Source organism: Alosa pseudoharengus, unplaced genomic scaffold (assembly GCF_046254945.1).
Source record: "Alosa pseudoharengus isolate Yale_2024_CS ecotype anadromous, Long Island Sound unplaced genomic scaffold, YU_APseudo_1.1 YU_APseudo_1.1_scf_4, whole genome shotgun sequence".
NCBI classification, from domain to species: domain Eukaryota; kingdom Metazoa; phylum Chordata; class Actinopteri; order Clupeiformes; family Clupeidae; genus Alosa; species Alosa pseudoharengus.
In genome coordinates this window covers 38,512,268-38,584,356 of record NW_027468774.1, presented here as the reverse complement: position 1 = coordinate 38,584,356, position 72,089 = coordinate 38,512,268, and the positions used below count along the sequence as shown (strand labels likewise).

General features: G+C 42.2%; 2 protein-coding genes across 2 annotated transcripts in view; one reads left to right on the top strand and one right to left on the bottom strand.

The window, feature by feature from the left end:
* septin12 (septin 12) overlaps positions 1 to 2,691 on the bottom strand; it is an 88,308-nt gene extending 85,617 nt beyond the window's left edge. Inside the window, exon 1 of the mRNA XM_076266202.1 lies at positions 2,341 to 2,691. Within this exon, the coding sequence (XP_076122317.1) occupies positions 2,341 to 2,395 (55 nt within the window). The 5' untranslated portion in view covers positions 2,396 to 2,691. The remainder of the gene's footprint in view (positions 1 to 2,340) is intronic.
* Positions 2,692 to 12,040: 9,349 nt separating this feature from the next.
* LOC143102544 (cytoplasmic phosphatidylinositol transfer protein 1-like) lies at positions 12,041 to 41,496 on the top strand. Its single transcript, XM_076266201.1, has 11 exons — positions 12,041 to 12,191; positions 12,704 to 12,861; positions 15,865 to 16,013; positions 18,410 to 18,498; positions 18,992 to 18,999; positions 22,974 to 23,045; positions 23,339 to 23,434; positions 24,308 to 24,463; positions 31,404 to 31,467; positions 40,534 to 40,630; positions 41,113 to 41,496. Exons 2-10 carry the CDS (start codon positions 12,814 to 12,816, stop codon positions 40,614 to 40,616), a joined length of 765 nt encoding a protein of 254 aa, XP_076122316.1. The 5' UTR covers positions 12,041 to 12,191; positions 12,704 to 12,813; the 3' UTR covers positions 40,617 to 40,630; positions 41,113 to 41,496.
* The last annotated feature ends 30,593 nt before the right edge of the window (positions 41,497 to 72,089 follow it).

Below are 72,089 nucleotides of genomic sequence, written 5' to 3'. Positions count from 1 at the left end.
TGGGTTGTCCATTCACTAAGAAACGCCTTTGAGGGCTCTGTCTCCATTCCTCTTTCTGTGCGTCTCCTTGCATTTCTACTTTATTAAGGCCTGCTTTAATCCAGCTCGTCTTAAGACCCGTATAGCAACAATTTCAACTCCAATGCGTATCCTGTAGGGGGGGGGGGGGGACACATTTCACAGTTGCACGGCCACATGAAAGGACCCTTCGGTACACTCTGTGCAGTCCAACACATTCCAGCCTGCCATCCTCGGACCTTAGTCCTGCATGTTGAACAGGGCTACTGTATGTCTTCACTGAGGTCCATTGTGGCATACTGGCCCCTTGTTCTAAGGTGAACTCTGTGGAGAGTTTAAGGTGAAGCTGCCAAAATGCAACCTCTCTGTTGTGATACCTTCCCCTACCACGAATCACATGGTTTATAGCCCACAGGATAAATCTGATTGAAAAGAAAACTAATTGAGGGGGGCACCATGAGCAGAGGACACTGTGCCTTTCACCACATTCCCAGATGCTCACAGGAGCGTAGATGATGACAATTGCATCCTTTGACCAAATTAAATGGGAGCCTGTCACATTCAATACTGGCCACTCAAAGCTACATTCATACCACACAGATGTTGCAAACGTCTCTCCTAAATAGGCCTATACCCTCTCAGAACATTGTTTTGTTTTTGTGTTGTTGTTTTTTTATATATACCGTGCGTTCAAATAGTCCCATGCTAGAAAACATCTGTGCACCAGATCACACCCAAACAACAGCCAACGGCCTACAGCCACTCAGCATCAAAGGCGTCACCACTCGACTGACGACACAATGGTATTCCATGATGTTGTTGCAGCTCTGGGGGGTACTCGGGCCAGTTCATCTGATATGTTTGCTTGCCATTTAGCAAAGGCCAGTTGTTTCAGTGGGCAAATCTCAAAAGGTGTGGCTTGGAAATTCCTACGGGTGATGCCTCTCACCCATAAATGTGTACAAACATGTGGGACCCGGAGGTTCTTATCAGCCACAAAGGTTCAAAACAAATGTGAGCAACACATGTCAGGTCACTGATACCTGTAAGTCTGTGCTACACACACAGTATAAGTAATGATGAGCTGTGCCATAAAAGAGCTATGTCAACTTCCTCAAGTGATCATCGGCCTAAGAAATGCAACTGTGTAGGAAAACAATAGTCCCCAACAAGCACACAAATGCAATAATAGATTGTGTTTTATTCCAAAGGCTTGAACTAATTTGTTTTTCCCCCTATCAGCACCTGTCTAAACAGCTATGCCCTGAGAGAGACTCCATTGTTCTGTAGTCCCTTCCCCTGTCCCCATTCATGACAGATCTGCAAGGAGAGGTCAGAAATGTGTGTCAAATCCAATAGTGGCCACGGTAGTAGAGAAGTCTGTCTGTGTGGAGATAGCTTTCTAAATAAAGCGCTTCAGCGTTGCACTGTATCTAAGGCCAGGGTTTAGTTTAAGAGCAATGCATGGCAGGCTAATTACAACAAACAGTCCTCAGAATTTAGGGGGTGCGAATGGGAATGTTCAACATCATGCCTCGCACACAAAAAAGAAAGAGAGAAAAAGAAACAGCGAGTACTGGACTTCCATACTCAGTTTACTATTTACAAGGAAATACAACTTAGACTCTTCATACCACTTTATTTATTTCCTAATACTGTTGAGATAAGTTTATTTAGCTAAAGGGATAAACATTAAGTTTAGGAAACTTTCTAGTTTAAGTTAATATATAATAAATTGGCAAAGATTGAAAAGTATTAACAGTTTTATGGGCATATATTTGAGAAAACAGCTGAGGCACCGTGAAGATCATCACATAATGACATAGTTGCAACGGAAGCAGTGTTCCTTTTTCTACAGAGAAGTACCGTCATACCTTGAGGAAACCTTGATTAAAAACAATTCTGTCATAATAGTACAAGAATAGATGGACTTGTTGAAGGAATTGTTATTATTGTTGATGGATTACAGGCTACAGTGAATGGGCAGAAAGGAAAACGATAACTCTCCATGTGCTTGGGGTCGCATACTTGTGGAATGAATGCATTCCATCTCCAAAAATCCAATGGGTCTTTACAGAGGGAAAGTATAGTCTGCAGTTGACTTGTCTTTGCTTTGAAACCGTGTAATTAAACTCTTTACCGCCAGAACATAAGTTTGAGCAAACGCAGTTTGTAGGCTACAATAGAACACATATCAATGCTGAGGGAGGTGAATGGACAATAGCAAATATTTACTTGTGGGCTACATTTTCGCACTGTTCAACAGAGTACACTTTACATATAGTCCCACAAAGCTAAACAACTAACTTAAATCAGACTCACCCTCAAAGTCAGACAATATCCCCTCAAGATGGTCATTCACAGAAATATTTGACATCCTGACTTCTGTGCACAAGAGTTGTCCTAAATGGCACTCAGTCGTTCAAATGAAATCTTCAAATATGTGCACAATGAATTCCTTCCGACTTCTCCAGACAAACAAACAAAACTTTCGCGGTCTTTGAATAAGAAAATTGCAACCAAAAAGTTGCGATTTCGCGAGATTCCGCTCACATCCGAGTGCGCACAGCAAGAACGCAGCGGCTCCCTATCAATCTACACTCCGTTCGAATAAATCACTAGATGCGCCTCCTCCCCTAGCTTCACCCTCAGCTCACGGTCCTGCCCCTCTGGAGCGGGGATCTCTCTCCAACTTCACCTAACCCCCTGGCTACACCTGGACTCCGGCAAAATGCCCGTCTTGTTTTACTCTTTGCTAAGCGCATTAATTGATCCGGCGGGGCTTCTAGCAAAGGGGAGGGGATGAATGGTGATCTTGATCTTTCTGCGCTGTTAATCCCCAAAGACGAAATGCTTCCACACGATTTTAAGGAACGTAAACATTCGTGGGTCTAGAAGTGGTGCGTGTGACCGCGTGGTCATGTGAAAACAACACTTTCCCTGGCAAAGATTAAAACGAGCTATTTGGTGGTTTTGTTTTAATGGGAAGGAGTTCTAGTTATTTGGGGAATTATGGAGCTTTGTGGGGGGTTTCAACCCTCAAGGGTACAACTCTTAAACCCTTTACTCCCCCATGCATGTGAACACCTACTTTTGCTTACATCTCAAGGGGAACAATCATTGTTTTTTATTTACTATGTCAATAAATTGTCAAGTGACATGTCAGGGACTCTATAAGCAGACAAATTAATTAACAGATTGTTGAAATACAATGTGAATGGATGTTTAATCTTAGTTTTATGGGGGTGACTGTGAGGGTTATCTGGATTAACTTTAAGGGTTAACCTTGAGAGTCATGTGTCTGGGCTCTTGCTTTGGATTGTTTCCTTTAACTTTTAGGAGACCACAAACTAGCTTTGCAAATGGAGCGTAACCACTTCTTTATAATGCTCTTGTAAGCTTTTACTCCATCAAACTGTTTGCATTGGTAAGACAAACAGCAGAGCAATCATTTTGATAACTTTTTCAAAAGAAAACAAGATGGATTTATTTAAAGTCTCAGCCCCCTTCACTCTGCACATTTGTAGAGAATGCAGTCTTAGTTCTAGAAAGTCAGGCAACGGCCCATACGTTTTAAAACACAGTTTCATGTTGACTCACTTTGAATAATGAACAGTTCGCCACCCATTCTGTTGGCCAACACTGCTGAAAAAACAAACAATCCCCAATCCAATCTAGTGATTTTAGCTCAGTGTCACTGTAATTCTGGCATAAACTTTTTGGCATAGCCTGTGCAAACCGACACATGCTCAAAGGTTTCTGTGAGAATGTCCTTAATTTCAGAACACAAGCCTCCCCATCACACTCCTCTCTTTCTCTTCACACTCACACACACACACACACACACACACACACACACATACACGCACACACACACTTCCTTTTATCCCTCAATGCTATGCCGCCAGGCTGGTGTCTTTTCTGTCTCACTGCACTTGCTGCCCACCCCAGCGCCACCACTATGGGCAACACTAGCCAATTAAAAAACCTGGAGTGACGAGGAGACCCATGTGAGCCGGTTCCCATACTAGCAGCGCTGCGCCCGCTAAGAGCCATAAACTGAAGTAGGCTAGTCCTCATTAGCCATATGAGCTCAGTACGTTTGGGGATTACTGTCACCGGCCCTTTTCATGGGTCAGAGAGACGGAGGCAGGCCACAGGTCTGGATGGTTCAAGGGCCACTTAGTAAGCTAGTAGGGAAGGAATGTGGGCATAGATGTTGGCGGTGGTGGTGATGGAGGAGGTGGAGGCTGTGGCGGCGGCGCTGCTGCTGTGCCTCCTCCATATCAGCGCTACTAATTGTTCCTGTCAAATTTTGCTGGCTTATGGGGCCAAACCGCACAACCCAAGTGGCTATAAAAAAGGCCAATTTTCTTGGGTTTGAATGTTGGAAGCCAATGAAAGAAACGAGAAGGATTAATCTAGGGAGTGTGATGCTGGCATCAGTGGATCCTTGCCAAGCTTGTCGGAAGACCGGAGGCCCACTGATGCGATGTTTCTTGAAGGGGGGTGGGGGCTGGGGAATTTATGGGGAAATATGAGAGGGCTGACCCTCATGCAGTCATTATTGACTATTAACACTGTAATAGCCTGTTCAAATCCTTGGCCATGCATGCAAACACACTGAAACATATTTTCTTTTATTGTGTTACTGTGCTGCTTCAATGGGTGCACTGATTTCCTCTGTAAATGAAAGAAGCCTCTCAGTGAACGATGGTGCATACACCAAACATTCTGTGGGTCAGGGGAGACTACACCCTCTAAAATGGTAAATAAACAAATGAATGCTTTCAATTTCCTGAGTGCTGCGGTTTCATGAAACGTCTCTAAGAGGAGTTTGGGTGGGGATTTGAAAAGGGCCTCAGTCAATTTCCCTCAAATTCAGCAATAATTTTTCCCGGCCACACATTGAAAGCTAGTTGTTTGGGCTTATTTCATTCCACTCTCAAACATCTTACAATCGTCATGAAGAGATGACCCAAGGTGTTCAAGAAAAAAAAACAACCTATGTGCCTCCCCACAGCCACAGATCAAATATCAAAACAAGAATTCAAAACACGTGTGTGAATAGAATATGAATTTGAAGAATTCAATAAAGTGTACAGCAGGCGCATATTAAGTCATTATAAAGTGTCCAGCAGTCTTGTACTGATAAATACATCTGGCCATCTTTAAGAGACCTGCTGCAGTAGCACTCTCAGAGGAGGCGCTGTGAAGCGTGGTCACATTAATGATGACAGATTGGGGATTACCTGTGAGCAAAAGGTGCACCCTGACAGCTGTGTCAAGCCCAGGTATGCAACGTCCATGCTTGACTTGGCTGCTCATCTGCCCGTCATCCCGACCCCTTTCTCCCACCCTTGAAGTGGGCAATTAAATAGAAGAGCTGTGCAGGTTAAGTCAGGCTCGCTCCCTCGGACAATAGGCGACCTTTGCCCTCTTGCTCCTCACCTGCCTCTGGGACGCAGATAAGAGGCTCTTTTCCAAACGCGAGGTATGTACACCCTTGAGGAGCTCAAACAGTCATTTAGCCAAATAATCTGCTTTTAAGAGTGGGCAAGTGCAAGCAGACAGTTATACCAGGACCAGGAGGAAATCGAGTCAAACAGACTGGAAAACACTCTGGCACCGCAGGCCACAGTCTATGTTTTCAATGTGGTCTCTGTTGGATTCACATCTGTTCTCTTGTTTGGCAGTGTATCTTTCTGTTCAACTTAGTCAGGTTATGGCCACTAGCAAGCTCACCTTCCCCTGTTTCTCCTGCTGCCATGAATTATTCATTCAGAGCCACGTTCTGGCATGGACCTGGAGATTAATATTTGTAGTCGGCACTGATGCTGCTCAACTGACCACAGAAGCGAGAAAAATCTGATCAAAGGCTGGAGGGTTCGTATAAAAAGGAAGAAAAAAGACTAAGCACTGTGTCTGCCTCAGCCCTACAAAAAGCAATAGATTTCTTTCTCTCTTTTTATATTCCCTGGATCCAATTACATTATTGCACTCACTGCACAGAATGTGTCATACATTATGAATGTGTTGATTCTATCCTAAGGTCCAACAGCATGTTTGAAATGTCAATGAAGATATTTGTGTGTGTTTGCCTGCGCGAGTCTGTGTATCTCGCTTCGGCAGCACTATAGGCGCTCTGCACTGCCTCTGCTTTCTCGCAACACGGCTTGAGCTCTACATCACCTAAAAGATACCCTGGGCCTGGCACCAGCCCTGCGGCTTCCCAGACAAATATCCCATCATCCCCAGCAACCTACCTGAGCAAACACTCCGCTAAATCGGCTAATTATCATACCCATCTTCTGCCTTTCACAGACATGGCCAACCATGACCATGCAGGGGGTTTTAAGGAACCACCAGTGGCGTGGAGGGGGGTTAGGATTATCCCCAGCATAAATACTCCCAGGTAATTATCAGTCAGAAGGCTCTGATCACCTTTAGGGCACACACTGCAATAATCATTAGCTGCTACCACACACAGTGTTGTTCAGCTGTTTTTTATTTTGAGGGGTCACCAGATAAAGTAGCTAGGCAACACCTACACGAGATCAGACTACATGAGTGCATCTCTGTGAATGTAAATTACAAATGTCATTACATTGCCTAGATTGTGACATAACATGTGAGGGAAACGAGCTAAGTCACAACTGACTTTTGAGGTGAGGTCTTTTAAGCTGAATGGTTTGACAGCCACTCAAGACAACATCGGTGCTAAGAACACCCGCGAGCTATATTGTGAACTGCTGAAAGAAATGCAAGCCTATAGATAACCTAGGAATACTTCTCGGCACACTGTTGCACAACGACTAACCTTCCATATGTTTCACAAGATAGATGTCCGCTATTTAACCCGTCGGTGATTTCTGCTCGGCTGTGGATGGCCAGGAGGCACCTCCCAGGATAGTTCATTGGTTTCAGTTTTTCCAATAATCGTGTCAATGTTGTGGGAAACAATTAACACGTCTGTCAATTTTTCTTTGACGAGATTAGGCCGCAGTGCCCCGAAGCTTTAGCTTCCTCCGTTCCTTTCTGTCCAAAGAGGTAGGTCTGGACATTTTCAAATTAAATTGTGAAATGTCTGACACTCGATTAGTAAAGTTAGTAAAGTTAAAAGACGTGGCTTATTCAGTATCTCTCTCTAACTGATACAGGTTCAGGTCAGCCCCAAATTAAATAAACGTCTAGATAGACTATGTTTGCATTTCTGGTGAGAGGTGCGTCTTTTCTGTTACCATTTTGATACTTTGTTTAACCTGGAGCACAGTATGCCATATGTCTTGAAATAATCTTATTACATAGCTCCCGACTGCCACCTACTGGGATCGCATACATTCTGCACTGTCTGAGGTTACCATTTTGATGCCCTTGGCGATTCTCATCCGCAATACATGAACAAAAGCCCCCTCGTCAAAGCTCCAACATCACAGTGATTTGTTACTTTGACTATTTAACCGTGTGCCACGAACAAATTCAAAGAAGCTGATAATGGCACCCACCTAACACCTATGGGATCAAATGCAAAATCTCTCCACAGGGCCTGTAATTTATGCAAAGGCATTACTGAACTTACTGAACCAAAAACAAAGGCATGGCATTCTTGCATCCTTCCTTTCTACACTCTCAACTCCATATTGCCAGGCAGCACGAGAGAGAGAGAAAAAAAAGAGAGAGAGAGAGAGAGAGAGAGCAGTAGGGTATTCCACTCTCACTGGGTCCACTGCACAGGCTGAGACAGCTTGATGGATGAGCAGGCCAGGCTTGAGTGTGGGGCATAGCTTGAGAGTGGGGGTAAGGGGGTGTGGAGGGCAAGCCGAGATGTGTCCTTCAAGCTTCACTGTGGATGGAGTTGGTGTGTTGGTGTGGCGTATTGAAGCAGCACTGTATTGATATTCTCACTTTGCTTTTTGATTCATTATACACTTGCTTGTACCAAGATGATCCCACAAATGCTGTTTATAATGCAGAATTGCATGGGTAGTTTTACAATCAGCGTGAGCTCTTTCTTTCTCAAAGGCCTAAAAATTAAAACTTTTTGAAATATCATTATTTATGTTTTTTTTTTTTGTTTGTTTAATCTGTTGAGGGATTAAACCATGTTTCATGCAACTGGTCATTGACCATTCTTAAGTCAGTCAATTCAGTATGATAATTCTGTGCTTTCTTCAACACAATGTTAACATATTACAGAATGTTCAAGTGTGGTCCATTCTGGCCACAGTAACATTTTGTTACTGTGATACGTTGAAGTAATGTACATTTTAAAATGAAACGTCAAGTTGAGGGTGAAAATGACTGAATGATGTGTTTTGTGCCAACAAATTGTATTTTGGCAATTATTTTTCAAATCATCAGGCTCTGCCTACATCTAGTCATTAATAATAACATATAGTTATCCAACATAATCACATTGTTTGAGGTATGTAGAGAATGTATGCAGAGAATTTCAAGCACTTACCCTGATTGTGAAATTACCCAAGATTGTGAAAAGAAATTGATGTATGTACCCCCCCCCCCCCCCCAAGCCAATTACAAGCTAAGAATTTTTTTGAATTACAATATTGTAAAATAACACAATTGTATGTTGGTCGTAGGCTGATGCGCTCTCAGGTTGCAGCATTGTGGCGAAAGCAGTTCACAATGTGTTTTTTTTTCTCCATGCCCCATGGGAAATATTGTTCCTTAAATCTTTGGTGCTTTGTAAAGCCTGCTGTTACTGTCACAGGGTATGGGTGAATGGCTCCCACACCCACACAATACAATGGGCAAGATGTTTCAGACCAGACAAAAATGTTTCTTTTGTTAAGACATGCGCTTTGGCTATGTAAAGAAGAACAGCGGATAGGAGCGAAGGCAATCGCGTGTCCAGCCAAAGTGACACCAACTCACACAATTTAATTAAATGGCATGTCATGTCAACGGGAATGCAATCTGCGTCTTATATCTGGCCACAGCACACTGTGACACATTCTAACAGACTCCTGCAGAAAAGAAAACAAAATGGCCATTCATTCATTTCTGTGCAAAAGCAAGTCCTGAAATTACATTCTGTTTGAATTGATTCACATCTGAGGGACATCCAATTTGTCATCCAGTGCTAAATGTGTAATGTTGCTAAAATTATACTGTAGGCCTATTTGTTTTGGGTTTTATACCTTTTTACCCTCACAAATGCAAGCAGTCACCAATACTATTTATATTGCCTGAAGTTATTTGAATGAGGCATTCAATTAAACTACCCCCACAGCTTTATACACACATATTAAACATAATCTAATTGAGGCTCAAAGCTATTGCTCAACTTTTATTAGTCAAACATTTTCAACTAAATATATATAGATATATATATATATATATATATATATATATATATATATATATATATATATCTTTCAATTTAACCATTCTAGTTAAACTTTTGTACTAAAACATTTTTTTCACTTGCTCGAAATCAAAAGTAAATAATATGTCAGTGAACATGGCAGTGCCAAGTCATTGTAAGGCTTTTTAATAACAATGCAGAAGGCTGCACTTCCGTGTGCCATAATATATCAATGCAAATAGCACAACGTAAATAGCATTCCACATGTATGCTTTCACTGTGTGTGCTTTAATTAGTTGAGTCCATGTCATTGTGATAAAGAAAACACTGTATAGCACAAAGGAAAAAAAATAAAATGACAAATGTGAACATATATAAAACATCCTTTAGAACTATTCAAATGGCACTTTATAGGGAATTATGCTCTCTTCACTCTCTGATGTTCCTGTCCACAGATTGTCATCCAAATCAATGGATACCTCCCCTTGCCATGCAGCGTGGAAATATTCCTCTGGAATGTCTTATCCAGCCTGTGAAGGTGTCTGCTGTGAAGTCCTCCTCATGCTTTTGCATCCATGGCAGCCAGCAGCAGCGTCAGACTATGTGGCTGGTGATCGTAAAACCTTCCACCTTCAGAACTCCTTAGTCTAGTTTGGGGAATGTGCCTGGTGCCTGGAAACTCACACTGTCCCAGATTACCACCTAACTTTGATTAATCATCACCGAATCAGACCCCTCGCACTATCAGGGATGAGATCCCCACATAGAGTGTGTCTGAGAATGTGAGCAGATTCCCTGTGTTACGTAAGCGTTCATGGCCCTGTAATTGGAATAGGAACATACTAACTCTGAAAAAGCATCACACAGTGGTGATGCTCCCTGGTCATCGACCTAGCTAGTGGCAGAGACATCAACAGCAGCTCTGTGGCTGATGAGACTTCAATCATGCCTTCTAGCAAGAATCATCCAGGTTTAGGTCATGAGCCGGTTCACTTGATTGAAGTTCCATTATGCCCTATATCCCAGATTATACTAAATTAGTTAAATGAATTACATGGATTGTCATTTTGGACAAGATACAGTTACATCAAATGTATACTTACTGCATATTATTTTATATGGTCATAGCAAAAACTCTGGACTTGTAACCGGAGGGTTGCCGGTTCGAGCCCCGACCAGTGGGCCGCGGCTGAAGTGCCCTTGAGCAAGGCACCTAACCCCTCACTGCTCCCCTAGCGCCGCCGTTGAAGCAGGCAGCTCACTGCGTCGGGATTAGTGTGTGCTTCACCTCACTGTGTGTTCACTGTGTGCTGTTTGTGTTTCACTAATTCACCGATTGGGTTAAATGCAGAGACCAAATTTCCCTCACGGGATCAAAAAAGTATATATACTTATTTATATACTTATACTTATCATTTTGTATTGTTTAGTGTAGACTAGACTGCAGTTACACTGAGTATACATATATATTTTACCTGTGCATATTGTTATAGCTCCTTCACACTTGTCACTATTCCTTTCAAATGTTATGGTACCGCTATTTCATTCATTTTGTTTCATCTTTCTTTTTTATGATAGTTGAGATGCTGAACACACTGGCTGTTTTCAAAGGGTTTTTTCTCTTCTTTAATGGCACTAACCCTATAACTATATCTTCTTCAGTCTAATGGCTTTATTTGCGATAACTATGGCGCAAATAGCCTCCCTTTGTTGAGGTGTGAAAAGAAGCCCACTTCCATCTCTGTGAGGTAACCTTGCAGTCCTGTGGTAAAAATACTGTATGAAAATACAGCGGAAAAAAGTCACAGTGTGTGCTGTGTACTTTGCGTACTCTGCATGTGTGTGTGTAGCATTAAGTACACCATTACACTGTGTAGTGTGCAGTGTAAAGTTACGCACCGGTTTTCTCTAAAAAATAATTGATGGTATGGTTATGTTCTCCAACATCTCCCACCCTTCGACCAACCTCAGTTGTCGTAAACCCATGATGGGGAACATGGTCCACAATTGTAGCCCGTATTTCAGAATGTCCCTATTTGGCCTCTATATGTTTTGCTTCCTCACCTTCCAATGCATAGCCTAACACTTCTTTTTCCTCTGGTGGTTGACACATTCATTTTCTGTTCTTTCGCTGTCAGAAATTGAGACACTGTGTTGTGCTCTGCTGATATACTTCCCAATTGAAGGTTTATGAGAAGCACCCTTGAGCTATTTTAGAGAGCTGATTGACCATTTGATGAGCTGATGTTTCACACATTTCCCTTCATAAGTGAATGTAGGCTACAGAGTCAACTGAGAGCATTGTAAAATGTGCATTAGGCCTACAGTTAATGACAACTTATTTACCACTTTAGCATGTAATGAGTAAGTCAGTCTAACTCAGATGTTTTCGGATAGTCAGTAGAGAGGCGTATTAGGATTATATATTGTGATTTACATGCAATTGATAGACCATATAGAAACAGCAGACCATTTTGTAAATATGTGCATGAACGTGCAAAAGCATTTTCTATTTGATGAAAACAACGAAAAATTGCTGTGACTAGATGATTTGGAGGTTGAACAAGATTTTTCATGTTTAATCTGATAAATGTAGCCTACTAAAGCGACTGAGGGTGTGTGAAGGCGTTGAATTGCTACTTTATAGGCTTGGTTAGATTTGCCTCTAGAGGTCAGTAGACCTGGTGGCCCAACTAAAGACATTAGATCACTTTTGAAATGTGGATGTCCAGCACGCAAGTTTAGTATTGGTCTCATCAATCGGAGAGTTATGGCATACTGCGATTGTATCGGTGACGATAAATAACCTCAACAGTTTGAGGTCAAACTTTTACCATAGAAGCAGGTAAGTGTTTTCAGACAAAGAGGTCGAAAAAGACGTGGGTTACTTTGAAAATGTAGCGGTAACACATTCGACAATTTCCTCGTAGCTAACCATTGTAATGTTTCTTACGTTTTTCAAGAAGCCTAAAACTTTTTGCTAACTAGGGTGGCGACGTTTCCTCGATTGTTCTTAGACGGTTTCTGTCAAAGTAGGCGAAGTGTAGTTATTGCTCAAAGTCGATAACAGAAAAGCGGATTTGATATGCACGCAACCTCTTCTTCTTAAGGTTGTTGGCGAAATTATTGATTAGAAGACTGGTGGTGTTCTGTATTGTTAAGTTGATTTTAGCCTTATTGTTTTGTTATTGCTAGATGTTTGGTGATGGTGTTTGCTGTGTTTGCCATCTGTTGCGCTAATAAGAAAATACATTGAAATGCCTTTTATTGGCCGACTGTTAAAAATCATTGTCGAGCCGCAACAATTTGGTACACTTTGAAACATTTGTGATAGGCTACTTTTGTTTCCCCCTGCAGATTTTAATCCACCACACCCGGGATTATCTTTTTCTTGACAATATCTACAAATTGAAACGTAGTGCCTTTTCTTGTGAACTTTGGGAAGGATTTGACGTTGGGCGGACGTCATGCTTGTGAAAGAGTATCGCATATGTATGCCACTGACGGTGGAAGAGGTAAGATCCCAGGCAACTTCCACGTACTTCCTTCCTCCCAGAGCCTAGATAACGGGAAGAGGGCCTAGGAAAACTCCACATAACCTACGCATGTATTGTAAGGCCAGAGGTGGAAAAAGTACGAAAATATTGTACTCAAGTAAAAGTACCAATACCTTGATTAAATATTACTCAAGTAGGCTACAAGTTAAAATACCGATCTGAAAATGTACTCAAGTAAAAGTAAAAACTAGTGCATTTAAAATGTACTTTAAGTAAAAGTTACTTAGTTACTTTTTTGGGGGGGGGGGGAGTGGGTACCAGAACAACTAGTTTTACCAGAGACTTTCTAATGAGAAGATACAGCACTCAAAAAATCCTCCATAGTGCATGGGGTTAGTTTGTAAATGGCAGTTGTCTAACACATCACAACCCTTCCACGGCAAAACGTCGACATGTGAATACATTGAGCCAATCATGTGGTGTATTGTAAAATACATTGAGCCAATCAAGTGGTGTGCTGTGAAGACATCGTGCTAATCATCTGTTGTGATCTCGCTGCTGGAGCAAGATTGGTGTCGTGAAGCCTTACGCACACGCATATCTGCCGAAATAGATGCACGATAAGTGCCCAAAAAGTGTTGCAATATGGCCGCCGAGTGGATAAGGACGTGATAAGGACGTTGAGAAATGGAGATCTATGTGAAAAATCACCGGAGTTCTCCTTTAAGTTTGAGCAGTAGTTTATTTTCAAAGTTAGTTGCACTCATCCTTGGGTCGCTTTGCAGTGAACAGTAATCCAGCACAACTGAAAAGCCCCTCTCACAGGCAGCTGAGGCAGGCAGGCCAATGTTGAGTTGTAGAGAGTTTTTTTATATTTGGAAACGAGCAGAAGGTTCAGCAGATTAAAGGGTGTCGAACTGGTGGGGGAAAGTGGGAAGTATAGGGCCCCAATGGAGGAGAGGGCCCTTGAAAAGTGGAATACAGGGGGCACAACATTTTTCACCAGGCATTAGTAATAACTCCGGTAATCCGCACATAAAAAATCCAAACAACTCCATAAGTAGAGTCATGTGTAATGAAGTGGAATAACACAGGGAAAAAGTATTGAACACGCAAGAAAAAGCACTAAGGCAAGGAAAGGGAAGGAACGAGCTGAAATCTGTAAGTAGTTAGAGAGTAGTTATCCTTTCTGTCTGTGCAAATTAATATAAGCTTGGTTAGTAGCCTACATATCGATGGGCTATAAAAAGGTTTTTCATTACCAAGGTGTCACACAAGAAACATTTCATGATGGATAAAAGCAAAAAGTTCTCCCAAGACATTTGCAACCTTATTGTTGCAAAACATATCAATGAAACTGGTTACAGATGCATTTCAAAACTTCAGAATCTTTCAGTAAGCAGCATGGGAGCCATTATCTGCAAGTGGAAGAAACATCACTGCATCATCAACCGGCCTTGCACAGGATCTCCTCGCAATATTTCTGACCAGGGAGTCAGAAGGATAGTCAATTCCAAGAGCCAAGGACCATTCGGAGAAAATCCAAAAAGACTTGAAGGCAGCCAATTCAATTAAATTCAATTAAACAGTTCTGGAAATAACTAAAGATCAGGATTCACAAGAGGGACCCCTGGAATCTGTTTAGAACAATGGGCCAAAATCACACCTGATACTGCGACTAATAAGTTTTGTCATACAGGAAATGTCTTGAAGCTGTCATTACAAACAAAGGCTTCCACAAAGTATTGAAGAAATTTCAGTAGGAACGTTCAATACTTTTTTTCCTGTGTCATTCCACTTTATTACACATAACTCTTATGTTTGGATTTTTTATATGTGTGTTAATATAATGTGTGTTGAAAATTTCAAATATAGGCTACTCACTGGAAGTTTAGGCTAATTACTGAAAAAATAAATAAGCGTTCAATAGGTTATTTCCACCATATATTTATTTTACCTGAATATTTTAACTTAAATGTCAAAATGAATGTCAGACGAAATGTAAAGTTTGACTGACTGGATTTTGTATACAAAACATAGTGAAAACTGTCTAGTTTGTTAACTACCACAGACACGAGTTGGGTCGCGATAGTCTGTCATTTTTAAAAAGTGGGTCCCCAGAAAAAAAGTTTGAGAAACACTGGTCTAAGGTCACTCTCACTCTCCCTTGCTAAAGAGCTAAATGGTTTAGTCCACCTGCACGATTCATAAGGTAGTCTATCTTTTGTTTATTTAGTTGAGCATCGCTAGTGGACCGCTAATTGTTGTGCTGCTGGTGCAATGTCTTTCTCCAAGAAAGCCAAGTAGGCTAAAGTTACTAAAAACAAAGGCCAAAACAGGAAAAAGAGAGACATAAACATGAGGGGAAACAACTGCTAATAAACTTCTTTACAAAGAAAGGTGAGCACAAACGTCAAAACACGAAATCCCAAGGTGTTTGCTAGCTTGAATATCTCCGCAATCATTGGTGCTAAAACTAACTGAGACAACCCATTGGAATAGCGTAAAATACACTTTCATACGTTAGGCTAATCTGATGCATCTCGTGATCCAGCTCCATCACTTTCAGAAAGACTGCTTGATTCATGTTTTGTTGTAGGCTACATGCTGATCATTATCACTAGTGGTTTAGGGCGCAATTTATTTTCTCTCCCTTTCTGTTTTCGTTAGTCTTAACTTTTTTTTTTACTCAAGTAACGAATGAGATTTTTGATGTAGCGAAGTACAATACTTCACTCAAAATTTAATCAAGTAAAATTTAAAATACCGATTTTATAAACTACTTAAAAAATACAAAATACACAGAAAAACTACTCAATACAGTAACGTGAGTAAATGTATTTCGTTACTTTCCACCTCTGTGTAAGGCAAACCTGTCCTGAAGTGCTGGCTAGTAGCCTACGCACAGATATTTTGTGGCAAGTTTGCACTTTTATCAATAACATTGAGTTACAAAAACTGTCATTCTATCCCTGTAAATGAACATAGCGTATATTTTGTGGCGTTTTGTCTTCCATACAGTACAGGATAGGGCAGTTGTACACAATTAGCAAACACAGCCATCAGGAAAGTGACACAGAGGAGGGGATTGAAGTTGTCCGGAATGAATCACATTATGACCCTGTGCATGGGCAGGGTCAGCTCACAGAAAAGAGAATTCACTTGTCCAGGTGAGTCTTTTCCCCTCAATGCTATGACAGGTGTCTAACTTTTATGATCATATGACAGATGAACATGAGGGTCTCCAGTTGAAGGAGATCTGTGCAGTCACTTTTAACAACAATTTGTAATGCCAGTTTAATTGACTTCCTTTTGTTACTGAATGTCAATATAGCTTTGTCCCTTTTAAGTTAGAGATTTGCAGAGATGCTCATTTTTTTGGGTGACAGATGAGTTTGGATTTTTTATTTGTTGGGTTCACCAACTGTCATTTTGTGTTTTATCATAAGATTGTGGTCTTTGACAGATTTTACTGGGTGCTAAAGCCATTTCCTTAAGCTATTCGAGTAATTAGGCCACTCTGTTGGATTATAACAACTGGTGGTAGACAAGTAGAGCAGTGACTGCCATTATCTTTGAAGTAAGTGACGGTGCAGTAATTGGTTTCGTTTTCATTAGAGTGGAAATCGTTGGTTTCTGTCCGACCGTCAATGTCTCAAGTTAACGGATGTCAACAGTTATGCCATTTTCCTTGGCCTTAACTCTGTAAACGTGTGAAAGACCATTTGCTCTGACAACTGTCGCTGATTTTTTTCCCCCTTACGGAATTGCTTTAGTTTCTAAGCAACCCGCCTAACCATTTTGTTTTAGTTATGGGGCTGTTAAAGTATTGAAACCAAACCTCAAAGCACTCTATTTTTAACTTGGCTCTCCACAAATATGCACTCTTTAATGAAATACATTGTCAATAGCCAGTTCTGTTCAACTAACTGCTTTGCTGTCACTGAGAGAGACAGAGAGAGACAGAGAGAGAGAGAGGTGAAGTTAGGTGAGGCGCAATGATTAAGTTTGTTGGTTTTGACAACAAGTTCTGCACGTATTTGGTGACCTGTCTTCGAGATCAGTTCGATAAAGCTCTTCAATACAAATCTATTTAAGCACTTTAATTTGGCTATATATATATATATAACCAAATATACCAAACCAAATGATTTAAATGATTTCAGTTTGCTGAGGACTAGTCTTCTCTCTTTCTACCTTCATCACTGTCAGCCTTTCTTTTTTCTTTGATTGCCTCTCTTTTTTTTCTCTCTCTCTCATTGAGCCCCCCATGCACAGTCACATGTTTTCTGTCTTCCTCTCTGCACACTTCTTTTTTGTCTTTCCTTCCTGCACTCTGTCGCTCTCTTTTGCTCGCTCTCACTCTCTCTGTTCTTTAATCCAGGTTATGCTGACACTTTTGTTTGCAGTCAACAGTCAACATTTCATTTAGTTGCATCATTTCCCCCTTAGAATGTACATGATCTTAAAGTAAGAAATTGTCATGACGCAGAAAGGGCTACAAACGTGGTAGAAATTTGGGCCTTGTCAAAGTGTCTGTGAACCGGCACTAATTGATGACGCATCGCGTCTTCTTCTCTCTGGGATTTGGTGTGTAGTTAATTGGAAGAACAGCAGATCGATTGCTGCCATCGCTACCTATAGGAGCTCGTCAGGGGAAACAGGCATGTGTTGCTGGCAATGCTGCTGTTTTCCTCAACTGAAATGGCGGTAATGGTTGGAGAAGCAGTTGGGTGTGCCTCTGGAAGCATATATTTTTTTTGTATGTGTCATGAAGAATACATTTTTATTTTATGTATATATACATGTATGTACATGTTTGCATAGATTATGTATAATCATGAGAATAGTGCTCTCCACTCTCTCCACTCTACATGACCTATACATGCCTTATTATTTTGTACTGCAGAATCCTCCATTTTGATTTTGTTTGATTGAGGGGTTGAAGGTTAACTGCCTCTTGAGAACTGATTGCTGAACTCATTAATTTACCTCTGCCATAAGCAACCAGTGGTTGTGACATTGTTAGAAGTGAAAGTCTTATTAAAAAGCATAGACAAGAGTCAGCTAATGGTTGGTCAAAGCTCAATAACCTTTCTAAGTTGTACTGTATTGTTCCGGTTGGTAGCTATGTAATAATTTGAAGAATGTAGAGACAGAATAAGCCTTTACAGGATTACGAGGACCCCCACAAAAAATACAGAGGTCTGGAATTGACCCCCAATGGACTTAATAAAGGGTTACTTAGTTATGCCTTACATGTAACGTACATAGGTTTGTGTCTCTTTTCTTTCGCTTTCTCTTTCTCGCTGTCTCTCTCTCTCTCTCTCTCATCCCCTCTTTCACTGTGCCTACATCCATCTGTAATGGTATGTACTGTATGGTATCCCCTGTGCCAGAAATACTCTGAGATGTAAGCTCATTCATATCATACACCACCAGCCATTGGTGTCTTGTACCATGTAAATTTATACTTCTGCTGCCGCCGCTGCTGCTGCTGCTGCTTTTTCTATTGGCTGCTACTGTTATTTCTATCTCAATCATGGTGTGTGATGACATTTTGCAGCAAGCTTCCAAGCTGGGCCCGTGCCTTCGTCCCACGTATTTTTTACATCACGGAAAAAGCCTGGAATTATTATCCCTACACTATAACGGGTAAGCCTAACAGCCCTCACCATGGGAGCCACTGGCCTGCACGGCCATTTCTTTTTTACAGGCTTCACACTGTGACATTTCTGCCACCTGAACAGCATGGAGTGCAATTCAAAATTTTGTGGTGTGCTACGGCTATGTTATATTTTAAGATTTTTACACAATGCGATTTATTATCCAGTTCATTGTGTGGAATGATTGATACTAAAAGTAATTGAATGGTGTAATGACATTTATAATGAAAGTGAGAAGGACTGACAGCATGCAGTAAATGTGGTCACATGATGTGGAAGACAGGGCCATGTGCATAGCAGTACCATGTGCTTAGTTACCTACCGTTGAAGCTTATGAAACGTCTGGCTTCAGTTGCTTAGCTGTAAATTGCTTTGGATGAAGGTTTCTTGAATGCCAAATGCTTATACACTCTCATCTTGTGTCTCTTTCATGAACCCCAACCAATTTTTTTTCTCCTTGATGTTTGGGCAACCTGATCCAGAATACACAGTAAGTTGGCTTCTGAGATTTGAGCAGTAGACTGTTGTCTTGTTTATTGCGTATGTTGTGTATTTGTCATGCAACACCACATCCATACCACGTGCTACATGTTTCCGCTCGCACGAAAGCCAACTCCACGTCCTGCCCGCTAGATCGTGTCAGTGGCTAAGTGGCAGCCAAAATGTTTAGCGTGATTGCAAAGCTGGCCCATAAATCAGTGGGGTGGGGTGTCGCAGAGATCTTATAAATGTTTATGCAGTCCATGAAGTGCCGTGTCATGACAAGCAATTACAGTTCACCCCCATCACCAGCTGTGAGCGGTAATGACATTACATATGGGTTCTGCCGAGGAAGGGGGAACCATTACTATGAAAGCATTTAGCCAAATGGGTCTCTATCTCTCTCTCTCTCTCTCTCTATGAGTGTGAGAGAATGTATGCATTCTTTGTGCAGAAATCTGGAGGATGCTTACTGTATGTATTGCATCATTTTGATATCTAACCAGTCACTTAACACTTTGAATGCCACGCTGTTTTCGGAAGCTTTGGCCCAGAGTGCCAGCAATCTAGATCATTGTTGACTATTTTTGTAGAGCCACAGCGTATTCTATGTTATAGCTATGGAAACATACTATGGCTCGTTTGAAAGGTGAGACTTTAAGCTCGCAGTGGATACAAACCGTTTATTTCTACATGCCTCCCAAGCTAAACAGTGGCTAGTTTTCATCAAAATCCCTGTTTTTTTTCTGTAAATGGAGATATAGCATCTTTTATGAAGTATGCGCTGTTTGAGCCTGACACTCTTCTAACACTTACATTTCTGGGTCAAAGGACTTGTGTAAGATAAATATAGTTTTTCTGTTCACAAAACCACCATGGGGGGGGGGGGGGGGGGGGGTGTGGCTACAAAACAATAATACCACATTTCTACTGCTGTATGGCTCCATAATTCCTCCTCCTCTTGATCAATAACAACGTCTGTGTCGCTATTGCCCTCTTGCAAGCGCGACTCGGCCTATCACCCACTCCGCTCGGCCTGGCCCGTGGTGGAGATGGAACTCGGGTTGCCAACCGTTCCGTAAAATACGGAATCGTCCCTTATTTGAAATTAAAAAGATGTAGGGATGCACAATATATCGGCGGCCGATATATTATTAGCCGATAAGTGAAAAAATTAAAATATTATTATCGGTCCGATAATAGAATTCTGGCCGATAATTTGCGCCGATATTTTTTAAAGTCCTAATTTAGGCCTACGTCTGGCTACACTGAGCTAGCACTTGAGCTTGTAGTTCGGTCATCTATAACAGTTCCGTGACCGTGGAGAGCGAAGGTTCGTTTCTCACTAGATTTGTCATCTATAAAGGTTAAAGAAAAAAATTTGCCCGGGTGCCCCTCACAAAAATGTGGGGAGATTTTGTGAGAGCCCTATATCCAATATGGCTGCCGTAAGCCAGGCTGGCTATTAACTTTTTAATGGTTTTGCCCACAGTGCTGCATTACACATGGCGTTCATTTGGGAATCTGTGCATCTCAAAATCCTCTCGTGAATGATCCGCCATTTAACCTTAACAGAGCGGAGCTCGGCCCTATCTAGAGCCGTCTTGTGCTGGTGTGTTTGCACTTTACCGCGCTGGTCGGGGAAACAAATAAACAAACTCGTTAGTGGGACGAGTACATAAGTAGGCCTAGTTCTAAGTTGTGTTTTAGTATTATATTTGCATTTACTTTAGCTTGGGTTTTGTATTATTACCTAGAAATATGCTAACCATTCGTGCTTCAGTTCCAGACAGGTCATCATAATAAGTTATTAAAACCTTCGGGGCTAACACCTTTCATTTCTGCTGCAGCAGGTTGTGCGCAACGTAGACGGACATAAGATACAGTCTGAGGAGTTGCAGCTTTATTCAGTTACCCGCAGTTGAAACTAAACCTAAGTTTCCCTCACAAACTCTGATTTGGTCGCTATACTGTAGCTTATTCCAAGCTGAGCCGTTTATGAGCGTTTAGTCCTAAATGAAAACGATTCAAACTCTCTAGCCACTCACTCGCAATTCACTGACGTCAGGTTCACTTAAAGGAGCCACACATACTGTAGGGCTAGGCTACTGTTATGTTGTTGACTGCCGTACTATTGAGGACTATTATGAGTTCTGTCCATCATTTGGTGGTAGGTAAAATTACTGCAATAAAATTATGCTTATTAAATGCTTTCCCCAAATCACTTTTCACAAATTTTTTTCAAGAGTAATATTATCGGTTATCGTATCGGTATCAGCCACAACAAACCAATAAATATCGGTTATCGTTATCGGCCCTAAAATTCCATATCGGTGCATCTCTAAAAAGATGTGTTCCGTATTGAACTGATACGGAACGCATATTGTTCCGTATTATTGAGAATCATCTCAGTGCAAATCTGACAGATCAGGATAACACGTTAGATTATGAACAAAGAATATATGATAATGGGAAACCTTGCTGCTGTCATTTATCCCTCTCGGTTTGTCTGTCATCACTATCCCAACAGAGAATGCACTTTTCGTTAGAGCCACTGTAGAGTCACGACGTAACCTACGCTGATAGTAGCGTGTATCTTGTTTTGACAGATATCCCACTTCCTGAGATCAAGGCTTTGTTGTGGCTAGACAGGCAGCAGCACAAGAGCCATATGAGAGATGACAATGTCACTGTACTCACATTTAAACAGTGTCTGAGAATGATGTACGTGACATCTGTCAGGAAGCAAATTATGTAAATGTACTTTCAGCTTTGTGCAAACCAAAAGCATATACTTGTGACATTGGTCAGACAGTCAGCCAGAGTAGGTAAGAGACGCAGGGACCACAAGATCCGTACACTTTATGGGGCAACAGGCTACGTGCAAACCTAAAGCATACGTGACATTGGTCAGTCATCCAGCCAGAGTAGGTAGGGGACACGGCGGGTACCAGTTACACCAGTGGTTTCCTGTGTAGAGAGAGTTTGTTTCAGTCACTGAAAGTTTTTCTCTAATTTTATGTGGAGGAGAAATGTCACGAGCAGTAATAGGCCTACTCAAACTAGAAATGCAAAACGTGATGTTAAATAATATAATAGTTAAAACAGCTGCACGATTACGGCCAAAATGATAAACATGATTATTTTTGATCAATATTGAGATCACAATTATTTATCACGATTATTCATTAATTTTTGTGACAAAAATATGTTTTTCCCTAAACATATTGGACTTGCTATTGTAACCTTTGTTGTTTGGAACCTGCACGGTTCAGCCCTGCACTCGCCCGGACTCGACAATCGAGCTAAAAGCCCAAGCTACTAGCTTTCATGCCAGCAGCACTATTGAGGCGTCGGGGGGTGAGGTGTACCAACATTCCACACGTACAGCTAAGCTGGCATCTGTTACAATCACCCTCCTAAACCTCACTCCCAATCCAGGTCACTGCCCCAGTGTAACCTGCATTGTGTTAAACGTGGCCATCTGAAATATATATATTTATATAAAAACAAGGGAACAAGGCTGGAAACATCTTGCAAAATATTGTTAAATATCTACAGTAACTAGAAATTGTCAACTACTTTGTGCCACAGTTCTGACATAGTCACCAATAGGCCTAGCAAGACAACGAGGCAAATATGTGTCCTGTGGTCAAGGTGTGGTTGTACACAAAGACTAATACGTGTTTCACATTCTGATGGATATAAATGTTCCAATCCTCACCAGTGAATAACACAGATTCTATGTGTCTTTTTTGCTATAGCAACACAACATTACCAGTTAACATATGCACAGACATTATAGATTATGTACGGACACTGTGAATCATAGTTTGTGAAGACCCATGTGATTTGTCAGGTCTGTGCTAGACAAAGACCAGATCTGCACCAGTGTTCGCTAATGTCTGGAAAGAAGCTAATTTACTAAGATAAGCTAACTAACTATGTTAAAGCTAACTAGCTGCTGTCTGTTTTGTTCTCCAGTGTTCCTTTCTGCCAAAGTTCTCCATCCACATTGAGACAAAATATGAGAACAACCGTGGAACCAGTGACAATGTAAGTATAGCGGTTTGGAGTTGTTTTGACGAGATAACCTAGAAGCGGAGGCCAGATAGGAGCTTTCTCATTTGAACTCATTTGAATGTATCTGTGGAAGCATCAGTGTTTATCCGAAATGCTCGTGGTGCCGCTGCAGTCACACCTGGCCCATGAATATTTATGTCCGACTTCATCTTCTGATCTTAAGAAATACAGAGCCCTCAGATGAGGCATGAATTTATCACTGTGGCGCCGAGGCCCTTGTATATCTCACATTTTATGCCAACACTTTCATCCTTTTCCCTGCTTAGATTTTTGGCCTGGAAAAAGACAGCTGTGCTGTGGAGGTGGATGCCTTGGATATAGCCTACGATGACTTCCCCGAGAGGCACTACAACCTCTCGGAGGTATCACTAATGAAAAAGAGGGGGGGGGGGTGTCTGTGTTTTTGCTAACACACACACGCGCACGTACACTCTCACGACCAAACCTTCATCATCAAAAAACATTGTGGATATTCACTGTCTGATTGGAGCCCCATTTCTTTAATTAGAGTGGAAAGAGTCCAACATGTGTTGCTTTTCTCCCTGGGTGAGGCGACTTAGCTGGGACTTAGCCCCCCCCCCCCCCCCCCCACACACACACACACACACACAATCCACTCCACTCCAACCCCCCCATCCCCATCACTCCTGGGTCCCTATGAGACCAGTAAGGTAAGCGTGGTGGTGGTGTTGCTAAAACGATGGCTATAAATCTCTGGAGTGGATCAGCCTGCGCGGTCTCGCATGATGTGTTCAGGTGTCTGCAGAGGATTTGAGGCTTAGAAGCTGTAAGGGAAAAGTGTGAAGGGAAGAATTACAATCGGCATACTTGAACACGTGAACATGTAACAGACTCAGCCGTATGTGAACAACAATCACATCTGTCACCGAATCCAACTAGAATTGTAATAGAGGACCTAGAAGCTCACATTGAGAGAGATCGTCCCTACACAGTGGTTCAGCCACATTAACTTGCTATGACTAGCAGCAACGTTGCCATGCTTTAAACTCCATCATCCCTACTCTAATAATATATTCTGTGTGATCTATGCAGTCTGTGTTTTCACAGTCTTGATTGTGGATGAGGATGATAGTGATTTTTTGATACCTCGGATTGATACCGATGAGGATGATAGTGATTTTTTGATACCTCGGCCTCCCAGCTCTGGATGTGCTTCAGTCCCAGTGATTGTTAACCTCTGCTCTCCTCTTCTCCTTCGTCCGCTCCGCTTGAAGGACTTGAGGTGCTTCTCTTCTGTGAAGACTGGCCGAGGGCCACTCCAGGAAGACTGGAGACAGACCTGCTCCCCTATTATGTGTTCCTACAAGCTGGTGAGAGTCCAGTTTGAAGTGTGGGGCCTGCAGACCCGGGTAGAACAATTCACCCATAAGGTATGTTCCCTTGACTCCTCAACATTATAATTATGTTTCCCATTGTAATCGTGTAATTTGTAATGTTTTGTATGGATGTGCGCTGGTGCGCGTTCCTGTGGATGAGAGAAGCAGGGTGTAGTTGTGCACCCACCCATATGACTGTTGATAATGCACTCTTAAAGTAACATATAAACAACTCACCATGGATTTTTGACCGGGTTTCTCTTGGTAAGTGGCGTAATGCATTTTAGGTAGTGTATGATAGCGATTTCTAGATAATGCGCTAGACTCCTCCTTAGGTCGTTAATTACCACACCCTTTGTCGCGTTGCGTATAGAGGTTAGCCATTCTAACCTCTTGACAGCCATTTTGGTGGCCATCTTGAAAATGTCCTTTTTCTAATGGTCAGATTGTACTAGATTTTTAGTATGTTATTTAGCATGTCCAACAGTACCAGAATCCATAAAAAAACCTTTTGTATAAATTTTTTTGATGTTGAACCCTGTATTGACCTGCTTAATCTTGCACTGGATCATCTTCCTGAATCTCAATATTATTATCACAAGTGTAGGCAGATTACTAAGTCGGCATCAGTCAGAGGCTACATTCATTGTTTTGCACTTTTATGATGTCATCACATCACCAAAAGTATTGGTTTTAGGCCTACAAAAAATATTTCGTCAATATTTTTAAACTACAAAAATACACACCTATAAAATATTTTGATACAAAAGCCATTTTCTTCAACCCAGTCAAATACAAATTACAAATATATGAAAATACTATTTTGTATTTGAAATATGTAATACATGTATCATAAATACTGCCATGTTATACCATGTTTGGTTCAGGAGATATAATGACAAATATAGGTTTAATTCAGTGATAGTAGAACATTTAATGGTTGCCACAGCGACCATTAGGGTATTTTGACAATGGTTTTATATCTGAAAATGTTCAGGGCTCCAAACTGTACAAGTTCACCAAGTTTCATGCCTTTATGAAAGAATTTGACCTAAATTTCACATACAGCGGAGAAAATAAGTATTGAACACGTCAACATTTTTTTCAGTAAGTATACTTCCAGAGAGGCTATTCGCATGAAATTTTCTACAGACATTAGTATTAACTTAGGTAATCCACACATATTAAAAAATCCAAACATTAAAGTCCCTAAGTAGAGTTATGAGTAAAAAAGTGTAATGGCACAGGGAAAAAGTATTAAACACTCTAAGAAAAAACAGTACACAAAGGCAAGGAATGGCAAGGAACGAGCTGGAATCTATATATAGTTAGAGAGTAATTATCTGTCCTATCTGTGCAAATTAATGTAAGCTGGGTTAGTACATATTGATGAGCTATAAAAAGGTTTTTTGTCACCAAGTTGTCACACAAGAAACATGTCATGATGGGTAAAAGCAAAGAGCTCTTTCAAGACCTTTGCAACATTATTGTTGCAAAACATATCAATGGAACTGGTTACAGATGCATTTCAAAACTTCAGAATCATCCAGTAAGTAGTATTGGAGCCATTATCTGCAAGTGGAAGGAACATCACTGCATCATCAATCGGCCATTCACAGGATCTCCTCACAAGATTTCTGACCAGGAAGTCAGAAGGATAGTCTGAAGTGTAGCCTAAGAGCCAAGGACCACTCCAGAAAGACTGGGAGGCAGCAGGTTCAATTGTTACAGAGAAAATCATAGGTAATGCACTCCACCGCCATGGCCTCTATGCATGCTCACCCCACATGACTCTATTACTGAAGAAAAACATGTCGAAGCTAATTGAAAGTTTGCTACACAACATTTGGACAAGCCTATGAAATACTAAGAGAATGTATTCTGGTCAGGTGAGAGCAAAATTTAACTCTTTGAATGTCATACTACACACCATATTTGGAGGAGAAATGGCACCGTGCATCACCCTAAAAATACCATACCAACAGTGAAGTTTGGAGGTGGAGGCATCACGGTGTGGGGCTGTTTTTCATCTCATGGTACTGGCAGACTTCATACAGTTGAAGAAATGATGAATGGAGCCATTTTTTCTGGGAGAATCTTGCCATCCACCAGAACAATGAGGATGAGACATGGCTAGACCTTCCAGCAGGACAATGATCCAAAGCATTCAGCAAAGGAAACTCTCAATTGGTTTCAGAGAAAGGAAATTCAGGCCCTGACTTAAATCCAATTGAACAGTTTTGGAAGTTACCTAAAGATCAGGATTTACAAGAGGGACCCCTGGAATCTTCAATATTAAAAGACTATCTGTTTAAAAGAATTGGCCAAAATCACACCTGAATACTGCGACTGATTAGTTTCGTCATAGAGGAAATGCCTTGAAGCTCTCATTACAAATAAAGGGTTTTCCACAAAGTATTTAAGAAATTTCAATAGGCGTGTTCAATACTTTTTTCCTGTGGCATTCCACTTTTTTACTCATAACTCTACTTATGAACATTAATGTTTGGATTTTTATATGTGTGGATTACCTAAGTTAATACTAATGTCTGGTGAAAATTTAATGCAAATAGCCTCACTAGAAGTATACTTACTCAAAAAAATGTTGACGTGTTCAATATTTATTTTCCCCGCTGTATCCCCTGTACTATGAAAGTTTAGTAAAACTGCCAAAGGTGCAGCTTTTGGCCATTGACACACAATAATTCCAATTTTTACTATGTTCCACCACTTGGATTTTCATGGACTTTTGGTATGTGATATGGGAAGGTTTCATGAACTGAATACAACAAAATAATTTCTGTTGCAATTATTTTTGTGTTGGGTGATTTTTTATTTTTTTTTCTCAGAGATTGTCTGGGCTACATGATTTATAGACATTTTCTGTGACTAGTGCAGTGCCCATTCAAAACATGCTATTACTGTAGAAAACCCAATGCCCAATTACATGCCCATAGGTAAGGCCTGCTTTAATTCCCGCTAAGCATTTAATAATGAATATAGAATATTATTATATTATGCATAACGCATACACTCGCCAGCACACTTACTTACAGACAGACAGACATTCCTGTTGTTAATAGATAGATGTGCTGGGGCATATTGGCTAGTGTAAATGAATGCACAGCGGCAATGTTACTGTCTTGAGACCAGTCGCTGATTTATTTTCTTCCTTTTTGAGAAAGAAAACTGGCATAAACCAAATGATGTTAAAAGTAACTAGTGCAGCCAAAGAAGACATTCTAAATATTTAGAAAAGTCTACTGTTTCTTAACCAAGTAATGAAAAAAATATTATAGCCAATGGAAAAATCTGCAAACAAACATCATTGAGGACAAAATAACAGGTGATTAAAAAAAGGACGAGCCATAGGTTCAGTAAAAGTTTCAGTAGGACTGGGGCGGGGGTCACAAACACCTTAAAAGCCTTCTGGGAAAGTTTAAACGTGCCATCCCAGGCAGAGGTGCTTTTCTCTGCAAAAGGAACTACTGCAATTTAAAAAACAAATATGCCAATGATGAGCTAAAAACAATAGCTTATTATTCTCACTGAAGTTCAGTGTAAATAGAACAACTGCTGGGAATGAACTATTTTGCAATTTAACTAATCTGTTTATAGGTATTTTAATAGGATGACGAGTAATTAAATTACAAAAAATGTTTTCTTTGAACAGTAATTGGTTCTGTGGAATTTAAATAGAGCAAATTTTATTACATAAAGGAAGAAACCAAGGCAACTGTGAGTAATAATAGTGACTGTAATTAGTTGTTATATATAGATGAAAACTCAAGACAAAAGAAAATTTCAGTAAAATTAACATTGTACATCACAGCAATAGATTGAACTATTATAATTACTAAAGAAACAGTTAAGTTCAAGTTGTCATGAAATCCTTGTTTTTTTACTTTAAAATCCAATTGCAGAGTTATGTACATTAGATTTATTAAACGTACAGTATTCCTCTTTCAATTTTACTTCCTACACATTATGCAGCGGAATAGTTCTCAGTGAAGGTTTTCCAAACAGCCTGTCTCTAAGCAGTGGCAGCAGTATGCAGTCTACTCCTGCAGCTCGACCTCTGTGCCCTCATGGGAATGCTCTTCATCCCTCTTCACTCCAAGTCTCTGCCCAACGTTGTACAACACTGACACTGCAGCAATGACCTAATGTCGAGATTGGGCCTCTGGCTTTGTTCGCTCGCAAGCCAAGGAGACGTTCCTTTCTCCCCTCCAAACACTCTCTGCCCATGAGGCCTCTTGCTGCAGTGTGCTGTACTGTCTCTCCACTGGCGTTTGAGAGCTGGAGAGAGCGGTCCTCAGATAGGCATGGTAGGGATGTCCCTACCAGATGGCCTTGAGATGCCTGCATTCCAAGCAAAGCACAAAAGGGGTTGTCATTTGTTGATCCTGACTACTGTGCTGCAGTGTTGATGATATTGGCCTTCTCAATACACACGGTCTGAATATGCAGTACAGTAGCCCTTCCTGTTGCTAAACCGTTATCCATAGCATATATGCTGGCATAGAATACATCCTGGCATTTAAACCACCTCATATGTAAGTTTAAAAACCCCTATCTGGAATTTAAAAATGATTGTTGTTGTTATAAATGTTTATAGCAGCAAAAGGACTAAAGGTTAACCAGGTGTGCTGTAAATTTTTTTTTTAAAGAACTGTTTAAAAATAAACCTTTTAATAAAAAAAAAAAAAAGAAAATTTATACTGCGGGATTTAAAGATGAACCTTGATTTTAATCTAGGTTAAAGATGAATCCTTGTTGGTACAACCTAGTCATAGTTGCTTTCATCTGAAATTTGCTGAAGCAATTACAGTAGAAACACAGGATAATAATAATAATAATAATAATAATAATAATAATAATAATAAGCTTTATTTGTATAGCACCTTTCATACACAGAATGCAGCTCAAAGTGCTTTACATTTGAAGCATGTAACACGATAATAGTCAGTCAGTCATTATCAATCACTTTCACTTTTCTTCATTGCTCTGGCCGTTTATGATCCAATCAGCTACATATAGAAATATAGAAAACAACATGTCATAAGACTGGCAGCCTTAACCCTTTACCCCCCACAAGCACGCCATATGGCAACTGGCAAGGAAAAACTCCCATATTCCAGGAAGAAACCTTGAGCAGAACCTGACTTAATAGGGGGAGCCCATCTGCTTCTGGCTGGCTGCGCCCTCCAATGGCAGCAGATGTAGAATAATCTGAAAAAATAGTCTACAGGATAAGATGAGTTAACTAAAAGCTTTCCTATACAGGTATGTTTTCAGATCTTTTTTAAAGATATTTACTGAACTCGCCTGCTTGATGTGCAGAGGCAGGGTGTTACATAGTTTTGGGGCATAATGGATAAAAGCAGCTTCTCCACTTTGCTTGTGGAGCACTTTGGGTACAATTAAAAGATTAGAATTGGATGATCTAAGTTTCCTTTGTGGTTGATAAGATATTAAAAGCTCAGAGATATATGAAGGTGCTATGCCATTCAGAGCTTTGTAAGTAATTAACATAACCTTAAAATCAATTCTATAGGAAACAGGGAGCCAGTGTAGTTCAGCCAACACAGGGGTGGTGTGTTGGATAGGTGTATGATATTGTTTTAGGTAATCGGGGATTGAGTAGTTGACTCCTGTCTGTCCCCGAATGTCTACCTGCTTAGCTACAGGTTGTGTTACAGTTCCATACTAGCGCCTTTAAATCCTGACCCATATTCTATCCGGACACCGACGACATGCCCCTTGAGCCATGGGAATTGAATCCATGATTTCTTGTGCTGTGCTACTAGTCGAATCACGAGTATTTCACTATGCCTAGACTCAAGACCTGACCCAAATATCATCCTATCATCAACACACCACGCACCCCTCCCCTTCCCCCAACCCCATTGGAGGACTACGGGAGGAGAAAAGAGCACAAGCAGAACACTGACACACACTTGTTTTTAAACCAGGCTGCTTATTGCAGCGGCGATATGAAAGCGCGGCAGGTTTCCACTATATTTTCCGCACTGGTCGGGTCGTAAAAAGCCCGCCTCTTAATCTCCCCCCGCACTCGAGGGCTCTGTTCTGCTGTTAAATATCTCCAGGGAGCCGGCTGTCCTCCATGCCACCACTTGCCGGATGGCACCGCTTATTTATGACTGTTTGCGTATTTGTGTGAGAGTGGGGGGGCAGGGTTTTGTTTTGTTTTGTGTGTGTGTGTGCGTGTGTCTCTGTCACTTGATCCATGGATGGTTGCGTCTGTGGATTTGTTTGTATGTGTGTGCATTGAATGTGTGAGTGTATAATGCACATTTCTTTCTATTTATCTGGTTTTGTATTTCGCTTTCTCATTTACTGTTTATTTATTTACTTATTTCAGTGTTTTTTGTCTGTTGTCTGGGCATTGTGCCTGACTGTGTTCTGTGGATCTGTCAGCACATGATCCCTGCGTTACTACTGTTTTAATGCTGATTGGCAGACCTTTAAGAGGTGTTCTGACCTCAGCACATCCTAAGAGGGAGTTTACAGATTAGCATTCACAGATTCAATTCACACCCAATTTTACCTCCTTTTCGGCCTGTGATGACTGAGTAGGTCCCAGTAACACCTTACAGTCAGAACCTCCCAAAAGCCTGTGTTTTTTTTTTTTTTTTTTTTTTTTTTTTTTTTAAATAAAAGAGTCACAGTCCCACATTCACCCCTCACCTCGGCCTTCATGTCTGGCTACTTTTGATCTCCTCTCTAATGCCTGCCCATTTCAATAGAGTCATAATAGCCTGTGCATTGTAACTCCTGTCCTTTTGTGCTCGGGAGTTTTGCGAATGAAAATGGTTTTAACTCAAGGTCATCATTCCTCTCCCACTCTTTCATTCCCTCTCTCTCTCACTCTTTTGCTCTCTCTCACTCACCCTCTCTTTCTCTCTCACACTCTCCCTCTCTCTCTCTCTCTCTTCCTCTCTCTCTCTCTCTCTCTCTCTCTCTCTCTCAGGTAATTAGGGACGTGTTGTTGGTTGGACACCGGCAGGCGTTTGCCTGGGTGGATGAGTGGTACTGTAAGTAAGCCCTTTTTGAATGACTAACACCTCTGAATGTCTCATCACAGCTTTTATGGTCCCTGAAAACCACACAGGTGTGGGGCCGTCTGAAACATTCATGACGCTAGATGAGCTGTTTTTCAAATCTTCCTGCGCAGTTGCCACAATTACGTTCATAGCTAAAACAGTATGCATTATGATTATAATAATACAGCGGGAGAATAAAGATAATTTTATCCCCATTCATCAAAATGAATGGAAGCCTCAAAGTGGCCTGTGTATCAAATTTGAAATTTGAATGCGTTCGCTGTTTTTAGAATGAGGTAAATTGCAGTTTCTGGACATAGATTCTTCCCTTGGAGGAAATTTAAAGGTTGGTATCAATATTGAAACTACAGTTTCTAGACTACATTACATATTCATGGCAAGGAATTGTGTGCGTGTATTCAGTTATGAACATTTTGGAACCGTCTCAAACACGTGAACTTTGACACGTGAACACATTGTGTTTGTTGTCCTTTTGAAATCTGTGGGGCTAAAAGGCAGCTTCAAATGTTCCTGCTTTCACATGAGTGAAGGGCAAATTCAGGTGTTGGGGTGTGTATACTTGGTAAAGGGTTTCATCCTTGTTCTATGATATTAAACCTGGAAGTGCGTATTTGCAGCATTTGATAAGTGAGGAACGTCAAACTATCTTCTGTGTGGTGCCTGCATGAACCCTCTGTGCTCTACTGCGGACCACAAGCCTAGCGCTGGGTAATGCATTGTTAATGAAGAAGTGATTGTCTACTCTACTGGGTGGTTTTAAGAGGGCCTTGCTTTTTAAGATAAGTGCTACTCAGACAGAGAAAGGAGAAATGTCAAACGTGCTAACCTTTGTTATGGTATTACTGCACCATCTATGCTTTTCCCACGGGTTCTCACTGACTGTTGAGTCACGGATGTGCCAAAATCATGTCATGGTTCCCTCTGAAACTGAAAGTCTCCATATTGCTGTCTAAATAAAACCCAGTTAAAAAGTATAAAGTGGATTGTGATGGTGATGCTGTCCTCCTTTGATTTCTCACAGTACAAGGACGTTTTTAGTGTTTTAAATCATCATAGTGCAGAAGAAGCTTTTTTATTACCATTTTTTCTCTTTTGTTTTATTTAATATTGTGCTGTGGAAGAGTAGGTGATGGGAAGCAAAAAACATTTGTTTTGTTCTGCCAGTTGAGAGAGGAAAAGAAAGGGGTTATGGGTAAAGACTATTTGAAGAGTTCAGATGATGAGAGAGGAAAATAAAGGGGTTATGGGTAAAGACTATTTGAAGAGTTCAGATGCAAGAGCCTCTAAACGCCACCTCTGTCAAAAATGAAATAATGATGGCGAGTGAATGCTCTCCACACATAGTATACGCTGATCAAATAATTTAGCTTCATTTAAACGGTAAATACCACTTTCTTCCTGGTCTGAAATATCGATTTGTAGGCAAAAACCAATAAAAAAAAAAGAAAAGTCGTCAGACAGATTTAGAGGGCTTTGCATCTGAACTCTTCATTTTCCTCATGACTGGGATGGTGGATTTGGAGGACGCACTCTTATATCCCCTCCTGATGGGTGGCTCAGGGCAGGCAGGGGGAGTGACTGTGCCTGTCTCCTCACTGCTGCTTTATCTTTCGGTGCGTTTGGAAACGCCTGTAAGTGGCGCTGTGATTCACTGGGCCTCCTGCTGCTGCTCTGTCTGTCCTCGACACTGCATGGGCTTGCGTCAAACTGGGTGATTCAAAGGGTGAACTTACACACAGACACACACAGACACACACACACACACACACACACACACACACACACACACACACACACACACACTACTTACACACAAACATTTACAAACACATGGCAAAGTTAATGATTCATTGATTTGAGAGTGTAGCATGGCATGAGTTGGCACGTTGAGTTATAAGTTCTCTGAAAATATGCACCCAATGAAACTTCTTTGTTGTGGAAATGTCTTTCATTTCAGTCCATGCGGCGCATTTTGCAAATATGTCACTTTTGTATGGCACGTAAACCTGTCTTATGCACAGTGCAATGCATATGTGCTTTTAATCTTGTCCTGGAGTTGGGCTGCAGTAGACCTATCATCAGGTACCTGCACAGGGCAGGGATAAAGTTGCCCGGGCAACTACCCTCAAAAAAAATAAAAATAATTTTCAGGGATTAAAGTTATCCCTTGCTTCGACATGGTATCATAATAGATTCCTATGGGGAAAATGTGTCTTGCTGTACAAAAAAAACGAACTATCGCAGTTCTCCTGTCTCTGTTCACACATTCTCTTAGAAAGTGAAAGTAGGCCTAGCCTCTGCTATGCCAGAGCTCAGATAGGTGGCGCGTCCTAATTTTCAGCTGGAATAGTGATGCGAGTCGATGAGCAGAGATGTCTAGGGATGTGACAGGGGGGCTAGATGAAACTTTGAGAATTCAAAATTCTAATTGTGTTAGAAAAAAACGCTGACATGCATCTATTTGTGCAGCTATGTAGCCTAATGAAGCTTCTTCCAATGTTGTTAACATGAGCGATATTAGACTAAACCACTTGCATTTTTGCATGTCAAAAATTAGACATGTAGCCTAGGCTATATCAAGTCTATTTGATGGAGAATATGTGAAGTTTGAACCATTAAGATGGGCAAAAGGTGAAGCAAATAGGCAGACATTATAGGCCTAACCTGAAGGCTAATGAATAGCTTTAGACAACAGGTGCTCCTAAACTGGTAGCATGGGGTGTTTAGAAACGAAAGCTATGATGATTGACATGATGCTGCTGCTGTCTTAAAAATAAAAAAATAACTTTCTAAATAGCCTCATCTGGAGTATCCCTATAGAGCATAGTTTAACATGTAAGCTAATGTGAACACTGTTCCGACAACAATAGCCTATTGGTTTAGACAAACTAAACAGCAGATTCTGCATATAGGGTGCCGATTAAAACATTTGAAATCAACTTTGCACATGCAAACCTAGTCTATAATGAATTATTTAATAATGTTGTCTGAAATATTGTTTGTCTCAATCAAGTTTATTTATTGTTTGGTCCAACAAAGACAATCTTAACATGGGCTCTAAAAGGCTCCTGGGCTGGTCTGTGGTAGGCCTAAGTGTCAAAGGCTGCTATTACTAACAGTGCATATGAACATGTAAATCATTATCTGAGTATGCTATTACAAATGGAAGATAAATTTGTTGTCAGCTTTTAAGAGTAAGCTATCAATGCACACAAAATAAGTAGGCTAATGTATCAGGGCTCAGGCATGAGTTCTGAAAATGGGCTGGATATAGGCCAGCAATCTTCAAAAATGTCTGATAATCTTATATGGTACAGACTTTGTCTTTGCTTTAAGCTCTGAACAATGTCCAAACCAAAATGTCAAAAAGAAAGCAAACTCAAAAAGATAGCAAACACCTAAATCTTACTGTAATGAAAATGCCCATATGTATTTTTTAATAAATTATACCACCTAATAATGTCAGTAATGAAGTTAGATCTGTGCAAATATCAATACATGCCATTAGTGATATCAACATAGCAACAAAAAATAAATGAATAAATGAACCGAAAATAAATATTTTTTTATGTAGCATTAGGACTCAATGATATCATGATATGAGATTTTGGTTAGATCACACACACACACACACATGCAAACGAATGCAAGCAGTGCCAAACCAAGTGAATGGTAGATTTCATCAAGCAATTCCTGCAGTCACACCCTACTTGGTGCACAGAACCTCTTGGTTTACTATTTTCTATCAGCTGATGCACAAGTCCATAATACAATGGCATTCACTGCTTGTTGGTGATTGGCTAAGAGGGTTCTATAATTACCATGTCTTTCTATTTACGTTCTGCTTCACGTGAGCTTATTGGTGACAAGCCACACTCCACGTTTTCATTCTGCATGAACCGAAATAGACCTCCTCCTTCATAAGTGGATATTCCTGCGTGAGTGTGTAGAGCACTCTGCCATGGAAATAGGGCCCTTGACATTACATTGCTGTTGTCCACTCCCTGTTGCCAGATCATGTATTGCTAAAGTGTTTTAATAGCCTTAATCATACCATGCTCTTGGCCACTTGTAATAGTCATGCCATTCTTTCTGTATGGCCTTGCCCTTGCGGTTCCATTTGTAACTGGATAAGATTAGTAAGATGCTATGAAGCATAGTAGCTGTGTTAGTAATAATAGATGTGGAATACAGCCATGGCTAAATTTGTTGGTGCCCTTACAAATGATTAAAAGAATGCTTCCTCAAAAAGTGATGAAATTCAAAACAGTTTTCTCGTGTATCATTGCACTTAAATGAACATGGACCAGAGAAATCAAAGGAAATAGTTGCCGGAGGAGATTAGAAAGAAAATTATAGACAAGCATGTAAAGGCTATCAGAACATCTCCAAGCAACGTGATGTTCTGGTGACCACAGTTGAACGTTTTCATTAACCAGTTTAAGGTGCATGGGACCATTCAGCCAACCTCGCTGAATATGGCTGCAAGAATGTACCCTAGACTGAACAGATAGAAAGTGCAAATTGGAAGATAAAGAGCCATAGAAGGTGAACTCCAATGTCAAGTTACATCACTGTCTCATCACCACATTGGCCACATCGCTCATCGCTCATGGAGGACTCCACTGCCATAACATTTCCAGACTGGAATTGGCTAAAATGCATATTGATTGAGTACAATTCTTCTGGAGAAATGTCCTTTGGACTGAAGAGACAAACCTGGAGCTTTATGCTCACAGAGAAAAAAACATGTCCAAGAAAAAACATCATACTGGTTTGGAAAATGGAGGAGACTTGGTTATGTTTTGGTGCCACTTTTCTGCATATGACCCAGGGCTCAATAAAACCTCAAGACCAGAAGACATCCTGGAGTGAAACGTACAACCCAGTGTCAGAAAGCTCACTCTCGGTCGAAGGTCACACATCCTTCAACAGGATAATCAGGGTTCCCCCAGGTCATGGAATTTCTAGAATTTCATGGAATTTTGGAAAGTCAGGGAATTTCATGGAATTTTGTTGTAGCAGTTTAAAATTTACTTGCCAAAATACAATAACACAATATATTTCCACACAGAATTGGTGTATATCCGGTTATTAGCTTTACTGCTTGCTTGAGTAGCCCAACTTTGTTTATTCAATGCCCATTTATTCATCTCCCGCTCTAAAAAAGTAAAAGATTCTTGAACGTTACGCGGCTGCTCTGAAATCATTGGTCGGTATATTATAGCATTCATTATATAATAAGTCATGGAAATTCATAGTATTTTTCATGGTATTGACTTAGATTGGGAACCCTGGATAATGACCCAAAACACATAGTTAAAAGCACCAAGGAATGGCTAGGGCACAAAATGAGGACTATTCTAAATGGCCTGCTATGAGTCCACACCTAAATCCCATTGAAAAAGGTGAAACATGCAGTCTGCGGAAGGCACCCTTCAAACATGCACCCAATGAAAGAAGACTGAGCAGTTTGCTCAAGAAGAGTGGGCAAAACTACTTATGGATGCGGAAGTCTTTGAGCTACAGAAACCATTTGTTGGAAGTAATTGCCTCTAAAGTGCAACATAGATTTAGGTGAAGGGTACCATTATTTTGTCAATGCCATTCATTTGTTTTATTAGTCAAAATATTCTGTAGAGTCAAAGTCTAATTTGCATTAATGGCAATTTTGTAAAGTTCACAGTTTCAAACAAAAACTGAGGGTTTTTCTTTTTTTCATGAAAAGATACCAATAATGCCAATATGGATTCAGAGCGGAATGATTTTTACAGTCTTAAAAGGTTCAGATTTTTACAAAGACAAAATATTTTGAAAACTCCTAGCTGTTGGTAACATGCCCTTTACACACAGATGAAAGGGCCTCATAAAAACAGCTTTGTCTCGTCTGGTCACGTCCTGTTCCGTCTCACCGTGTGAGCGGAACGTGATCTGGCCTGAGATGAACCAGACGACCTGGAGATGTAAGGGCTTGTCTTTAGGGCTGGGCGAGGTTGACTAGCCCTTGTGTGAGTGCCCAGAGTCTCCTATTCTCCCTGGCTCTCTCTTTCGAGCACTTTTTTTTTTTTAACAGTGCTCGGCTCTGTCATTATCCAGCATCCCATTGACATCGATCATCGGTTTGTGAAAGAAAGCGAGGCCGGCGCTCTCTCTCTCTCCCCCGACACTTTTGCTCTCTCGTGTGTGCCTCTGTGAAGGGGCCCGAGGAAGTCAGGGTCTCCTGACGTCGGCCTGGCGGAGCGAGTGTGTGAGTGTGTTTATGTGTGTGTGCGCGCGGAACTCTGTGATTACACGGTGCCATCTTGACTCGGTTGGAAGAAAGGTGATGTATGGTGGGCCTGATGGAGAGGCCGCAGCGTGAGCAATGGAATGGGAGAAGGGTGAGCAGCCCTGTAATCAGCGCCAGGGGAAGATAAGAAAGAGGCTGATGGAGAGAGAGAGTGTGTGTGTGTGTTTGTTTGTGTGTGTGTGTGTGTGTGTGTGTGTGTGTGTGTGTGTGTGTGGGAGAGAGAGGGGTCTGAAGGGGTACACAGACTCAGGGTTTTTTTGTGTGTGTGTGTTTGTGTGTGTGTGAGAGAGAGAGAGTTAGAGAGGGGTGTGAAGGGGTACACAGACTCAAGATGTGTGTGTGTGTGTAAGGGGAGTATAAAAAGGCACAAAGTGTGTGTGGGAGTTTAAATGTGTGTGTGTGAGAGAGAGAGTTAGAGTGGGGGATGAAGGGCTCCACAGACTCAGTGTGTGTGTGTGTGTGAGAGAGAGAGAAGTGAAGGGCTACACAGACTCTATCTCTGTGTGTATGTATGTGTGTGTGTGTGTGTGTGTGTGTAAGGAGGTTATAAAGAGAGGCACTGAGCAAAGTCCTTTTAAACAAGTCCCTCCACTCGGTGACCATATTGCAACGTGTTTTGGGCACTTATCGGGCATCTATTTCAGGCAGAACTGCGCGTGCACAAGGCTTCACGACACCAACCTCGCTCCAGCTGCGAGATCACAACACATGATTGGCACAATGTATTCAACTTTTGGCAGCTGAAGGGGCAGGATATGTGTAGACGACTGCCATATTTGTGTATACATTTCTATGGGAGATTCTTTGAGTGCTGTGTCTTCATTAGAAAGTCTCTGCACTGAGTGTGTGTGGGAATGTAAACATGTGTGTGTGTTTGTGTGTGTGTGTGCATGAGTTTGTGTGTGTGTGTGTGTGTGTGTGTGTGTGTGTGCGTGCGTGCATGAGTTTAAGTGTGGGTGTGTGACACACACGTGTCTTTGCAGAGCAGACAGTGGCCAGTGCTTCAGTGACGTTGGAGTTGGTGGGGGGTTGTGATGAAGGTAGTGCATGCCTTTCTGTGTATGTATGTGTGTGTGTGTGTGTGTGTCAGTGAGTGTGTGAGAATGCCTGCATGTGAAGGGGGGGCGTGGAGGCCGGCGAACATGAGCCATGGGAAAGTTGCGCTTGTTTTCAGCTTGTCAACAGATATTTATGAGCGTAAGGCGATGCGACTGCTTGGCCTGGAGAAGCCCTCTATCTCTCCCTCCTCCACCTCTCCCACCCTCACCCCCACCTTCCTGCCTCCCCTCCACCCTCCCTGGCGCATGAGGCAGAGGTCTGCTGCTGGCTCGGTGTCTCTCTTGGAGATGTAGGTCAGGGCGCCTCCGACTGGCTCCGGGGCCACGGGCAGGGGAATGGCTCTGACCTCATAAATGGTAACGCTGTGTGGCAGATCGCCCCCCGTCCCTTGTTTTTGCTTCTCTCCACTGCTTCCTTAACCTCCCGACTTCCTCCTCCTCCTCCTCCTCCTCCTCCTCTTCTTCTTCTCATTGGAGATTCTGGTATGGCGGTAGGCTCCCCAGTCTTTCCCCGGATGGCATACATACAGATTTGCATTCTGACACTCCCAGGCACACACACACACACACTCATACACAGAAAGTCTCAGATCAAAGTGTCTGAGAGTATTCTGTTGTGTGTGTGTGTGTGTGTGTGTGCGTGAGGGAGAGAGAGAGTGAACAAAAGAAAGTGCAAGAGAGGGAGAGATGAGGAAAAAATCAGACGTTTCACTTGCCATCCTGATGTAAGGCATTGAGTATAACGCAGTCTCTAACACACACACACACACACACACACACATACACACACAAACACACACATTGCCTTAAAGGGAAGCAGATGGATTGGGTTTACTGTCACACAAAAAAGCTTAAGCTGACTTATTTTGCAGACAGAGGGGTGTTCATTATAGCATATTCTGTGCAGAAGGTTACCAAGTGGATGTGGAAGTTGGCACAGGCATCCTTTAAGGGTTTGCTGTAGGATTTTTTGACAGCCCTTCACCTGTTCAGCCTGAATAGCTGTTGGCAGCTTCTGGATTTGATTGAAGATTTTAATTGTAGAAATATCACTCGCTGGTGTTTGCAACTATAGTTTTATTCCTTGGATTCGTCACATTATAGCCCTGGCCTCTGCTGCTATACGTTAGAACTACCTGATCTTAATTGTGGCAACTAATTATCAGATGTTATTTATAAAGCATTGTTCTAACATTAATTCTCATCAGTAAGTCATCTGTAAACAGTTATACAACACACAAAATATACTTAACTAACTACTTGTAACTCCTGAGTTAATCATGAATTACAGTACAGACATTTATCAACACCCTAACGAATCATTAATGTATGTGTTTAACACATTTTAAATGGGTTATTTTACCAAGAACAAAGCATTTATAACTGTGTTTACAGTTGATGATGAGAATTTTAAAAAAGCCTTAGCTAACAGCTTACAAATGCTAAAAAAATGCTTCGTAGTGTGTAGTTATTATGAAGTGTTACCTATGTATGTAGCTGACACTTTTGTCCAAGCAACTTACATAGGCCCATTACAGGGGCAGTTCACCTGGACCATCTTGGCGTTATGTGCTTCTGGCCACTTGCTAGCCCAGTTCCTTAGTCATTGCGCTACCACTGCCCTATCAGTTTTATACAAGTGTAAACATAAAGATAAGATGTGTAATCAATTTGTGTCCTGTTTTGTAGCTATGACCCTCGAAGATGTGCGGAGGTTTGAGGATGACATGCATGTGGCCACTAATCAGAAGATCGGATGCAGAGAGACGTAATCACTAGTCCAAATGTAAGCATTGTCGTATCATTAGTAGTGTTAGTATATGTAAAAGTCTAAGGCTGGATTTTCAACTTGGTGCAGGTAATAATAGTTCTGTTTGTGTGTGTGTGTGTGTGTGTGTGTGTTTTGGGGGGTGTGTGTGTGTCTGTCATTGAACTAACAGTGCCATCCAGTGGATAGAGCTAAAAAGCTGAACGCACACTCCCTCTCTTTTACACTCTGCAGGGTTTCACTTCAGCTCAGTAAAAGCCCACTTTAAAAAAGCAAAGCCCTCAGGATGCACTTTCCTGCTGTTAGCGAGACAGATCTGATCCACTGATGCAGCCGCGATCCCTGCCAACGGAGCTGCGTTCTGGTTTCCTGATCCTCACCCTAGCATCCACACAGCCATGTGGCGTGACATGAACACTTTGTGTTGAAAATCACCTCACCCTCTCTCTCTCTCTCTGTGTGTGTGTGTGTGTGTGTGTGTGTGTGCGGTATCTTTGCAGAGCAGTCCAACTAATGGTGTAGGTGAGGAGAACCTGAGCCACAGACAGCAGACCTCTCTCTCAGCCGACGCGGAAGCTCAGTCCACTAAAGGCCTGCGCTCACCCCCAGACATTCCTGCTCGAGCTGGTGGTGGCGGCGGCTTGGGGCAGACTACTGGTAGAGGCGAGCCTGGTGGGGTGTGTGGTGTGGTTTGGTGGTGGGGGGGGTAACTGGACTGCATCCTCCCTCATCACCCCCCCTCTCCTCCATTCTCTTGCTGCGTATAGTACATTCCTCCAGACCAAAAGAGCCCTCCTGTACAGAACCAGGCTTTCTTACTCACCCCTTCTGTTTTCTTCTCTGTCCTGTCTGCTAGATTGTATAAATAAATGAGCAAAAAAGAATGAGATTGCCAAGATTGTAATTTTTTTATTATTATTGTGTCACATTTCTTTCTATATTGATGTTATAAAGCGTGCATGCGAGTGTGTGTGTGTGTGTGTGTGTGTGCTTTGCATGTGTAATGCCCATGAGTGAGGATGATAAACACGGAGCTCCATATTACACACACACACAGACCTCAGAAGTGCAGATGGATGTGTGTTTTATTATGTCTATGAGCAGTGAGGTGCCTGCATATTGGTGGGGACATTTTCAAATGAATGCCCAAATTCCACATCCCCGGCGCGGTCTGGTCATTAAGACTGCTCTGTTGTTGGCTTTTCCCTGTGAAATATCGTTTCGGAATAAACAGCCTCAAGGGACTGAAACAGAGGATCTCTGAACATGTACGGTACCCCCTCCCCTCCACTCCCTCCTCCCCTACCCCCCCCCACACACACACACACACACACACACACACACACACGAACAGCCCCGTGCCTGCTGATTTGAATGTTATTAATTTCATGCCTTGCATGACTGGACAGGGGGGCACCCTTATGGTGGACAAAGAATAAATGGAATATTCATGTTTTGGTTGGCTTCCATTCTCCGGTAATATGCTTAAAATGTCATGATCAGTTCCTGGATTTATATTTTAATGTCAGGTCATTTCAAAACCACAGCAGGAGGCCTATGAAGATTGAAGTATTCACTGTTAAAAAAGGATTCCCCCCCCCCCTCTTATTTGTTTAGCTTTTTGATTTTGTTTACATGCTGCAAGGAGGTCTCAGCTCTCTGGTTTATTAGCTGTTGTACCTGTCGCTTTGTTCTGGCTCTGATTGGCATATTTGACGGTAATCACGTAAAAAAAAAAAAAGAAACGATGCTTTTCTCCTGGAGTGGTGACTGCTCTATTTTTTGCCCATAAGCACATTGTTGGCAAAGAAGCACTCTCTGAAGCAAACATCATACTGATGGAAAGCAGTACATGGCAGTTGAGGATGTGTGTTGACATTGCCCTTGTTTTCCTCTTTATGTTTGAGCGGTGTGTGTGTGTTTGAAGGGAGATGCAAGAGTGTGCTTGCCTGCAGGCGAACGGGCATAATGTCTGCGTTGTCATCTTCACCTGCCAGAGAGAAGCTCAGGCATTGTTGACATCACATCACCACGGCAGCACAAAGGGGCGCGTCCATCTATGTTCAAGAAATCAGTTTTGCCCTCTCGCTCTCACTCTCTCTCTCTTTGTCTCAATTCATCCATTCTCTCTATCCCTTGCTCTGTTGCATAGCTTTGTCTATCTAGCTTCTCTCATACGCGTCTAGTCTACTGTTGTTACTCCTCTAGCCGTCTACTCTAACTCCTCATCGTTTTGTATCAGCACTTTGTGAGGATCTTCCTCCATGAAGATCCATGACTGTGTTTGCCTCACACCAACACACAGTCCCTTCTGATTAACTCTGGTTTGGGAGGGGGAGGGAGGGTTCTATGCGCGGTTTGCATTTTGATGCCGATCGTTTTTGTTACATACCCAAACGGCGGCCATATTTGCAGAATATTGACAGAGCCAGAGGGATGGTGAAGTTTGTGTGTGTGTGTGTGTATAGGGGGGGTGTGTGGGGGTGTGCAGAGGAGATAAAGCTGCTGTGATGGAGAAGGAGAGAGACAGAGAGGAGGAGGAGGGAAGAAGGCTCCCGCTGGAGATGAATGAAGTACGTTCCAGTGTGCCACATCTGGCTTGATTGTCCTTATCAGTAGCCCGCAGGCACCACAGCCTGATAAGTCATCCCTCAGCGGAAGGACGGAGCGTTCTTTTGGGGGCTTCGGAAAAGGAAGCAATGCCCCCACACTGCTAATTGTGTCCACCAAGGACCAGTGTCCTATCTGTCCACTGCAATTTAAGCGTTTGCGCAAGCCGTGTCAACAAGGCAATTTGGTTTGGCGCTTGCTCTCCCACCACGAAGACTAGTCGGGTCATTATGCATCAGTTGGGAGTTGGAAAGGTCCAAGACACCCTGACAATGGCCTTCTAATATAGAATAAATAGAAAGCCAGTGACCTTGATCTTACCAAATAAGTGCGCTTCAGGGAGGGAATGGGGAGAGGAGAAAGGAAAGTGGTGGATGTTGTTGTTGCGGTGGTGGGCTCTACCTGCGTAGTGACAAGAGGGCCATTGACACGATTGATTGCTTTTCGCTCGCAGATGCAAATTTATGTGGGCCCGGCCCAATTCCTTAGTCTCCGGGTCAGTGCATTCTCCAGTTTAAAACGCAATGACTGCTCAACAAATTCATCAGGCTGTCCAAAACAATGATTTCTTAACACCTTAGGAGAGCTTTCTTTTCATGTCCAGGAAAATATACACAAGGGAATGCTCCAAATATATCTTCTATAAGTTCTTTGAAATGTGACATGTTAGATGTGGCAATTCAGTGATCATTGGCAGTCTTTGGTTCTTTCATATTGTGTTTCTATTCTGAGAACAACTTTAAATATCCTAAGAAAACACTTTAGTCTAGATTACATCTCAAGTTGAATAAACAATGATTTTGTTTTGGAAACTCAAGGATCAACTCTTTTGTCTTGTAAATATGATTAGATTATTATTGAGCTGCATCTCCTGCAACAAAACCGTGAGATAAACTGTTCAGTTGAAATGAGCCCACATATCTCTTAACACTTATCAACACACATACTCTGCTGGCTTGAAAAGTGAAGGGAGAATTTCTGTGTGTAGATATCATAATACATAACATAAAAAAACTCAACATCATCTAAGCAATCTTCCACTTTCTCCTGCCAGTTCCATTCAATTGCCTGCCAGCCTCGGTGAACCCAGACAAATCTGAGTGCATCTGAATTTGCTTTGCAGATCCGCCAGGCTATCTTCCTGTTCAAGCCCGCTTCCTACTCACTAAAAACCCAGAAACCAGTCACAACCTTGCGGGGCGGGGTTTATATGATGATAGACAAAAGAGCATGGTTAGCAGTGCAGTTTGACACTTCATATGGCTGCACACGTGTCTGCTGTATCTCCAAAAATATTTTGATGTAAACCTTTAATGTACCAATTTGAGTTTAATTTTACTGCTGGTCACATCCCTTGGAAATCCAAAGTAAATGATGGGTCCCCAGACCAATTCTCAATCTCAATTGAAAATTGTTCTGGTGTCAGCCTGGCTACTATTTTCTATGATCCAGAAATGTTTACTTGAGATGGTCAGTCCCATAAATGCACTCTTGGTGTCTCGGTGGCCTATTCCAGCAAACTGCCCATCATAGCGGCTCACGAGTGGAGCTGATCCCTGCTCGAAGAATTGTACTGTCACCAGATGGATTGACTCGTTCTCTCCTGTACGCGGAAACCCCTAATAACTGCTTGTCTCTCCCTGATTGTATCTCCACCAACAGATAATTGAGTTACGGACTCTAGGCTTGACCTTGGCCTTGAGTCCGTTTTCTTTTTTTTCCGGTTCCTCTGTCTCTGGCTGTAGCCCAGGCTCCCTACAAAGGGGAGTTTTATTAGAAAGCTTTTAAGGGCAGACACATTGTCTGCTGCGTTCTATGTGTCGCATGTGGTTATGACGTGTATTTTTTTCCCCGACTCTTCCACAGACAGCTTGTTAAAATTGAAGCGAGAAAAAATGATCGCTGTCAATATCTCAGAGTAAGTGGGGCTCGTGGAGAGAGAGAGAGAGAAAGAGTGAGTGAGTTTGGGAGGTGGAGGGGGGTGTGACTGAAGTACCTTCAGATGCACCTAATCTTCATTTCTATTCTGCTCCATCTTTCCATAACCTTTCTGTTTATTTAGAATGCAGATCACAATCAGCCATTCTGACACATCTTTTTCAGAGATGCCATGCACTGAACTAGTATTACCGTTCAAGAATTTACACTCATGATGGGGGCCTTATTTGCATTTAAAATGGATAGCCTTCATTTAAATTGGCAGTAAGTAAAGTAAACATAATCCATAAACATTAATGAACCTGCCCCGACTATTATGTCCCTGTTTTCTGTAAAAGCCTCTGATTATGAGTTGTTTATTGACGCTGGTGGGTGGGTGGTGGTGGAGTGATGTACCTGCTTTCGTGGGTCCCCTTGCAGGCTCTGTGTAAATATGAGACAGATGGCAGGCCGGTGACAGGGGTATTGTCTTTGACATTATGTTTGGAGGTGTGCACTTCATAGAGCAAAGTCTTCAGAGACAAAAGATGGATGTGATGAGAGGGAGCAGGAGGAACGGAAGGGAGAGACAGAGAGGGGGGGGGGCTCAGAGCAATGAATCCATTCGTCTGACGGCGAGAATCACTGCTGCTTATCATTTATTCTATGGTCAGCACTTCCCGCGGCTCAGCCAATGGCATCACCCCAGGTCACGTGACGTGACTTTGACATCTTACACTGGAGCCATCTCTACCTGACAGCTTGGAGTAGCCACAGAGTGCTGTTTGAACGCAGAGCCAAGGCAGCCTCTCTTCTCCTCTCCCTGCCCCCCAGCAGCAGCAGCACCAAGGCCTAGCCAGCGCATCTGGGCCACGTTTTCATGTCTTTCCAAAAAATAAAAAAGGCAGAGGAGGAATTAAAAAAATAGAAAGTGGAAATGAAATGCACCGTTGTCAGTATGTGTGGACGTTAATGCCATATTTTGCCAGAGCCGTAAGCAGAGTAAACAGTGAATTGAGCTAGGGTGCTGTGGCGTTTTTGTGCTGTGCTATGTTGTTGTGAGGCTCACTGGGGTGTGTGTCTGTGTGTGTGAGGAAGGGGTGCTCAGATATGAAAAGCTTGCTCAGCGCAGTGAGATCTTAAGTTCGCTCTGCGGTTTGACCGGTGAGATGTAATTCTCCATGACTGGGGCCGTGGTTGACGCTGCTGCAGTTGTGATTCACCACCGGCTGAATGACACTGACCTGCCAGGATTTCTGAACGAGAAAATTGGTTTCAGAAGGAACATGTTTGTAAAACACCAGAGGCGATGCAACTAAAAATATAACTAGTCTCCTTGGTGACTAAGCCAAGTTTTCCTGCAAAAAGAAGAAGAAAAAAACCAATCCTTTGACTCTTAATTGTCAACACATCCTGTCTTCAATTTCAAAAGCAGACAACTTTTTTTTCCCCCAAGGTTTCTTTACTTTGTGTTATTTTGTTTTTGATGTCTGTGCTATGATTCAGGCCTTCATATTTATAGTTTTATTGCTTATAGTGTTGTTGTTTTTCTGTTTGTTGTCTTTTTTTCCAGTGTGCCAGTAACCATGGAAACATGCAATTAAATGAGGGCACATAACAGCAGTCAGGCCTCTGCATGCTCTGAGCCAGTGTAGCCTATGAGTGTGTATGTGTGTGTCTCTCTCTCTGTGTGTGTGTGTGTGTGTGTGTGTGTGTTCAGTGGATGGAATCCTTTCACGCTCCATCTCATTCAGTAATGCGCTTTATGAATTTTGAAGCAAAACATTTAGCACTGTGCTTTTCTTTCACTCTCTTTCACCCTCTGTCCTACTCTCTTATACATTCTCTCTCCATCTCTCTCTTTCTCTCACTTCATCTCTCTCTCTCAATTCTCTCCTTCTCTTCATTCGTTTCTCTTTAGGCAGCATGTTCCAGGTGACAAATGTTGTGGTAAGGGTTGCCTTTGCCTCCACAGGAAGTGGGAGTTATTTGTGAAGAAGAATAGGGAGGGCGAGTGTCTGGCTGGAGCTGGTTAAATATTTCATGAGGGTTGTTTATCATAGAGTAGTACGTATAACAGACTATGCATAATTTACCACTGCATTATTGCATCCTACTGCTTTAATATGCCCACTGCTAGACTTTTATAATAGTTTGGGGAAAAGGGTTTGCCAAATTATTAAGTGGAGTCTTCAAGCATTTGGCAGCTGGATTCTTCTTAGGACTCATACGTGGTATGTCTGTCTGACTTTGTGACTGTGTCTGTCTGTCTTTCTTTGTGACTGTCTCTGTGTTTGTACTGTCCGTTTCTGTGTCTGTCTGTCTGACTGACTGACTTTGTAACTGTCTATGTGTATTTGTGTCTCTGTCTGTCTGTCTGTCTTTGTAACTGTCTATGTAGGGCTGCACAATTAATCGAATTTTAATCACGATCACGATTTTGGCTTCCCACGATCAAATTTGCATGATCGAGCGATATTTCAAATGCGTGCTCTACCCATAGAACCAACCTGGCACCCCATAGAACGCTCCGCTACAAAACAAATCAAGCGCTCCTTAAACCTGTCTGACCATGTGCCTGCATGCAGCCAATGACAGATGTTCCCTGCACTGTTCAGCCTGATGCACTGTGGACTAGTGACATTATGTTAACTATTAGTAGGCTAGTTACAATAAACGACGATCAAAAATCAAATGTGTGGCACAGCAGAAGGCCAAGAGCTTGTCCCTCGAAGCGGATCATCCATTGTTCGAAAATATTTCTGATTTCAGGCAAGTTAAGTTAACCAAAAATAAAAGCAAAGCAGGGCTCTTAACTCATACCGTGAAACACATCACATGACGTAAACCACACATGCCTTTTTATCACGTTAACTTTTAGTCCTTGTTTGCTTCCTCCGATAGTCTATAGCCTACTGTAATGAGAGTTGAGCTAACGACGGGATCCGTGAATTTTAGTCATGTATTTTATAAGCTACATGTGCAACCTACAATGTATATGCGTTTCAAGACAGCCTACTCAAAACGAGTGAACAATAATGAAAATGTAGCCTACACGTCAGTGTTTTACATATCAACGAATGACTAAACCAGGGGTGTCCAAACTGCGGCCAGCCATGCACTTTAATCCGGCCCGCCGAGCATTATTAGTTTATCATAGGCCGCTCGCTATTTTTTTCCAGCGATAGACGACGTTGTTGTTAACTTTAGGCTACTGCAAACTGCTTTACACTCTTCTTAGAGAACGTTTACAATGTCAATGTCAAAACAGCTTGTCACATCGAGATACATAGTATCTCCATTGCAGCAGGTCTAACTATGTTATGCTAGTCCATTTAATTGGGGACGCATTTGAGCGTGGGAGAGAGGGCGATGGCAACAGTAGTTCCCACTACTGACCATTTATAAACTGTGAGAGGGCACAGCCATAGGCACAGCACTAGCCATAGGCAGAGGCGGACAGAGCACACTGCTTCATTACTTGAGTAAAAGTACAGATACCCTTTGCTCAATTTTACTCAAGTACAAGTAAAAGTACAACAGTCAGATGCCTACTTAAGTAAAAGTACTGAAGTACTTGTTTTTAAAAGTACTTTTAAAAGAGTATCGAGTACAAGAGTAGCCTACATTTTCGAAATATTGCATTACTACTGCCACAGTGCTTACATTTATGTACAGAAACGGCCTACATGGAGTTATGAAAAATGTTAATGTTAATACCTTGGAGATTGTAAAAGGAATTGAAAGTAAAATCAAGTCATTTTCACCATGTTGCCAGGGATGAGCAGTATTTCTAATACATGTATTTAAAATACGTATTTTAAATACAAAATACTATTTTGTAATTGAAACACTTGAAGCGAAAACTATCATTAACTTGTTGTTCAAATAGTCTGGCGAGGTGGGGCCACAGGTTGGCACATTCCCGGGATGGACCTGCTGCGTCTTCATCCATTGTTTCGTCCATGGGTTCGTCTCTTATCTAAATCTGACCATGGAGTTGACTTTGGCGGAAAGCTGAAGGTGATTGCTGATAGGCTGTCACAATCAGTGGCGCCTGCACAATCCAATCACGTTTGAGAGGGAAAAAACAAATTGAGGGTTTCTGAGATTTTTCTTTTTTTTTTAGAAGAAGTAACTGGTACTCACAGTTATGGATAGAAATGTAATGGAGTAAAGAGTGCAATATTTGCCTCTCAAATGTACTTGAGTAAAGTCATGAGTACTCTCCAAATATGATACTCCAGTAAAGTACAGATCCCTCAAAACTGTACTCAAGTACTGTACTCATGTAAATGTACTCTGTCCGGCTCTGGCCATAGGCTAGGAGTGGAGCTGTCAAAGAGTCTTAAAGTGACAGTGCACCATTTATAAATGAAGTAAACAGCATCAAATTAACAGTATTTTAATTTTCTACAACAAAATTATTTTGTCATTTAAATAATACAAAACATTATTATTATTATTATTATTATTATTATTATTATTATTATTATTATTTGTGTGTGGCCCGCTGGCCAATTTTCAAAACCCAATGTGGCCCTTCAGTCAAAAAGTTTGGACACCCCTGGACTAAACGATTACAGTAAACTCATGAACAAGAAGCAGAGCTTAAGTGGCTAATGGGCGTTGGGAGGATTCCCGGTGGGCTGTTAACGTTTTCCCAAATATTAACAAAGTAGCACGCACAAAACATTTGTTTGGAAGTTGTTTGGAAGTTTGGAAGTCACAGTCAAATCTATATTTGCAGTAATTTAGGGGAGTAAATGTGAGGGGAAGAATTTGGGTGAGCCAGATAGCAAGTCCAATATGTTTAGGGAAAAAATATTTTTGTCACTAAAAGTAATTAATAATCGTGAAATAATCGTGATCTCAATATTGATCAAAATAATCGTGATTATCATTTTGGCCATAATCGTGCAGCCCTATGTCTATGTGTCTGTCTGTCTTTGTAACTGTCTATCTCTTGTGTGCCCTCTGAGCCTCACTTTCCCCATTTTTCCTCTTTGTCTGTCTACCTCTGCCCTCCTCAGGTTTGTCCCAGCGCTTAGTCTCTCTCCCTCTAGTTTGCCAGGAGGGTCAGAGGAGTCTAATTGTAGTCTTTTTTATAATGTGCAATGTCAAACCTTTGTTTCCGCAGAGAGAAAGAGTCGAACCACTTTCAACAAAAGAAAATTCACTGGCTTAGCCATTTGGACCTTTAAAAAAAAAGAAAGGAGAGACAGAGAGAGCGAGAGGGAGGGAGAGAGAGAGGGAGCAGCTGAATCGACCTGGCTCTTAAACGTGGGTTATCTGAGCAGGGACAGAGGGAGGCTCTATTAAATGTAATAAACTCGCTGGAAGATAATGATAGGGCCGGACCCAGCCACCCTCCACAATGTGTGAAGAGTCCGGCCCCTAGAGTAGGCCGCCGAGGACGAGCAAGACGCCTGCTGTCTGTCGGTCTGCCTTCCACACTGGTCCCACTGATGGAGGCTCCAGCCCTCACTTGTGTGGGCTCTGATTATTCTTGTGTGTGTGTGTGTGTGTGTGTGTGTGTGTGTGTGTGTGTGTGTGTGTGTGTGGAGGGAGAGGGTATTTTTGGCATATCAGATGTGCACAGTGCTGTGTAATCAAAAATCCAATTGTTCTCGCGATGCCTGACAGTCTCAGCGCTCTCAAAGCATCTCCAAATTAGCCGCTGGACGAGCGTCGCAGGAGTTGAGTGTGGATATTAGATATTCACTTTGACCAATGGCAGTCGTTCACATGATTTGGTAAGCATACTCTATACTTGAGGTGAACTGCATGGTGATGGGCTGTTTTACTCCATGGGCATGATGCTAGCTTTAACACTGACTATGGTTATCTCATATTATATATATATTATCTCCACCAACACAAGTAGGGAAACACGTGTGTTTATATGAGTTACCGTGTGGCCTTGAGCTATAATTCAAGAGTTCCATTGATCACCTTTTGTTATTCTGCGAATCTCCTGAATACAACAGAGAATCTGGATTTGAGCTCAACAACCAATCAAATTACACTCCCTCCCTTGCATGTTCCTAAAGCAAAGTGTGGACTGATTGGTCGGGCTGTGAAAAATTGCTGCCATTCTCCTTTAACAGTTATTTTCAAAGCACACACACAGCATCCGTATGCTCTCTATGTATGATATGTGTTTTTTATTGATTGAAAATAAAAAAAAGCATGTCACAAAAAAAAGCACACAAACAGAACAGGCAGCTAGAGGATGGTAAGGAGCCACTTTTATGAGCACACAATACATCTCACCTACTTACTTATTCATATGGTTAATGCTTTTATCCAAAGTGACCTACGTCAATTCTCGCAAGGGCCAGCTTCCCGAGGAACTCTCGGTTAAGTGCCTTGCTGAAGGGCACAACGCTGGCAGTCGGGAATTGAACCCTCAACTTTTCTGGCAAATGCTTGCTAGCCCAACTCCCTAGTCACTATGCCACCACCAGTAAGCATGGACCTAGACCACTGGCGTCAGCCCCCTGTGCTGTTTTTGTCGCTTCATAGCCTTGGACATCCTGAATCTCAACGTAAAACTCCTAGGTCCAGGAAAGGAATGAGAAGAAAGCAGACATGGGGGACTCGAGTCACATTTAAGACTTGCTTAATCAACATGTATAAAAGACTTGACTTTGACTTGCTATTCATGACTTGAGACTTGAGACAAATGACTTGAAATTACTTGACTTTTTCTTTTTTTCATAGATATTAAGGAGTTAAACTTTACGATTTTAGAAAATCTGCTTAGGTGCTATTGCATGCGTCACGTAAGCGAACCTGTCATTGTTACCAAGGGACGTGACAGACCAACAGCAAGTGCCAGATCAAATGAGATAGCCTACCTCAGTCTAACTTGCAAATATGGAAGGCTCTCTACACTCTACAAAACATAATAATGCTTGGCTACACAGATAATTTATCTGACAGCTCAAAGGAGAAACGAACAGCAGTCTACAAGTGTGCAAATTAGCGACATAACCACCACCACATCGATTTTCATCCGTCAGAAGTTAGTCGTGTTAGAAACCTAATGTCAAATTTAAGAGTTGGCTTTGAATCTGTTATGCTTTTTAGTTAACACGATATTAGGTTATGTGTGAAATGGCAAAGTGAAACATTTTCTTGTCTAAGTTTAATCTTGATAGCGAAAATGTTGCCAATATAACCTAAAGTAAGCGCCTCTGTTTCTCCCTCCCTCTTAAACACGTCCCTGTTCCATACGTTACAGCCTAGTAGTAACAACAGTCAGTAGGCCTAGCTAACTGCCAGCAATCAGCATAGAAAAGTACCTTACTTCACATGTTAGGCTTATGTATAATATGATACAGCATTGACGTCCAAACCCTACTAAAACCATAGACAGTAAAAGAAATGGACGAACACACTCCGTTGTTCTCAATGGGAGGGCACTGAGTCATTTTTCAGTTGGTCCCCCCAGTACTGCGCAGACTCGCACTTAACTTCGTGACGTTAGCCATCGAACTGAATCTTGTAACTCGTATGATAGACACTTCCTTCGCCTTCAAAGTCATCAAAGTTAAACATTTATTTATGTATTATTATTAATATCATCCTCACAAGTGATATCAAGTCGTGTTAATGTTGAAACTACCACACATGATCATCTTCAAAAACAGTCATGGTAAAACAAAACAAAAAAGTTATAGCCTTGAAGCTAATCTTCTTTCCACTTTTCTGACCTACGGTCAATCTATCGAAAACCTCTGAAATGATTATTGTTAGACTACCTAATGGTAAAACTACTGTTTTTCATTAGGTTTACTTGCCTCTATGCTTTACCTTAACATACAATGCTATTGTAGGCTACATAGCTTTGTTCACGAGTTTCCGTGCTGGCTGGACTACGCTTCTTATCCAAACAATACGGTTATCTCCCTTCAATGCGTTAGCTTCCCTTCAACCGGACATGCTAAACATTCTTCTTACGGGAACCTAACATTACGTACGAGGTAGTCGAGTCTTGTTTCGCCTTTTATTGTTTATGTAGATAACACAGAAGCTAAAATATCGGCACATGATATATGTTATATGAAGTTATGGGAGTTAAAAAAAATCCTAAATGAATGGGCGTTCTATGGGGTTAGCAGAGTTGATAACCACCGCTACATCGATGCTTCTACTTCCGGGAATTCGCCTGCCCCCTTGACTAAAACCCATTGCGCCGTCATAGTTTGGCAGTGACGTCAGCGGCAGCGTTTGATTAAAAGAGAATTCCGGTGTGATATTGACCTAAAGTGTGTTGAAACATGATACCGAGTGTGAACGTATGTCTCATAGCCCATCTCGGCTTGTCCCCTGCACTCCAAAATCTGGCGCTAGTTAGCTGATGCTACCAACAGCTTTTTCAATGGTGGTGCTTCGGCATCGGGCTAGCCATGCAAATAAATCACTGTTTTACACCATTTACGAGGCTCAATGTATCTCCACACTTCATTGGTAGACTATCGAAGGCCCTGACATTTAAAACGAGACATTGAGAACTTTGAAAAAGCACTGGTAGTTTACTTACAAGACGATTTATACAGACAGTATCTTCACGAAGTTTAGCGTTTGCAGCCATCTTGAATTTAGTCACGATAAGTCGAGCAACGAGTAAGAATGAACAGGTATGATAAGGGATCAGATTCCAAAAATAATTCCGTGGAAATCCATGGATTCCAGTTGCTGCTACTGGAAGAAACTGGAATCCATGCATTTCCACTGAATTATTTTTGGAATCTGATCCCTTACTAGCGCCAGATTTGGGAGTGCAGGGGACAAGCCGAGATGGGCTATGTGACATACGTTCACACTCGGTATCATGTTTCAACACACTTTAGGTCAATATCACACCGGAATTCTCCTTTAATTGATTAGTTCACTTTTTCAACATTATTGGGTCCCTGGAGATGACATGTATAACTTGAACTCTTTGAATATATTTACATGATTTGATGTAGCTTACCTAATATTTGAGACATATTGAGACAATAATAGGCTATTTCACAATAGGTCTACTTGAAATACATTTATTTTTATTCGTATACATTTCATCTTATTCAGATGTATGTGGCTTGAATGAATTGTTTGTTACAAATAAAACTCCAGCAGTTCATAACTAGCCTACTGTAGCTTATTTTAAAATGAAAACGTGGGTAAATCATCATAAATTTGTATGATTTGGCTATGACTTGACTTGCTTGACCCAAGCTATGACTTGACTTGACTTGCTTGATCGTCACAAAAAATGACTTGGACTTCCTTGAGACTTGAAGGTTAAGACTTGAGACTTGCTTGTGACTTGCACATGTGTGACTTACTCCCACCTCTGGAAGAAAGACCCTGCTGCATGTTGATTAGTCGCTCCTCCCTCCCAGAGGTGCGCTTTGGTCGGTATCACTGATCTGTGTTTTAACAAAATTGCACGGGGTTGTGAAAGATTCGGCAACAAAAGCGGAAATGTGCTGTTCCCGTCACGCCTCCACTTAGCTCATTAATTTAAATCATGAAGTATTGGTTCGATTAGATAAGCCTTCATCTGTGGCAGATAGCAATCTTAATGCTCACAGGAGCTGCGCTACACTGTACATGTTGGGCGTTGGACATGGAGGAGAGGAGAGGAGAGGAGAGGGGGTGTTCAGTTGTAACTTCAGACCATTATGGAACAGTGAGATAAAAATCTCTCTCTCTCCTCTCTCTTTTTTAACGCTCTTCTTTTCCCCAAGCCATGTCTCCCTTTTCCTGTCTCCTTCCATCCTTACTATCTCTCTGTTTTCTTCCCTCTCCTCTTTACCACCCCCCCTCAGCTACTTTTTCTTCTACCCCCCCCCCCCTTCTGTCTCCCACCCAGTTCAATTAGAATCTCAGTCAAGGCGAGATTCAAGAGGAAGCCTGCATGTTCCAACTCTGCCTGCCAAAGCAATTGTTACACACTTTAAAGTTGTTATAAGTAAATCAAAGGATAAAATGAAGCAAACTGAATCAGAGAAGACGGCGCAATAATAAATGGAAGCAATAACCAAAACCAGATGAGATTATGGTAAGATAATAGCCTGGTCGGATACTTCGAAATTGCATTGCTGTTAACATTTGAATATATATTGAGTTTCTTCTCTACATTCCTAGTCTTGGTATTGACTCACTCTTTCACCACACTGTAGAGAAGACATTTGGCCCCAAGTTTCCAGTCGAATAGAAGTTGCTGCAGCCACAAAGTGAAATGTGCTTAAGGAATGAGTGGTGCACTTCCGGAGAAAAAGAAAAAAAGGTGCCTATCGTTATCCCTCAAATGAATTCAAATTAAAACAAACAATAACACCATGAGGCGTAATTACCAGCACAAAGAATGAATAAATAACACTCGCAGTTCTCATTCTCGGTCGCAGAGCCAAGCGAGGCTTCTTGCTGCAGCCAGAAGCAGGCACGGAAGCGAGACAGAATTCCTCTTGAACGTTCCCGGGGCCTGCCTGCCTGCGTGCGTGTGAGCGACCAGCACCAGCCTTTCTCATCATTCAACATGTCACAGCTACAATTATTGCTTAACTGATTAGATGGCCTGGTCACAAAGGTAAAGCTGTTAGCCATAATGGGAACAAATTACGGAAATGAAATGAAAATCCCAACACCTTCTCGGAAGTCTCTCCTCCAGATTGGACTCACCTTCTCTCTAATACAGTCCTTATCACAGGAGCATAAAGAACAGCATATTCAATAATGGCAATTTGAGGCGACCACTTGCCGCTCTTTTAGCCAATGGCCTAGATTCCATCGACTCGCTGTGTGCGAATTGTCCTTGACACCACACACACACACACACACACACACACACACAAACACACACTGTATGTGCTATCCACGGTGTGGGCCTTCCGCTCAATGCCATGAATACCAACTGCATCAGCTGCATCACTTCATGTCACGTCATATCACGTGCCTTTCCTGAGTCTTCAACACACACACTTTTTTTTCTTTTCCCTCCCCTCCTTTCGTTCTTTTGCGGGGACTTTATTTGTCAGCCGGGATGTCAGACAATTTGTCTAGAAATTCAATTTAACCTCAGACCAGGTGTCACCAGAGCTAGCCATAAGAATTCATCAATGAATTGACACCCCTGCCGACGACCCAGCATGTGTTCATAAAAATCTGAAAATGAATAATCCCATTAGTGGCTCAGGTTGGAGGGGAGATGACACCATGGAAACAAATGACTCGTTGCCAATTTTAATTTGTGTAAATGTATAGGGGGTGGGGGTGGGGTGGGGTAGGGGGGTGACGGTGCTCCTGTGGAGAGAGAGCAGTATAAATAGCAGACCATTATGGATATTGTGTTGGAGGGAACATAAATAACCATAAATGTGCCCAGCCTAGGGTGGAATCTCTAATCTCAGGAACATGTGAGGGCTGTCTCTCTTTCTATCTCTTCCTGTGACACTGTCCTTACTGTCTCTCTCTCTCTCCTCCTTCTCTCTGGCTCTCTTCTTTCGCTCGCTTCCCTTCACACCTCTTCGCTGTCTGCGAGTGTGTCAGCTTGTTCTCCGGGACCCTACAAGGTGCCCCAATTTGTTACAAGATGTATGTAAGGCAAAAGGGGAATAATAATCTGCACAGTGCCACTGACAGCGAAAAAAAGAGCCCTACAGGGCAAAAGAGACACATGATTCGCTTGGGGAGGCGGATGAGTTTTTTAAGGAAGGTTGGATCCAACTCGGCCGAATAACATAAGCAGGGGAGGACTGGTGTCTTGGCAGTGCTTGCCATCTGTGATTATAAATTACTTGGATTTATGGTGAAACATCTGCTCCTGTGACGGCATTGAGTGTCCAGAGTCTCGGACCCTTGTGTTATAAATGCCACTCATGTGTCAGATTCACAGATTCTGATGGCAGTTTTGAATTAAGAGGAGGAGGAAGTGTGTGTGTGTGTGTGTGTGTGGGGGGGGGGGGGGGGTCAGAATGGCAAAGAGCAGAGCGTTAATTTAAAACGCATGCATAAACCCCGCTAATAAACATCGCAGAGTGCTAAGAAATTGGAATGTCAGGGCAGGATGGAATACATATTAAACATCATGTCTCACGGCACTTCAGACCAGCGGGGAGGTAGTAACGCAGAGGTCATCGATGACAAGTCCCTTTAGTCCCCCAGCCTGATGCTGCTCTGTGGGGGCTTCTGCTAACCCAATTTATGTAGACTGTCACTGGGGGTTTTTGCACTGCTGGTCTGCTATCACACTGATCTGCACTACAGTCCCCTGCTGCTTGAGCGCCAAAAAAAAGAAGGAGATATTTTCTTGTCATGTCGTTGTCAGGTGTCACAGTTGCCAAGGACCTTTCTGTCGGCTAATGCCGTCATGTCAGCAGTGGGAGGGTGGGGTGGGGTGGGTGGAAAGTTCAGGCCAGGCAGTAAGCTAAGGCTTTTGTCTCTGATGGATACTGTGGTATGATAGTGCCCTGCTGTAACTTCCTACTCCAATATATTAGAGGTCCAAGGCTATGGATGATAAGACACAGGGGGGGTAAAGAGGGAAGGATAAATGGGTTCTCAGGTGCACGGCACATTGAACAGGCAGCAACAAAAGAACCTCAGAGCTCAGATTTCCCGTTGGATGTGCGCAGATGAATGCAATCTGCTGTGAAATGCCTGTATCCCTTTACTAATATGGCTTGTGCTGGTTCTATTTAGCTGCATTCAGCAGTTTTTTCATTTACATTGAGGGTACAGCTTAGGCAAAGAAGAGTGACACACTCCACTGTGTCATAGCAGGTTTTTTTGTTAAACCTTGCACAGAGGAGTGCAGTATCCCCCTCAGGATCATTCTTCATCTGCCTTAGTTCTAAGATACAGATTAAATCAAAACAAAGCCATAGGCAACTTCATGAATTATTACTGTTGGTCAGTTGTTAAAACCTTTTCAGGAGCCCTGAAGTTTTTGTTAGACCAGGCCTTAATGCTTGCATTTTGCGGTCTGAATTTGGTACCCTCCTGCAATGGTCGGTGTCAAAGGTGGACACCTCCGAGCGGACAGAGAGGTGACCATAGCACAATAACCGGACAGGCGCGTGGAGTGACAGATGCAGTCATTTCCATTGGCAGCACGTGGATACGGTCCAGTGGCTACCACTCGCGCTGTCTCTATCGCTCGCTCTGCCTCTTCTCCGCGCAATCAGTTTACCTCCGCTGAGAACCAGGAGGCACTTTTTTCTTGCTTTTTCGCTGCCCGACCACAATGAAATCTTGGCAGCTAATTGCAGTCGTGGGAGATGCCCTTCAGGTAAGACACTCGAGCCGGGCAGAGGGGGGAAACGAGCGGGATTGTTAGAGGAGGAATTTAAACGTGAACGTGGGATGCTCTCAGTGCGCGGCTGGTACATCTTCAGCAGACACCTTCTCTCTACAGCGATCCAAGCTCTCTTTTATTATTTTTTCTGAAGCAGCATCTAAGGTTAGTGCCAAGAAATAATGTCGTGTATTTGTTGTGCATGTGGTTTATGTGGCTGCTGTGGTGCGCCTGAAGGAATTTATTTTTGTTGGAAGGTAGGCTAGGGGAAGTGGCGTTTTGTGAATCACTTCAAAGACAGGTGCTGCTTTCTGAATGCTGTGTATTTGGCTTCCTTCACGGAAAATATATAGTCGGCAGGCATGCTGCTTAAGGAGTTGCTTCAAGGTGTAGGTTAAATAGTCCTATTGGTTATCAGTGATTTTTGTAACTCACTACCTCTCCTATACAAGCATCGGAATGACCTTTTGTCGTCATTTATAATTTCCAAAGTTAGTGTCGTTAGCACTGTGCTTTGACCGTGATAAAACAATAAGGAAACGGTACCTCACGGAATGCATAGTAGTTCGTGTGTCGTTGGAGGATCATCAATGTTTTGCAGATGCTTTCGTTTGCTACTCCTCGTATTCTCTCTTATGTTGACAAAATATATTTTATTAAAAGTTAACCCACGCTCTGTCTTGTGCGAGGTCAATTTGAGCCCCCATGAATCGCTCCAATAGCCAATGATCAAAAGCACAATCTAGACAACGCTATGCTTTCTCTTACAGACACTGTCGCTACGACCATGGGTTTTTTACTCACTTACCCAGTTTCTCTTCACAGTGCAAGTGAAGCATGGCACACCAACATGCTTAAAATCACGGGGCGCCGGATATCATAACACCTAGCTTTACATTCAGAAATGTAGGCTACTGTAAATGCGTCAAGAAGACTAATTTTCTCTTTAATGGCTCTGAACTGGGAATAAGTTGTTAGCAAAAGCTGTCTAACTTGCCCAGGCTGTTGTACTGTTGGTGAATGGCTATTGTTGACTGCTCTGAATAATCTATTTGTTACATGATTATAGCTGTTAGACACTGTACCGAGAACCCAAACGAGTTCATTAAAATGCTCTGCTACTTCCAAAATAGCCTACAGATAGTAATATTGTAGCCTATTGTACAAAGTAGGCTGCAATTGAGGCTTCATTGTCCTTCATACAAACTGTGAAATGTTGTGGGTTCATCATTTTTTCCTCTTTGAGTTTTTTGAAGTTGACATTTTACATTGATTTTTAATCCCCTCATTTCTATGAATGGCTCAATGCAACTGCAGTAATCAAAAGTTAAGATTTTGTCTTAACCAAGGGCCTTTAAATGTGTTGTATGAGTGCACTTGTTTGACTTTGCTTCACGTGCATTGCACCACATGCCAATAGCTTTCATTTATCCTTTTTTAGGTGCCCAGTTGGTAATTAGATGTCATGCTGGGCACTGTTTACCTTTTTTTGTGGAGCTCGCTGTGTATAATTTGAAAAACTTTGAGGGCCCCTGTTGTGCGCAGATTGATAAGATGACCGCTATGATATTCACTCAGGACTACTTAACATACCATGGTGTCTGTCTAAAGTTGAAGAGAGACTTTAGTGACAGGACTTGCACTTTAAAATCAAGCCTCATGATTTGAATGTAAATCAAAGAGGTCAGGCTGCTTTCTTATCTAAAAAAAGATGAGTCACATTGTGCAGCCCTAATACAAATCTTTGGACTGTCCTGGACCTGGAAATTGCCGTTCACATGAGAGGTAGCTGACTGCTAGCGATTTTTACAAGCCATTGGTTTATTTGTAGCAATTTTCAGAGAGAGAGGTCTTAACCTGACTCAAGCAGATAACATTACATATATCTGTGACTCTGCGCCTGAAATACATCAACGGATGTACCAGGGGTAACAGGAGCAATGCAAACACTATTTACCTCTTTCAGTCTAGCTCCAGAAGCTGTTGCTGTTCTACAGTGTGCACTGCTTTAGGGAAAAAAACACCCAGCTGATCACTGATGCTTCCCAATCTCTGCGGAGAGGAAGGGTTTTGCCAGCCTTCTTAAGACTGCGTTTGAAAACCTCTACTGGCACAGACTAGTGTCATACCTTACTGCCTAGGTGCTCTTCCATGACATTCACATGTAAGGAAATGTTACGAAAATTATGTTTACACTCCTCTGACAATTGAATATAGGCATGCATATAATACAGGCATGCAGTGGTGCGAATGTACATTAGTCTTATCCCATTCATTGAGTCATGGATTGAATGTGAGCTAATAGCTGCTGTTGCAGATAAGTGATGTTTTTCAGCCATTCACGTCACTCATCACAAGATGGACCTGCATGTGCATATTTCTGTGCTAGATCCGGCAAAGTGATGACAGTGTGGCATGCGTTCATGTCCAATCGTACATACAGAAAATGGTCACTCTATGTTTGGCAACACCATGCTTCTATAGTGGCATTCTATTGTGTGTCTACTGTAGACCATTCAACGTCTCTGAGTGGTTGGGTCGAGATGGGACGACATCAGATATTCCCCTTTTTAGCCTGTCAATGATTAAAAACATGACTGGCCACTGAGGGCCGCTTGCATAGGAAATAACAGCTTAGCCCCAGAAGACAACTCAACAAAATGCCATTGGGGCTTTTGAACAAATGGAGCTCAGGCAGCCCGTTCGGCACACAATGCCAACTAATGGCAGAACGTGTGCCAGCAGCCTTGGTACAACAATATGTCGGAGGAAACCAGGAGCTTGACGTTATGAATTCTGTGCTCAAAGACAAGTCACACACACACACACACACACACCTTTTCTTTCACACACACACACACACACAGACACACACACATACACACACACTCTTTTTCTTTCACACACACACACACACACACATTGCTCTATTCTGTCTGTCATCACTCCTCTGTGTATGTTTTATTTTATATAGAATTCATCTTTATAACTCCCTTTGTCTTTGTTGTCCAGTGTATCTGCGTGTGTAGATGCCACATGGGAAGAGGCCAAAACCAACCAATCACTATATGAGACAATTAAGTTCGTCTTGTTATTTTATCTTTTGTGTGCCATCTAGAATTGATGCTGAAGGAAAGGGCTCAAAGTAAAAAGAAAACACACACACACACACACTCTTTATTTCGTGAGTGTAAACTTGCTTGCCCTGGACATTCTGTGACTCAGAGCCCAGTTACACTCTCCTTCTGCATGTGATGCTAGTGTGACACTGAGATTAATGTTTGTTGTACGGTGACAGCTTATGTTGCCCTTTAACATGTCTATGAATCATGAGCCGTGCATCGTCTTGCCATAAAATGGCTGTGCTATCTCTTGGAAGTGTGCAGTATACAGTCATGTGTATTTTCCCCCTCTTTTTGTATGCATCTGTAGCTCGGCTCCTTAGAGTAGCTCCATCAACACAATATTTACGTTTGTTTTGTTGGATTGGCTAGACTGGAGAGTCTTGGCAAGAGGTTGATTGTGCATAATTTTACAAGTGATAATGATCATAATATCTCAGCCTCTCAGTCGATTGCAATCAGCTGAAATTTACACAGAAGCCCCTTGAAAGCAGACCGGACGTGTGCAATTGTTATTGCTTAATATTTACACTGAGAGCCCACCACATTGCTGGCCTTGCATAACAGCTGACAGATATGCTTATTGTAAGGCATGTACCAAAGAAATTCTGCACTCCCATTGTTTGAGTAGGAAATTGGAAGACATTTAAGTCTGCAAATATAGAGTAATAGTTTGATGAATTGAAACGCACTCATCCATACGGATGATCAGTGCAGACGGTCCTAGTCACCACTAGGAGCAAGGGCACAATCAGTCCACAATGTGTTTATCATAATTTTAATATGGTTCTTGTGAATTCAACCATGATGCGGGGCCGAGCACATGCCATTTTTTATCACGGAGGGCTGAAGTGCCTTGCACCCGTGCTCACTGCTCCGGAACAATTTTTCTCTCTCGCTCCCGCGCCCGGGCTTTTCTTTTTTCTTTTTTTGTCCTCCTTTCTCACCCACCAGCACTGCCACCCCACCCGCCGTCAGTGTTTCAAATGCGATTCCTTTTTTTTTCAGCAGGCCTCTTCACCAGCTATCAGTTGATTTGCACTCCTGTGGGCCAACCGAACATTTGAATTTAGAGAGAGGGCCGAGCCACCCAGATGGCACGAATAAGAACATTTAAAGGAAATTCAGTCTGGTAAAACTGTTAACGCTGCTATTTTTTCGTCATATTTTTTTAATATATATATATATATATATATCCCCGGCAGCGGTATTTTTGGGGGTCAGGATTAAGGCCTGTTTCTCTGTGTGTGCAGAGAAGACTCTTCCTGGAAGTGACATTTATGAATAAAGCAGAAATGGGTTATTATGGAGGACCGTAATGTGGGTTAATCCAGCACGGAGCTTTACTTATACATGAGTGAGGGGAGAGGGAGGAAAAAAACGGCTTTTTAATTTAATGGCTTTTGTCAAGTTTTGTGTGTCATGATATCGTCGTCACAAAGATTAGAATTTAATGAGACTCGGGCGGGTTTTTTTTTAATAAGGAGCTTGGCTGGAGAAGTTTTACACATGACTAATGACTTGCTTATGCCCTGTCAGTTGCGCTGCAGGGTCAATGCTGAGAAGGTTTTTATGCGTCAGTCTGAAACACTGAACTGGGAGACCCCCGCCCCCCCCCACACAATGGAGCTTTCATTAGAAAGCACTAAAGAGCCCACTAAAGACGTGCCTTAAAGGTAGTGTCAATTATCCATGGGCATCATGCTTTTCTTTCATTTTTCCCCCACACACAACCTTTCCAAAGGTGTGTGTGTGTGAGAGAGAGAGATAGAGTGTATGTGTGTGTGTGGCTTTGTGTTTGGTGTAGGTCTGAAAACACTTGGATTTGATGCATTTCATTATTATAATGCAGAAGCCTTGGAGCCGCTAGCTGGCCGATAAGGCAGTTGATTTATTGTGTAATCCCGCAGGGCAAACTACAACTTCAGTTTGAAGAAGAAATGGCGCGTCTATGCCGGTCCCTCATTGTCCAGGGTTATTAAGGTCTTCCAGCGTAATCAATACCAGTGCTTGTAGATAGCATGAGACCAATGCATCCCAGTAGAATGCTAACAACCAGTGGGAACAGGAAAGTTTTTTTCTTCCTGAGCACTGTCTGTCTGGCAATTTATTAAACAGTAATGGCGGACTGCTGTCCTCCCTCCATGACAGAAGATCTTTAGATAATTGGCCCTTAATCCCTGGACTGTTTGCCCTGATAAACACCTTTTAGGAATCTTTAATTGCTCACAGACTGTCATGCCCTCTGTGCAGGCATTTAGCACGTACAGTATCCGATTTAAAGCCTTCAAACCCTGGCCTCCTTTTAGTGCTGTCTTCGTCAAGAGTTTATTCTATCATACCAACTTGGCTTGATGTGTCTGATTGTTGTTCAATATTATTTACCCAGAGGAGCTAAGATAAACAAATCACAGGTCATACCTTGGTGCGGGTTCCTTTTATCTCTCCCATTTTCCCACTAGATCAGTGGTTCTCAAATGGGGGTACGCGTACCCCTGGGGGTACGTGAAGGCACTCCAGGGGGTACGTGACATTTTAAAATATACATTAAAAAGTAGAATCCAAATGTTTGAATTTTGTATGTGTTTATCAGTTCCAAAGTTTAATAAATGAGACACTGATGGCACAGTGCTCTGTTTTAAGTCTTTTTTCAGACTTTTTTCTCAACTAAAAATGCTTTGCGCTGGTTAGGGGGTACTTGGCTGAAAAAAATATTTCACAGGGGGTACATCACTGAAAAAAGGTTGAGAACCACTGCACTAGATCATGAATGGGTTCTGTATATCTGTCTGTTGATGTTGCTGTTGTTGTTGATGTTGTTGTTGTTGATGAAGCAGTAGGTGTTTGACCTGGCATGTGATATGGCAAGTGCTAATTCAAAGTGATCTCGGCAGCAAGAGTTTGTGATGGGGGCGGTGGGGGGTGGGGGGGGGGTGGCACACGTGAGGACGAGGACCAGACACGCACTCATAGGTCAGATGATTCATCCACTCACCTTTTCTCCTCGGGCGCGACATGCTAATAAAGATGGATTTCGGGGCGCGTACTTTGATGTTTTTGTAATGAGGAGCCATCCTGTTTTCTCCCATGGAACAACACCTCACCGGCTGGTCCCTGCTAGCAGAAGTCTCCTCAGTGCCTCTGATGATGAAGCTGTGTTTGCAGGCACTGCACTGTAGTATTTGATGGTCCAAAAAAGCTAATGTGCTAAGGTACCCATCGACATGACTTCAGTCAGCCCTTGGGTATGGAGAACATACTGCTGATGCAGGACTTTTCACAGGTTTCCCCTCCATGCAGTAATTAGTGGCAGGTCTACTTCCTCATTGTGAGGAATTGGACTTTTAAGGGTGAAATAACCCAGAGTTTTTTTTCTTCTTTTTCTTTTTTTCCCCTTTGCGTGCCATTGCTGAACTCCAGAATCAGCACTCTTTAGGATTCTCATCCACCTGAAAAACGTTCCCCCCCCTCTTTCCCACCCATTCTTTTCCTCTTTTTTAAATGCTGACTTTTCACATGCTGTGTGCCAATTATTTCATGCTGTCTGTGGCACCACACTTCCTCTCCTTATCGCAAATGGAAGAGAAGTCTTCAGCCGGTTATCAAAATGCTAATGTGCTTGAAAGGCAACATTAGTCCTCGCGAGTAAAATGTTATTAAAAGTGGTCTATTTAATCTTGTAAAAGTGGCGCTATCTCCTCACTGTATTGCCATATGTTTGTCTTCTGCCTGCACCATCTTCATTCCTGTGCATACAGGAGGCTAGGGATTGAACGTGGCAAAATGAAAATTGCATGTTGTGTCTTCAATCATTTTAAGTGAAAGCTTTAAAACAAAACAAAAAAATGGGGGGGAATCTTTATATGCGCTCTCCTTGTTGTGTGAAAGACACTACACAGCTCAAGGTGTTTGCCACAAGGAATGAGAAGTGTGAATTCGTTGACTTGAATGTCAGAGACGGTGAGAGACGTTTAGGGGAAAATGTTTTGGGAAAACAGACAGCACGCTCCGCTGTGCCGTGAATCGGTGTGTTTATAATTTAATCAGGTAAAAATGACACCCCAAACCTTGTTTACCAATATAATGAGGACACAGCTCCTGCTCACCAGAATATTTCCCTTAAGTGAATTGACTTGCGTTCTGTGACGCTTTCGTAGAATTCAGTGCACATTCACAGGTGAGTATCATGTTACACACACACACACACACACACACACACACACACACACAAATCAGTGTGATGAAAAACGCTTCACTCTTTAAGGCAGTGAGTTTGCCTGTGCTATGCTGTGCTGTACTGATGGATGGTGGTAGATAGTGTTAAAAGCCGCCTCTGACCTTTGGCTCAATGGCTCTCCTGGGTGTCCCCCTCTCGGTGGCTTGAGGGCTTGATGTTCTCTGGCTCACAGGATTATAAGGTATTATGCAAATGCTATTCCTCAAGCTAACATACGCTCTGTCTGTTAGGGGGAAAGAAAAACATTGCTGAGGTAGCGTACCTTTGATACACTGCCTTCTTTTCTGTTTTTATAATAAGGATGCCATGTCTGGCATGCCGTAAGGGCGGAAAGTGTGATTCAGGGAAAGAAATGAAACAGGGAATGTGTCCTTGGCACTCGGCAGTAATCATCCTCATGCATTTTTATTCGCTTCATGTGTGCAGATGTCAAAAGAACTGGATTGTTGAGTGCAGTATGACTGCTAGTCCTGAAGGTAGAAGGATGCAATTGTGTTTATTTAGAGAAAGAGAGAGAGAGGGAGAGGGAGAGAGGGAAGGAGAGAGTCATCTTGGGGTCTGATGAGTTTCACCTATGGTGAAATTAAGCAGTCAGAGTGAATGTAAACAAGAAATTATTCATTGTCATTATCACATTGGAGGGCATCCAATGATAATAGTTCAGCAATGGGGTTTTGAAAAACCCTTTTATGGAGGTCAGTGGCTGCACCGGAGGTACTGTGTACAAATTTGTTCAGTTACCTTCCACATTATTTGTTTTCTTTGTTTTTTGTTTGTTTTTCTCACCGAATTCTACAGATCACACACACACACACATCTGAGTTCCCCGTGTCCTCAAATCACCACGGATATGCTATGGTTTAGCACTGCATCTGTCGCCACTGTGGTATCAGTGTTGGCATCAACTAGTTTGATATATTACAAAAGACTATCATGACGCAGCTTTGGCTGCGTCTCCTTGGTCCTCAGAGAAGTCGAGAGACTGTGTTCAAATTGTCAAGTTCTGTCCTGGCAGTGACGCCACCTCCCTCAGTCTAGGACAAATCCTGCTCCGTCTCCTGGGCTACTGACAACTTCATTTCTGCCTTAAGGTGGCTGGGCAAAAGGACAGCTGGTAAACCTTTTGAGACAAGATTCGCTTTCATTGCCGCCTGTCTGATGTGGTGGTTTTTTTTCCCCGCCTGAAATCTCCTTTTTTGGGTGCCGTCCGCGGCTTCACCGAGCTGCTGAGGTTGCTCCTGAATCTCTCTTGGTTTTTAAAGCGGCACATGGCAAGGTTTTGATGTTTATTTTGCCATGGGCGACGTGGGCCAATGCCAAGCCCGAAAATTGGCAGCATATCAGCCCAGAATGAATGTTACACAACCTGTGACAACTCATAAGGGCTGTGTTGGTGGGAAATATCAATATGCACAATACGACTGGCACATAAAAGGCCAAGCGCGGGGATGTAAACAGAAACAAACTGTGTGCGCGAGATAGCAGTGATTATCCCTATGTGGCGACAGAGGGGTGGAAAAGTGATTTGAAAAAAAAAGATGCGATGACAACAAACAGACTCAATCTGTCGCAGATCAAGAGCATCAACATGAAATGTGCTACCCGTACAAACGCCTGTGGCCTCTCTCATCCATGCTGACTCGAGCTTTTTGTCAGTCGACGTCATACAGAAGATAAATAAATAAAATTATGGTGCATTATGTGTCGACAGACAGTTACAGCACCATTCTGGCTGGACGTGCCTTGCGCTTTTATCGTAATTTTTCTCCATTGTGACCAGTGCCTCACAAACTCAATAGCTTGAACCGAGGGAGATGTCGTTGTCATCTGATTGTTGCCGTGGAATGCCTTGTACTAGACCTTGAGGATCTATATTATTGCCTTCAGCCCCCCAACTGTAGTCTCTTAATTGTCTTCTCTTCGCCAGCCCAGGAAGAGAGCAGAGCATGTAGGAAGCGAACGGGTGGGGGGGAAATCAATTTCTCTTTCCTCAATAGTTTTAGGTGTATGGCATCTGACATCTCACTTTTGGCTAGTCCAATGAAAGGTCAGTGTCAACAGACTGCTGTCATCTTGATGCATGGCTGGGAACGCCGGGCCATCCAGTTTGTAATAGCAGCATGGGCCGCTCCTTCGAGATGAACTCTGTTATTGGTTCCTCCTGTTGCCACGGCAAGCATTTACCAGCTCTGTAAATTGAGATTAATAACGTCATCTGCCTGCAGACTTTTGGGAGCTATTTCCGCTCCCGCTGTTTTTTTTTTTTTTTTGGTCATTTTATGAGATTTTTATCCAGTTGACTCCCTATTGAAAAAAAACAACAACCTCAAACCCACATGCTTCTGTCTTTATTTGTTGTAAACAAGCACGTGAGGGCTTAAAAAAACACAATAATATAAGTAATAATATAATATACAATATTTTTGTGTGTTGTGCTGTTTGTACTCCTTGACTGATTTGACATTCAAACCCACAGGATCCTTCCAGCGTTCAGCGTGGTCATACCAGACAGCCTGTGTGAGAGAGCGTGGGCAAGTGTCGTGTCTGCATGCTGCCAAGTACAGTGCTGCTGCAGCATACATTGTCAACACAACACACGCACACGCACACACACACACCGTCAGTCAGTGCTCTGTGTGACTGCCTCTCCCAGATAGCCGTGAGTTCAGAGAGGTGTCAAAGAGGACAGGTCCCTTTCTTGCGTTTCAAGCTGGAAAACAAAGCTTTCTTGTGATCATAATGTTTAATTAACCCACCCCCCTACTGCTGAGAGAGATGTATAGACCTCAATTTGGCAGGTCTTTCCAAAGCTGCTCTTTCAGTCAGGGCCTGATATGAGAAAGTTTTATGTGGGTTTTGACGAGGTAATGGCACCATGATGGAGATTTGTGAATGATCCTGTGAAGAATGGCTGACAGTCCTTTTTCGGAAAAACACAGGGATTTTTTCCCCATTTGCTGCGTCCCATTCATCACCACCCCTAAAGCTAATAGAAGTCAGATCACCTTCATAGAGAGCTGAGGAAACCTTGACATTCTTGGAAAATGGGAAAACAATAAAATCTGAAGATTTGCAGGGGAATAAAAGCTTGCCTCAACATCACATCAATAGCAGGGGCGTTGTTTTTTTTTTTATCTCCCCTGCCTCATTTTCTCCCAGAAATTCATTTGTTTCACTTCCAAGGACTTTTGAAATAATGTTGCCAATTTAGGGTGCACAGTTTTTCCAGATAATTATAATCCGACTGCCATTCTTGTGGTGCATCAATGGGGCTTACTCTCCGGAATGTTTTGAAGGTGACATTACTTAAAATATCCCCCAAATAACAACAATTGACATTTAATTGTTTGAATCTCATCAAGAGGCCCTTTAATTAGTTTAACTTTTAACACCTTTAAAAACTAGGAGTAATTGACACACAGGCTCCGGTTAGTTGCCATTCCCCCCATGCTCAAATAACCACTCCATTCATTTCATGGATTTGCTTGTGTGCACAAATTTGCATGACTTAGAAAAAGGAACTAAGCAATGAAGAACGGAAGCATGATACCAGGCCAACAAACCTTGCTGCGACATTGTTTTTTCTTTTTCAATTATACTCTGTACTGTGGTTAGTAATTGGGGTAACATCAGAGGTAGTATGGGAGATGCGTCAGCACTGGTTCTTAGCGCCCAGGGGCTGCAGACACCGTAGAGGCTACAGAGGCAGGCTCCAGTGTCCGCTCGTCAGCTGACTAATTGGGGAAGGCGTTTGGCTCCCCTCTCCCTAAGTCGTGTTGTGCCCATTGTTTTCCTCATTTGATGTGACAAATAGCAGGCCTGTGGTGGGAGCGGGGCCAGGGTGGCGGTCTGACCTATGACATCTCATTTGTTTCTGATAAATGGCCATTTTCTCAAGGCGCATGGTTCGCTTGTGAGGCAATTGCCAGGTATGAGTTCTGTTTTTTTTTTTTTTTTTTTTTTTTTTGCTTTGTAGGGGTGTCTGTGGCATCAAAAATGTGTGCCCCGTTAACTGCAGGAAAATGCTGGGCTCATGGTAGACCTCACCGTTCTGCGTTTGCCCTGACCGAAATAATGAGGTCCAGTTGTTGTTAGTCTGTGCTGTACCCAGATGCACGCACACCATTTTTGCCAGAGGTGTTGTTCTAACTTTGCTTGCTTTGCATAGCTCTGCATAGCACATCATTTCATCCAGGCACTGCTGGGAAGTGTCAGTACACCTTGTCATCAACCACTGTCTGTTGGTGACCGCCTCGCAAACAACCACCTTATGATCAGCGCAATTACCGTGAGGGGTCAAGGCTGGCCAGTCAATCTCCTGGTGATTGAGTAATCTAAAGCACCCAGGGGGTCGTGAAATGTTTGCTATATGTTTGGTAAGTGCTTCGACCAGAGCCGATGCCAGCGTCCTACCTGTTTCAGCCCAAGCAAAGAGCTCTCACAGCTAATGGGTGTTAGAGTTGAGACGACGCATAGCATTAACCTGTTGGATCCTAGTGCAGGGAATATGGCTGTCTGGTTGTAAAATGCCTTTTAAAAATTCAGCTTATAATAGGGAGGGCATCCATCAGTCTATTTAGCATGGAGCAGAGCATGTATTTGTGCTGATAAGCCAGTGAAGAGGACTTGTCTAAGCTAGGGTTTGGGAGGGGGGGGGGGGGGGGGGTATTGCTTGTCGCAAGATAAACACAGCTAATTAGAATATGCATTTGTTCACTAATTCTCCCCCATAATTGAGATATTTTAATCTCTAAATGCGCTAGCTATTTAGTAAAGTCAGAAGGCGTATGCTCTGATCTGGAGCACGCGGTTCCAATGTGGTTTTGTCAGACACTTGGGTGTAGCCTCACAGACATATGGGCAACTTAACTGGCTTTGTGGCGCGTGATTTGGAATTGTGTCTTGGTGCCAAGAAGATAGCTGAGATGTATTGTTGAATGTTTCTGTTTTTGGGATGTTACCAAGTTACAGTTCATTTAAAGCACAGTATGGTAAGGGAAGCATCCCTTGTGTGGTTTTCCTCTAAATGAAGACTAAAGTCTCTAGAATAAATTTTCATCTTGCAGCGTGGTTCTGCCTCATTAAGAGAGCAAGATGTTTCCTGCCGTTTAACACTGATGAATGTTTGTGCTGTGCTGCCGTATACCAATATTTATCATGTTGCATTTTGAATGTGTTCAGCCTAGCTTAACCGTGTTCTGAAATAACAACCAGCCACACACAAATAGCACACTTGTGGAGAGTATACATCATATATGCATGGAGCATTCCTGCTGTGTTGCACCTAAGCGCTGGGTTGCTCCGTGCATTTGACCATTTTCCAGATTCCATTCTCCTCAGGTATCTATAGTTGTGGTTGTTTTCATTCAATGGATTGCAGAAGTCGTTATTGAAACATTCTGTTCGGTCAGCCGCAATTACTGCGCCTGAGTAATTGTCTTATTTATCATGCCTGCACCGCTTCGGTAAACGATGCTTTTGTCAAAAAATTGTTTTAGTTTGCCGAGATGTGCTGGGAGGATCATGCCTTGGCAGCATGCTACGTTTCTCATTAGGTCTGGTATGAAATTCTGTTCATGTAACCCCTGTGAAATTATGAGGCGCCTTTGCTCGAAAGACGGCAGCGAGATAAAATGCTCCTTGGGAAATGGCAAGCAATTAAAAGTATATTAGCCGTTCAAGGCCAAAAATAATTAAAGCTCTCAGACCATTGTGTTTTAGAAAATAGCTAGGGGCAGCAATCACAAGAGGTGCGTACATAGTCAGAAGTCAAAGCATACGCTGGATGTCAGGTCATGCCCTACTCTGTGTATGGCAATGAAGAGAAAAAAAAATCTAAGCCTCCCTTTGAAGCTTTCATTTGATTTCATGCCTCTCACCCTCCAAAAAGACTGTCATTTAGCAGCAAGGCTGAAGCGAGTCCACCGCGTCAGTGATTTTCAAACATATGATTGGATCTGCATATTTTAATTCAATGACTTTCGGAGAGGACGTAATACCCAACATGAAAGCACAAGCTTTAGACAGAATGTCCACTGTCTATTAATTATTCCCCATGAAAAGCAAAGTAGTAGACACAGAGTGACATAAAACACATAGAGAAAAAAACACATAGGCCACGCAGGGTATTCATGTCCAATTAGGAACTGTGTGACCTCCAGCTGAAGGCAGATAGATAGATAGATAGATGGATAGATAGATAGATAGATAGATAGATAGGTAGGTAGATAGATACTTTTTAAAATTTAAAAGGATGACGTTGGAGCTCAAAAAGAAAAGAAAAAATAATAAAAGAGA

Bases quoted from the DNA above. Each gene is read 5' to 3' on its own strand.
- LOC143102544 (XM_076266201.1), top strand. From the start codon at position 12,814: ATGCTTGTGAAAGAGTATCGCATATGTATGCCACTGACGGTGGAAGAG. The intron at 16,014-18,409 runs GTGAGTCTTTTC...GACATTTTGCAG, and splicing joins AAGAGAATTCACTTGTCCAG to CAAGCTTCCAAGCTGGGCCC. The intron at 31,468-40,533 runs GTAAGTAAGCCC...CCTGTTTTGTAG, and splicing joins CTGGGTGGATGAGTGGTACT to CTATGACCCTCGAAGATGTG.